The 69,058-nt window shown below is 53.5% G+C and overlaps 8 protein-coding genes and 1 non-coding gene across 9 annotated transcripts; 3 read left to right on the forward strand and 6 right to left on the reverse strand.

The window, feature by feature from the left end:
- Positions 1-403: 403 nt before the first annotated feature.
- NCLIV_042520 (conserved hypothetical protein) lies at positions 404-9,073 on the reverse strand (the record flags this gene model as incomplete). The annotated part of the gene is made up of 7 exons (XM_003881169.1): positions 404-933; positions 1,560-1,688; positions 2,252-2,430; positions 2,672-3,328; positions 3,711-3,831; positions 4,239-5,478; positions 6,491-9,073. The coding sequence occupies 7 exons, from the start codon at positions 9,071-9,073 to the stop codon at positions 404-406; spliced, it is 5,439 nt and encodes a 1,812-aa protein (XP_003881218.1).
- A 4,112-nt stretch (positions 9,074-13,185) lies between these two features.
- NCLIV_t110009 lies at positions 13,186-13,272 on the reverse strand. Its single transcript has one exon. It is a non-coding gene; the product is annotated as a tRNA-Leu (tRNA).
- Positions 13,273-17,652: 4,380 nt separating this feature from the next.
- On the forward strand, positions 17,653-26,182 carry NCLIV_042530 (putative chloride channel protein; the record flags this gene model as incomplete). Its single annotated transcript, XM_003881170.1, has 10 exons — positions 17,653-19,077; positions 19,331-19,493; positions 19,991-20,646; positions 20,838-21,018; positions 21,442-21,554; positions 22,189-23,767; positions 23,915-24,060; positions 24,716-24,826; positions 25,299-25,374; positions 25,959-26,182. 10 exons carry the CDS (start codon positions 17,653-17,655, stop codon positions 26,180-26,182), a joined length of 4,674 nt encoding a protein of 1,557 aa, XP_003881219.1.
- Positions 26,183-27,344: 1,162 nt separating this feature from the next.
- On the reverse strand, positions 27,345-31,273 carry NCLIV_042540 (putative PBS lyase HEAT-like repeat domain-containing protein; the record flags this gene model as incomplete). The annotated part of the gene is made up of 6 exons (XM_003881171.1): positions 27,345-27,447; positions 27,951-28,442; positions 29,141-29,508; positions 29,983-30,030; positions 30,440-30,545; positions 31,023-31,273. 6 exons carry the CDS (start codon positions 31,271-31,273, stop codon positions 27,345-27,347), a joined length of 1,368 nt encoding a protein of 455 aa, XP_003881220.1.
- An 800-nt stretch (positions 31,274-32,073) lies between these two features.
- On the forward strand, positions 32,074-36,503 carry NCLIV_042550 (hypothetical protein; the record flags this gene model as incomplete). The annotated part of the gene is made up of 8 exons (XM_003881172.1): positions 32,074-32,109; positions 32,773-33,630; positions 34,170-34,232; positions 34,558-34,653; positions 34,931-34,989; positions 35,346-35,399; positions 35,757-35,821; positions 36,181-36,503. The coding sequence occupies 8 exons, from the start codon at positions 32,074-32,076 to the stop codon at positions 36,501-36,503; spliced, it is 1,554 nt and encodes a 517-aa protein (XP_003881221.1).
- A 952-nt stretch (positions 36,504-37,455) lies between these two features.
- On the reverse strand, positions 37,456-37,932 carry NCLIV_042560 (conserved hypothetical protein; the record flags this gene model as incomplete). Its single annotated transcript, XM_003881173.1, has 1 exon — positions 37,456-37,932. The coding sequence occupies one exon, from the start codon at positions 37,930-37,932 to the stop codon at positions 37,456-37,458; it is 477 nt and encodes a 158-aa protein (XP_003881222.1).
- Positions 37,933-41,400: 3,468 nt separating this feature from the next.
- NCLIV_042570 (putative ABC transporter) lies at positions 41,401-51,838 on the reverse strand (the record flags this gene model as incomplete). The annotated part of the gene is made up of 17 exons (XM_003881174.1): positions 41,401-41,464; positions 41,970-42,046; positions 42,562-42,663; positions 43,293-43,400; positions 43,877-44,006; positions 44,298-44,382; positions 44,959-45,034; positions 45,532-45,598; positions 46,018-46,332; positions 46,535-46,635; positions 47,003-47,083; positions 47,591-47,815; positions 48,490-48,703; positions 49,114-49,244; positions 50,072-50,274; positions 50,895-51,032; positions 51,463-51,838. The coding sequence occupies 17 exons, from the start codon at positions 51,836-51,838 to the stop codon at positions 41,401-41,403; spliced, it is 2,493 nt and encodes an 830-aa protein (XP_003881223.1).
- Positions 51,839-56,782: 4,944 nt separating this feature from the next.
- Positions 56,783-58,342, reverse strand: NCLIV_042580 (conserved hypothetical protein; the record flags this gene model as incomplete). Its single annotated transcript, XM_003881175.1, has 1 exon — positions 56,783-58,342. One exon carries the CDS (start codon positions 58,340-58,342, stop codon positions 56,783-56,785), a length of 1,560 nt encoding a protein of 519 aa, XP_003881224.1.
- Positions 58,343-62,906: 4,564 nt separating this feature from the next.
- NCLIV_042590 (2-oxoglutarate dehydrogenase E1 component,related) lies at positions 62,907-66,402 on the forward strand (the record flags this gene model as incomplete). Its single annotated transcript, XM_003881176.1, has 8 exons — positions 62,907-62,981; positions 63,198-63,272; positions 63,672-63,806; positions 64,432-64,702; positions 65,191-65,290; positions 65,536-65,681; positions 66,009-66,071; positions 66,182-66,402. The coding sequence occupies 8 exons, from the start codon at positions 62,907-62,909 to the stop codon at positions 66,400-66,402; spliced, it is 1,086 nt and encodes a 361-aa protein (XP_003881225.1).
- Between the last annotated feature and the right edge of the window lie 2,656 nt (positions 66,403-69,058).

Here is a 69,058-nt window from a genome sequence, read left to right on the forward strand (position 1 = left end):
TATATATATATATACGTGAATTCGAGGATTCATGTATCGGTATGTGTGTGTATATCTTTATGAATGTGTACAACAACTTCTGTTCCCCTTTTGAGACTGCTCAGCAAGACGAATCGTGGAGACTTGGTTTCCTTAGCGTTCACGCAGAGCGCCAGACGGCCAAACAGCATCACTTCCCACTATCTCCCGCCTCGTGAACTACAAATCTACACACTCATGCACGTACATATACATATATATATATATATATATATGTATATGTATATGGGCGCATGTGTGTATGTCGAGAGTGTCAGACAGATAAGGATGGACACGGAGTAGGCGCCGAGTTCTTTGGTTTTCGTCGACTGCGGTCAGAGTTTCACTTCTGCAGATGGGAGGGTCTCTCTGTCTCTTCTCGCTTTTATCCCCGGTCGTCCCCGTTTCCGCTTCCAGCTTCATCGATTCGGGCCATGCCTTTCCGGACGACCTCGGACACTCGGTTTTGCACCTGTTCCATGTGCCGGCCAAAGAACGAACCCATTTGCCCCATGTGCTTCGCGAAGGTGTCGACGTGCACGGCGCCTAGACCGGTGCCTGCGGCAGCAAACCCCCCCGAAGGCGCTGGACGGTCGCCGTCGATGCTCGGAGTGTTTCTGTGGCGCTGGCTGAGTGCGCCAGGCGGGCTGTATGCGGGCGTGGATGTGTCAGTGCTGCTGGCGTGAAGGCTCGGAGTCTGCGCAGTGAGCGCGAAGGAAGCCCAGCCCAAGGCAGTCGCGGGCGAAGCGCTTAACGTGCTTTTCTCTCCACTCTCCGAGAGTCTTGCTTTCCGCTCCGACGGGCTGCTGACCGGGGACAAATTCCGTTTCCCGCTGTCCAGAGCACCCGCCACGACTGCTCCAGAACGCCCTAACCACGACTGGAGATTCTTCGAAACTGTCTTGAACGAGATGCCTAAGCGAGAGAGACACACGTCGAAATCACAGGGGAGATGTGTACGACCAAGCCGCGCGCGGTTGGGCGTGTCTCCTTCCCAGGCGAGAAAAGTCGAGAAATCGCTCCGCCCCCGTTTCGCTGTTTTTCGTGTTTCTTCTCTGCCCGTCTCGCTCAAGGAACGCCGGGGACATATCCACACATCAGGGCATGGCTGCGTTGAATCTGCGCGCGACAACGCAGAGAGGCTTGCACCAGAAACGAAGCGCAAAAGAGAAAAGAATCCATTTCCGCCACGTCCCCAGGGAGAATCGAAGCGGAATGAATCGGCTGTGGCCGAAAAGGCTGCGTACGCCTTGTCCATCGCCACGCGGTCTGCTACAAACTGAGGTTCCCCTTCACGCGTTTGGGTCTGCTTCCCCGCACGCACAGACCAGGGGACTGATAAAAGAAACCTTTTTTCCGCGAGGGCGCCCCACGCGAAACAGGCCACCCAGAGAAATTGAGAACGGTCAACACAGTCGAATTCTCTTTTTCCCCGCAATGCCCGACACGCACCGCGGGAACTCGAGAAAACGGAACTCGGCTGCCGCGTCCCATGCGCAAAAAGCGGATCTGTTCGACCTGCCTTCCCCTCCCTTTCTCACCGTCGTCTGACGCGTCGCGGGGCTGCTCGGCCAAGCCAGCGGCTTCTGCACATACACCTGGCGCCTCGTCGAGCGACGGAAACCGCAACTGCGCCTCGAGACTCTCTTGGCGCTCCGGGGAATCGGTGCCTGACGCAAGAGAGAAAAACGAGGGAGACGCGACAGCAGGAGTTGGCGAAGACGGGGCGTCAGAGAGAGGAGACGCACGGCCGAAGGAGAAGTCACAAAATTCCAAGGAAAACCTTCGACCGGCTGACAGATGCGACGCGCGACGTGAGACCCGAACCTGACCCTCGACCCTTCCAAAGCACGTATTTCCACACACACCGGAGACAAAACGCATCTCGATACCAGACAAGGAAAAGAATGTCTATACCTGCATAGGCCTATCCATATATATATATATATATACAAATGAACAGACACACAGACTCGCGTGTTCGTACTTTGAAATCCAGTGCTGCACTCGATTGAAGATCTCACGGCGGAACAAGAAATGTTGGGATAACAGGTACAGACTTGCACTGTACGTCCACGCAGATGCTGCGAAGCTAGATGCGCATTATATGTTCACATATGCATATGCGCGTGCATGCAGGCATGTGGATGCACGTATATAGATCGGTGCACAGGACAGATGTGTATATGGATGACTTGGCCATTCGGGTTTTTGCAACGCGAGGTGAGGTTACCTGGTTCCTCAACGGAGAAGACAGGAAGCAGCTGGAAACGTTCTCTCGGGGGGAGGAGCTGAGGAAGCGGCGAGTCGAAGACCGAGGTCGGATCGTTCGTGGCAGTGACATCCGTTTCGCGAGTTAGGAGCGGGCAGAAAAGGAGACCGCATGCAGAGAGAAAGGCCTTGCTGGCTTCTCTGGAGAGGCAAAAGGCAAAACACGTTCAGTGCGGCATGCGAAAGACGGCGCAAGGGCCGCGTGGAAAACGATGGCAAGAAGGGAGACGAAAACGACGCAGAAACGCTGTGGAGATGTGTGTGTATGAGTGTATGTGTATGTGTTGAATGGCATTCTCCGGTACACGCGCAGCAGAGGGCGTCCGCCGTTCGTATGGAAACCTAAGGCGACACCTGCTCGGGAGCGTTCGAGGCGCTTTACCTGATTTCTTCGACGTCGGCGCTGCCGGCGCCTTGCCAGCCTTCTTCACTTTCTCGCGCTGTCTCGGTTCGGCCCTCCCCGGCAGGCGGGCGCTTGAGACCCGTTCGCAGCGCCCGGAAAACTTTTTCAACTTTTTGCGCAGTTCTCGCCAAGCCTTCGTGGTGCTCGGCGGCGCCTCGAAGGAGCGCGGACCACGCGGCTCGCGTCTCCTTCATTTCGAGTGTCTCGAGCTTCTCTCCTGCCTCTCCGCCGCTCTTTTGGAGGACGCCGTCTGTGAAGGAGCGAAAGGTACTCTCGCCTTCTCGCTGCTTGTTTGCGCGAGAGCCTTCCTCGGCGTCCTTCATCTTTTGCAGTTCGCGGAGCCGAAGAAGAACCGGCGGGAGAGAAGCGGGTTTAAAAACGAAAAGAAGCATATGCATGTCGAAGAGAAGACGCGACAGACCCGCGACAGCGAGGGAAACAGACTTTGACGCAGAAAGAGCGGAAGAGGAGAGGGAGGACGACGACGAGATGGCCGCTGGCTGTGAGTAGGCAACTTCTTGTGCGGTCGGGAGAACGTCTTCGAAGACTTCGGCGAGGGCGTCTCCGGCAACGATTTTGAAGACGACCAGGAAAATGGAGGAAGCGGAAGAAGACGGAGAAGAGAGAGGGTGGAGTCTGAGCGCAAAACGCGGAAAAGAAAGGACACTCCGAAACAGTCGAGCAAACCACGTCGTGCGACACGCACCACCTTCAGCTGCTTGCCTTTGGCGTTTCACTCAAGAAAAGAAAGTTGAGATACTCTCGCTGCCGAGAACGCGGCAAAAAACGGCAGGAGCGAGAACGGAGCGGCACGGAAAGGGCGCACCGAGAGACGGGAAGACAGCGAGCGACAAGGAAGGAGAACGAGAGGAAACAGGACAGAGAACAGCGCGAGGGAACGAGCGGAAGAAAGACCAGAGACGGAAAATGCAGAATCGACACCGAAAGAGACTGGCAGAGACGGCGAAAGGAGACGCGAAAGGGCGTCAACGAAGGTTTGCCTTTCCGTTTTGCGTACCCAATGCAGTCCAGCAGTTTGCTGGCTTCAGCGTTCAAGCGCATTAAAACCTGCATGGTTGCGGCAGTCGCCTCTCTCGGATGGCGCAAGTCACGGTCCAGAGGATTTGGAGGCGATGCGTCTGAGAGAAAAGAAAACAGAGACGAAAGAGCAAAACGCAAAGACGTAAAGAAGAAGGCGAGCAGTGCAGGGCGCAGTTCACAGAAAGACGGCACGAGACAACCACTGAGAGGATGATGCAAGGAAAGAGAAGCGAACAGGAGAGGACCAAAAAGCGAGAGGTGCGTGAGGGCGAGAGGAAGAAGGAAAGGGGGAAAGGGGAGAGGCAGCCGTGCAAGGTCGAAACGACACGCGCTCAAAGACGGAGCTGAGACACCAACTCGTTTTTTGAAAGGCGTCCCGGCGGCGAGCCTTTGTCGACAGACAGTCCCGTCGCCTTTTTTTTCGCGCAAGAGCTTGTTGGACGTGCTCGTCAGTCTCGTGTCTTTTCTGATGATCAGTTGAAGAAAAACGCTGGAGATTTCTCACCTTTCTTCTCTTCTCTGCTTTTGGATCTCTCCGTCTTGGACTGTTTTCCGGCACCCCCCGAATATCTTTGCCGCAGGGACTCCTGCAGGAGAAACTCGGAGGCGATGTCGCTCTGTCTCGAGCGGCCTCCGCCGGGTGTATGTACACCCCCCGGCGGGTGCGCCGCGACGAGGCCAGCGTCGTTGAGCAGCAAGGCGTTTCGCAGAGCTTGCCTGAAGAGTGCACAAATCGGTTTTACGATTTCCAGAGCCGCCAGCGCAAACGCAGCCACAGAGCCTGCACACAGTGTCGTGTACAGTTCGCGCGCGAGAGCTGCGCTGGCCCTCTCGCCCGTCGGGCCAGGCGATTCGCCCGCCGGCAGAGCGGCGAGCCGCATCGGGTTTGTCTCGCTTTTCCCCGAGTGTCTTTCCTCCAAGTAACGCCCCAGGAAAGACGCGAAAGCGTTGAAAGGCAGGGGCGCGAGGTCAGAAGACGGATGCAGGGACAGTGGCGTGGACGGAGAAAGAGCCGAGAGGCGAGCAGCCGTTCGGTCGTGGCCTGTCTCCTCTTCGATCCCTCCTCGCTCTCCTGTCAGCCTTTCCGAAGGCAACAGAAGAACCTCCAAGCTCCGTCCCTTCACGCTCCAGGCCACAGCGCGTTCGGGCGCCAGCGGACCCGAGTCGAGGAAGAAGCCGAACGAAGAAGAGACAGAAGACGCGAGAAAAGGCGCGAGCGGCGACGAAGACGCAGCAGGAGAAAAAGAGGAGGAAGAGGAAGAAGAGGAAGAGGAGGATGAGGGAGGCGATTCGGGAGAAGGAGCCACCAGGGCTGGCCAGATGGTGGTTTGAAGATCGGAGTTTAGATGCGAAAAGAGAGCGCGAAGCAGAACGTCGCGGGCAGAGCCAAGGGCGTCGCAGTTTGCATTCTCCTTTGTGTTTTGCCTCCCAGCTTCTGCTGTCGCATCCGGTGCTTCTTCGTCACACGGAATGTGTTCCAGATCCGTGAGGATGCGACAGAACGCATCATTGAAGGACCGAAGCCACTCCTCGAGGCGCGCGTGCGCCGCTTCGGAGACACCTGGCTCCGCGCGACGCGCCCCGGCGCTCGAGGCGGTGGAGCCCAGCGAAGGTGTCTCCGTTTTGGGGGGCGAGGCTCGCTCGCGCTGTCCCGCTGTCGACGGAGTTCTGGGCGCCCGGGTTGAATCTGCAGAGACAGAAGATGCACTCAGAAGAGCCGACACGGCAGAAAGAATGGACCGAACCTGGCACAAAATGTGGGACTCGTGTCAGGGAAATCTGCGGCGTCAGTGCAGCCGAGACAAACAGGAAGGCTCCTTCGGGCCGACAGGCACGCGGGTATCCGGCACGGAAGCTGAGATGCTTGAGTGTTTTTCCAACAGACAGGAGGCCTAAAACTGCGGCGAAAACCAGAGATGCAGAGACAGGCCAGAATGCGCAGCGCGAGCGAGAAACGGAGCAAGTTCCTGCGGCAGGGTCGCACCTCGTGGAGACCAGCAGAGACAGTCTTTGACTTGTTGCGCGACCAATGTCGCGCAGAGACGGCGACAAAGTTCAGACGCTTCAAGTGTCGCGACACTCCACTGCGCGTCTCTCTCCTCTTCGCTCCGTTTCTCGTCTCGTGAAAAAAACGGGGCGCAGCTGCGAGCGGCGTCCTCCGTGAGCGCCTGTGAAGAGGCTGACGAGGCGCGAGAAGGAAGAAGAGCCTGGACAGTGCGTGTCCACGTTTCTCCCCACAGGTGTCTCCTTTGCGCAGTCCACGTTTCTTCGTTTGCAGCGGCTCCGAGGCTCGCTGCGCGTTCATCGAGGTGCGAAGGAGAGAGAGAAGACGACGAGGGAAGGAAGGACGACCGACTGGTATCTAGCCGGCGAAGAACCTGGCAAAAAGGAGACGGCGAGCGAGAGGACACGCGAGGCAGAATCCGGCGTCGGATGAGAGACGCAAGAGCGAGGAAAGGATCGGACGATGACGCAAAGACAAAGTGCTAGCTGACTCGGCGCAAAAACATATTCTTCAATTCGATGGGTTTGTCCCTCGAAGTTATTCGAACGCGTCTGTCCTTCATGGTTGTTTTTGCTAGTGTGACGGGTGTAGAGAGGCCTTTGAAACGTTTCCATCTTCTTCTATTGCTCTTTGTAACGTGTTTGCCACGAACACACATTCCTGCCTTCCGTGTCGATCTCAGTCTCTCGCCCTCTTCTCTTTCTTCTTCTGCTTTTCCTCGTCGTTCCCCCGTTCTCTTTCTCGGGACTTACAGCGGACCAAACAGTGTGCACATCTCGGCACGTCCGGAGCGATCCTCGCTTGTTCCCATCGTCGAGAATGGACGACACGGAAAGCAGCGACTCCTTCCGCCAGCGATTCCAAAAGTGGGCAAAGCGCGAGGCGAGCAGCGAGCGAAGAGCGACGGAAGCAGTGTAGCGACACCCCGCGTCTCTCTCCCGCGTGTCCTCGCATGGTGCCGTCCGATCTCGCCCCGCTGCTTCGGTGTGTGCGGAGCGCCGGCTGCTCAAGGCGACGTTTCCGCTGTCTCGGCACGCCTCCAGAGAGCCAGGGACAGCCGAGTGCCCAGACGAAAGCCCAGAGGCGCGGGGCGAGAGTGGACGAGCTGTCTCGCTGCTTGCCTCTGCATTTCGTGCAATATGCTGAAGCGCAGAGAACTCTTTCTCGGCGCCTGCAAGTCGCGCCTCCACAACGGACACTTCGGGAGGGATTCGGGAGGAAGAAAGACAATTCCGTTCCTTCGGCAGAAAAGACAAAGATACGTGGCCGCTGCGCTCGCCCGGTGCACACAGCGCCGCTCGCGCTGAGGCAAGCACAGCGAAGGAGGACGACGAGGGGGGGGAGGCGGGAGAGGAAGCACACGAGGAAGCAACAGGGTTGTGTGGGGAACCAGGCGAGTCGCAAGGCAGGAACAGAAGGCCGGCAGTCGCGACAGAACACTCAAATGCGAAGATAACGTTGTGGAGCGTGCATGCGAGGCAAGAATGCGGCTCCTCGGGTGTATCGCCACCCGTCTGGAGTTTATCTTCGGTGTCTAGACAGTCCCGCCCGAGGTGTTTCTCGCGGCGTTCTGGAGCCCCGCGGCTCCCCGCGGTTTGTCCCCAATCAGGGAGCGCTGGCCAGGCTCCGCTCTCGTGCTTTTCGCCTCTGCAGCGCGAGCACAGTGTTTCGCGCTCTCGACTTGTGTCGCTCTCTTGCCACTGACGCGACACCTGCGGGACGGCGGGGAAGGCGCACAGACGTTGCAGAGCCTCGTTGCGACACGAGAAGAAAACGTCGATGAGAGACGAGGCGTGCGTGCGCGACGGCTGAGAAGAGACGAGCGGAGACAAAGACGGGGATGGCGGAAACGCGGAAGACGTAGACGCGAAGCAAGTCCGCTCGTCGTGGAAGGAAGAAGTGTCAGAAAGCAGAGGCGTGAGGCTGGGTTTTGTCGTGCTCCACGGAAGCAGAAGAAGCGTCGCCGCAGCCTGTAGTGCTGCGCGCGAAGAGAGAAGAGGCGCCGACAGACTTTGCAAGGTGTACGTACACAACATCTTGAGGAGCAGAGCTTCCTCTTTGCGCGTTTGGGTCAGAATCACGCGGCAGTCTCCGACCAACGTGGAAACCGTTTCCTTCTTCCGCAGGCCTGCCTCTTCACTGTCGCCATCCGAACGTCCGTTGAGTGGTTCTTGGCCCTCATCCGAGAGAGACGGAGACGCGCGGGAAGCGTGGCGCTCGCACACCGTGTCGAGAGTCTCTGCTAGGCTGCGGCGTTGAGTCGGCAGGTCCACGCAGAGGAGGCGAAACGCGCCGAGGAAAGACGCCTCTCGGATGAACCGCCAGAAACGCGAAGTGATTCCCAACTGCACTTGCATCCCCTGGAACAGCACTTGCATAACGAGTTGTCTGCTCGTTTCCGCATCGCGAGGTGGCGATGCCGTTCCGGAGACGTCCTTCTGGCCCCTCGGAGCAAGGCCAGGAGCCGCGGCGGCCGACGAAGAAGAATCAGACACGCTGGGCGACTCTCGACCGCCTCGCTTTCGGTCGGCGCGGACACCGAGCGGCGCCCGTTGAGGCTCGACGAAGTCCAAGAGGGAAGCTAGAGGCGACTGGAGGTTTTCATCCATCCAGCTGTCCAGGGGGGTGGCCTCGAGCAGGAAGGCTTCTTCCGGAGTTTTCCCTCCCGGTTCTCGTCGGTGCGGAGAAGTTGACAGGGCGCAGAGAGAAAGATCTCCACCTCCACTCTGTTTTCTCCCCGTGAGTCGCCCCGCGTTGTCCTGCCTGCTCCCGTTCCCCCCCCCTAAACGCAGGGAAGCAGATGCCTCCCTGGCCTCCGTCCCTCTTGCGCTGTCCCCTGTCTCCTTCCCAACCTGGGGCGGCAGGAACGTCGGATTCCGTTCTTCTTCCTCTCCATGGTATCTCCCTTCGTCTTCCCTTTTGCAGAGGCCCTGGATGATCGCGCAGACGCGAGACGCGTGACTGTCGAGGTCCGTGGCGGCTTTGACCATCGCCTGAATGGAGTCGGTCGAATGGAGAAACGAAAGGTACCGCAGCCCGATCAAGTTCCTCAACTCTTCGGCTCTCGACGCCTGCTGAACCGTCAGAGTGCTGAGCACCTTCTGGACGTGGCTGACCGTCTCCGCGCCCGGAGGGTTCCCCGCGGCTCCCGACGCGAAGAGGCGCTCGATGACGGAGACAGGTGACGGCGACATGAGAAGAAGAGACAGAAAGTCGAGGTGGTTGTCTCCGGGCGGAAAAGCTGAAGACCGCGAGTTTGTGGAAGGCGAGGGAGCGGCAGATGCAGACAGTGAAGACGAACGCGAAGGGCGCACAGAGGCGGCGACAGCAGCCATGGCGTAAACAGTCGAACGAGCGGGAAACAAAGGTAGAACGTTGCTCGAGAGAAGAGTCGCCGAGAAGTCAGGAGCCCTGCGACCGACGCGAGGACTGACAAACAGACGGGGAAAGACCGGGAAAGACAAGAAAGGAAAGGGGGAAGGAAAAAGGGAAGAGTTCCTCAGACACTCGATTCCAATGGAGAGAGAACCAAAAGCAAGCGCATACGCCAGGAAAGCGGGAGACAAAGAGAATCCAGTGTATATCCAGTGTAAATCCAGTGTATACATACATACATACATATATATATATATATATATACATGGAGACGGGTTAGCGTGAGTCACGCGTGGAGATAACACGCTCGCATCGTCCCGTATACCCGCTCCTTCAGTTGGTCTCCATTTTCGGACGAGACCACAAAAACACACGGGCACGCTTTCCCATCTCGCGCGCGCGGAAATGGACACGGATTTCCCTGCGGTTTCTGGTTGCCCAAAGGCGCGCGCGGAGTGCGCCGCTCGCGGCCTGTTCGCTCGTCTTTTCGAGCCTCGCGACGCCCGAACGAAGAGAAGCCGGTGTGAGGAACTCGAGAGAACGGAAATGTGCAAGAAAAAAAGTGAATAAAAAGCGCAATAGACGTTTGCCTTGAGGCAGGGAAGGCAGAGACTTCGGGCTGTACAGAGGTTTTCAGAACCGGGGTGTGCTGTGGAAATCCGAGAGCTTGAGCGTCTCAGTTTTCCGTCGCAGAATCAGACTTTTTGGCGACTACGAAGAGCCAGAGAACCGAACTATCTGAGAACCCGACACATCTTCGAAGCCTTGGGAAAGAGTGAACAAAGTGGCAAGAATACATCTGCGAGGCAAAAACCACGGCTCCCTCACAGCTGCATGTCCACCTCTTCGAGTCTAGATCCGGTGGCGGTGTTTAGCAAGGGTGGGGCCTCGCGTTCAGACGCATTCTTTCAAAACAGCCGATTTCTTTCCTTCGTCAAGAATGAGGCTAGAGAGAGCGCCGCTTGCTTTTGCGCAGGAGGCTCGGTGTCTTGCGAGAAGCTGCAGGAGGCTGACGCCGCACCGGCATCGGCAACAGACTGCGCAGCGGAAGTCGGGAAAACCAAAGGGGAATGACCGTTTTCCGAGAATAGAAGGCCAAGCTGGCTAGTGCGACGGAGAATCTAACGCATCGGACGGAGTTGGAGCTTTCGTTTCCAACGTGGTCACCTTCAGATGCCGACGACGGTGGTTGCCTGATACGAGTGCCTTGCATGTCATGCATCTCAGCCGTGTCCCGTCGGTTGCATGCAGCGAAGGGAACCAGCCGCGGCTACGCGAGATCGAGCTGCTCTAGCACTCGGTGAAAATTTTCCTAGTGTTTCAGGAACGTTGCGCCCTAAACATAAATTGAGCGGGCGCGCCTTTGCTGGGGGAGAGAAGGGAGCGGTGTGTATGCAGAAGGAATCGCGGGTGGATTTTGCCTTCTTCGGCGACTGGCTGCGCGGCTCCGTCATGTCCGTACAGCAACAAAAGTTTTCGCTCAACTTTGTTGCATGGTGTGGCGCAGTGGAAGGCAGCATGCGGCCCATTTTGTTCCTGTGGGGAGGCAGGACACTCAGTCTTCTTGCGTGAGTCGCAATCGAATGACGGAATGAGACGACGGGACGGGTTCTCGTGATGCCTGTCTCGCATTGAGATACCCACAGGGATAAGCACGTATCGATAGCTTGTGAATCCATTAACTGAATTACAAAGGTACACTTCGAATTCGCAGAATTTAAGGTAATTCCCGGGCCATCCAACTGGTCATCAGCGTCATGCCCACCGCTTCGTTTTTGTCTTCGAACGCGCACCGTACGGAGACGTCCGGCCTACTTCGCTGCAGGAAGTTAACGGTGGATCTGTTGTATACACATGGGTTTTGGACCGAAGCGTATGAAGTGCATTAGTGACAAATTCGGAACTCGTTGACAGTTGCCGGAACTACGTCGTCAGCAGAAGAACAGAAGACCACAGAGGCAGCACCGGCGATGGATGTGTACCCGCACGCTTGAGAGGACAGGAGTGAGAGAACAGTTTTCTCGTCTCGGTTTGCGTGGAAGAAGCTGTGCCACTTGTCGCATACTGTAGTCACCAGCGCTAGCTGTCCCTCCGACATTTGCTGCAGATGCATGCGAGCGCAAAAGAGAACCCCAAACATACGGAACGTTCGAGAACCGGCTGAACTCGTCAGTTACAAGGTAGGCGGGAGCTGCGTACGCCACTGGACTGCAGTGGTTTTCCATGGCGTGGACACAGCCGCGCAGTGCCGGACTTGGTAAGGGCGGGTGCGTGGTCTGACGAACCCCGAACTCTGGCATTTGCCGATCTTAAATCAGCCGCATGGATCAGTCTCAATTTCATTCGTCTTTTCACGGATTGCACTGATGTGGTTTCAAAAGGAAGTCGTTTATACACGACACAGTGAACCGCGGTCCCTTTGGTCAATACCTTGAAGGTGAAGGATCCATCATGCTCTGTGTGATCCGTATCTTCATTTTCGTTCGGTCAAGCATAGAGCGTTAATCGGGATCGATGCAAACGACGGTGTCACCAGAATTTCCGCCGACACGATCAATGCTCTTCCAGGTGAAAGGCAAAAGACAGGTGCGGCAGCAGTCGTGGACACACGCATCGTTAGCCTATAGATTGCGGCACCCTTCTGGTACCCCCGAAAGGATGAAGGCGACACGTCACAGGGAGATCAGTTGTCGTCGAAGGAGAAGCGGATTGTTTGCTTCCCGGGAAAGTTGGGCGGGTTGGGCCACGCCTAACAGTAAGGAGCTGCGTTGAATGATACGGGGTTCAACACATAGTAACCCATGACACTCTGCCGTAAGGGGATGAGCGCGCGGAGGCGGGAGACGGCGCACGCCTCGCAGCGTTCAGCCATCTCGGCCAGTGGGTACGCAGTCGGGAATCTGTGCAAATGTTCTTTCAGCATTAGCAGCAGGCAGACGCAGGACAGCGGGAAGCACGAGGGTGCCCCCGAGTTGCACATTCTTCCCGCCCGGGCTCGCGTTGCGCTTGACAAACTCGCGGGTGCACACTTAGCCAAGAACGAACTGCTTGACATCAGAAGCTTATGAAAAGGATCGCTTTCGTCTTCAGAGTTTCAGTGCACAAACTCGAGGGCAAAAGAGTTTCGTAGTTACCGCTGGAAACCAGAGGGATACACTTTTGCGATAACGGCTCTGGGCTCTCAGTGGCGGCCGGCAGACCACAACGTTGTACATGTTCGGTTCATTGGGGCGCAAAAGAAAGATAGCTCGTCCATATCGGGTAAACACACCTGACTAGACGTGTTAGCACTTCAATCAATCTCAATATCAAGTTCGCAACCACGCCGTTGCGGCGACGCCGGAAGATTGGCTGTCAGCCCCCGTTGCGTAATTTGCCACCTGAGACTGTCTTCTAAGAGATACGACTCGCATCCATGCGCATATTCGAGTTATTATGGCTACTCTACGTTCAAGAATGAACCTCAATGCACTTCTCGCTCTCAGTTGTTGGAGGAGAGCCTCGCCGCCACAGTGTCGGAAGCAGTGAAGGCGTCAACATTGCTGGTCACCCTGAAAGAGTCCCGTGGATAAAATCAACAGCAATTGCTTGGCCGCAGCCTAACTCTAGCCTGAAAATAGGGTTATCCGTTGTAAATGTAACGTTCTCCGCTTCGGATCTGAATACGTTAGTGGTTTGTGTCCAGTACATTCCATGCACACGCGCAAGGAGTCCGGTGCCGGTTCGCCTGCAGTTAATGACTCGCCGGCGGAAAAGCGAATGTCCAACAAAAAAGCAGAAAAGTTGAGGCCTTCTTCTACGGTACGTTTGCCGTGAAAAGACAAGGAATTGGCGATTGGTGAGCTAGCGCCATCTAACAAAACTCGTTGGGAACCAGGGTCGGAATCTTGCTGGGTCACCGAGCATAAAAAGCTCGAGGACATGCAGAGGCGTTTGAGAACTCACGAACCGCGGGAAGAACAGAGCAACAAAGTTTTTTGTTTTTCATGTAAGGTCTCTAGCAAACGTGCCTGATAAAGAGATATAAATAAAAGGGTCGGCCTAATTCGCCGTCAAGTCCCGCAATCAACTTTGTTGCACGAAGTGGGATTTGAACCCACGCGGACTACTGTCCACCAGAACTTGAGTCTGGCGCCTTAGACCACTCGGCCATCCGTGCGAAAATGGAGGGGCTCCATTTTCGCCCCTCAAAATGTGTTTCACGGGGTGTGAGATCATCAGCTGCCAGGAATTCCGCTTTAACTGCCTCTGCGTATGTTTTTTTGCTTATCTACATCAGGCGGTAGCTCCAGATGCCCTCTGATTTGGCTCTGTCTACTCGACGCTTTCTGGAGGCTGCCAGGAAGATGCGTTTGCATGAAGGAGGCGGTTAAAACGGCCGTAGGTTTTTCCTGCATAACTGCCGGCGCAACACGTCGATGGCCACGCTGTCATCTTGATGGGAGCTTTCAGCGTTTTTGACGAAGCTGCAACTTCGGTGGGTTGCACGAGGATGTATCGCTGTGTAAATCCTTCCTTGCCGCTGATGTGAGTGTATATCCGCGGCGATTGTCGCGTTGTGAAGGCAGCCAGGTCACCCGTGGGGAATCATGAAACAGATTTCACTGTGAGCTTTTCCCGGAGTTGATGCTCGTCCTTGTCGAAAAAAATTGTGTCTGTTTCCCGGTGCAAGAGTGCGTGGACACACACGACTCTTCTCTGCATAGCTCGAGAGGCGCACTTCGGTTCGTGCATGCTCGCGTGTTCGCTTCACGAACTTTACATTCTGTTTCCGCTCGCTCTCACACTCCCTTCTGTCCCTGTGTTAGAATGAAGCGACGAGCAAATCGGAGTGGTGGGGATCCCGCAGCAGCGAGAGGCGACGTCAGGGTTGGGGTCTCTGAGGCACGTTCACCGCCTCTGATCATGAGAGAAAGAGTCGGTCTCATGCAAATGGAAGTGGCTTATGAACCGGGAATGTTTCGCTGTCTGGGAATCCCAGTAAAAGCCACTCATGTCATGGCCTTCCTCTTCTTCGCAGTCGTTATGTTGTGGATTGTGAACACAAGACTGGCTGGGACCAGAATTGAGTGAGATGCAGAGGGGCTAGAGAGGCCGCGATGGTTGTTTTTCCCGTTCACCCAACGAAAACTACAGCGTGCTATTAAGTAAAGACTTCATGGTTTTTTGGAGTTTTATTTTTGAGAGCTTGTGGGGCCGCGAGATGATGTACCATGCCACCTTGCGGTTTTCCGCGCACTGACAAACACACCAGCAGCAGTGGCAATGCCCACACTGACTGGATTCGTCCGAACAACAACTCTTCGGATATTCAAGGTCAACTTCACGTGTTGAGAATCGCGGATGACAGAGAGCTAAAAGAGTCGATACCGCTTATGCACAGCACACAGAGTACAGGCACTCTATTCTCGGGGGGAGGGACCAGAAGAACAGCCGTCTGTGGTTCTAGAGCGGCCGCGGTCCGAGCTCATCGTCCTTCGTGTCCACTGCTGTACCCCTAAAAGAAAGGAGACGTATATGTATTTATGTGTATATTTGCAACTGCCGTCTCCTTGCGCCTCACTCCGTTTATCTTCATACGTGTCCTCTTCCGGTCATCTTTTATTTTATCACCCGTGCCTGGCTTTGTCGCTTGCTTGCTCCCTTGTCGGTGGATATCGTCCACACTGGAGTTGTAGCCAGTAAATCGAGCATCATCTGTGTATCGGTGGCGTACAAGCACCAGCTGTTCCCTGTCAGCATGGTCACTAACGCCACCGGAGGAGTGACACGCGCCATACGGACGACAACGAGATCTACTGAGTTAGTCTATTACTGGATGCTCCACAAGAGGCTGCGTTGAGCAATAATCTATCCAGTCTCAAGGAAGCCTGTTCCCAGTACGTCGCATGGCAAGTCGATACTTAACGTGACACGAGACACGGCCGCGCCTTTGCCGAGTCTCCTTACCCTTCGCCGCATGCTAGGCACGCCGCCACAGCACCTCTACAAACTCGATCACTACCGACAGACGTCAAAACCATTTCTCCGCGATGTGTCTCGCAGGTGGGGTCCGACTGTGAGCCTTGGCTATTGATCGCTTCGCCAAATTCCATGCGGTAGCAAGGAGCTGTAAACGGTGTTGAACCGTCCGTAACCAGTGTTACAGGCCTTTCCGTCCCAAGGCCACACAATAGAAGAAGTTCGATATGGGTAGCGGTGGGATCGTAACCGTCTCCATTCCGAAACGCCGCACTCCTGTAAAAAGACCAGCCTTGCTCTGTGCTTGCAACCACGGCGTCTCTTGGACACCACGTGGTCCAGTTTTAGCATTGATAATGCCATGCATTTCGTTCGTATGCACATGTAAACAGCGAACCCGCGTGGCATCAACCTCATGGGCTTTGAGGCTAGGCAGGAGTAAAGTAGTACGCTGTGCCCGCGACGTCAAGCAATACCCACAGGCAACGACTGGGATCCCCTTGCGTAGATCCATACAGGACGCTTGTGGGTGCTCTGTCCACTGAAAAAATCCCGATCACATTCCTCTAAATAGCGCTGCTGATCCGACCATTCCATAGCACCGGCGGTTCTGTTCCTCCTCTCCCTCGGATACATCGCGGTGCGACTTCTCAGAAGGTAACTTCCTGATGCGGGTTCCCATGGTATCAAACTCCAGTCGTACGGCCAAGCACTGCGAGGGTCTAATGGGTGATCGCTGCTGGACACGCCATCCCCGTCCGCCGCAAGGTCAGTAAGTTTACTCCTGCAAAGTGAGGTACCACTGGCAATGTCTAAGTCCGAATCCACTCGAGAAAGAAAGACGCTTTTTCTGGACTGCCGTTGAAGACGAGAGATACACCGGCTGGGAGCGGGATACACTTTCTCGTCTAATGTGAGCTTACTACTGTGAGGCTCTTTACATGTCCGTGGCGTCATGTCCCGAGCAGCAGCACGGCTGATTCTTCTTCATTCTGTGCTATTCTGGCCCAAAGAGGACCGCGTTGACGGAATCCCACGAAGGGTGTTCTACCTCAGCACTTGCGCATCTCTTTTCGTCTCAAGGGTTGCCGCCACATTCTTTCCCCTTTTTTCATCCCATGCTGTACTCAAAAGAGCCCAGGATTCGCCACGGTCTCTCTCGGCTCTGGCGCCTCGTTGCAAAGAAGGACGAGAAAAAAATGTGCATAGTGTGTACACACTGACATCTTGCTAACAGTCTGTTCCCGTTTCACACAAGAGCAGCGCCACTGCGTGAGCAGAGGACTCGACGTTCTCGCTTATCGGAAATTGCGCTGGGTCTCAGAAGTTGTCAGAAGTTCTTTTCGTCGTCCGGTTTGCGCGAGGTAGCGGCCTGTTCGGCGGCGCACATCGCACAGCGCTGCATGCAGCGTCGATACTCCGCACGAGAGACAACGGCGCGAAGAACATCGCTTTTCCGATCTGCAGACACCACGACCTTCCCTTTCGCTTCTCGGAGCATCAGAAGAAGGGCGCAATGCGTGTGTTTCTTGCGCCTGGTCGAGAATAAAACGGTCTCGCTCCGGAATCTTAGGTTCCCGTGCCTCGTCGCAGTCAAGAAAAACGCGCGAGTGCGTATCTAGCCATCGCTCGAGCACCGTCCAGCTTTTCCTTTTTTGCTGATCGCCAGGTTTTGGAAAAAACCGACTGGAAAGGGAACTTCAATGGCGTACACACTGTCTTCCTTGTCCACCAGGTTTTTCGCTTGCCTAACCATGAGTCCATGGTGGCTCCGACTTCGCAAAGACCTCGAGGACGGGGCGCCCCGCGAAGGATGTGTCCACCCTCGAATTCCGAGAACGGACTGCCAAGCACGAGTTTCCTGAGTATAGAGCTCTGCTATGGAGCTCTTCTCTGGAGGAATCCACGGGTTTCCAAGACTTTTTCGTTTTGCTTCCCCTCCACCCGTGATCCTGTCGGAGTCTTGAGTCTCCTTCCTGGCTCTCGAACTTCTACTCTAAGTCCGGCCCATCCCGCGAGGCACATGCTTTGTCGGTCACAGTCTACAAGGGTGCGTGTGCCTGTGTCTGCTGGAGACGGCAGCGTCATACGGAGCGAGACAATTCGATCAGTTTGATTGCTTGGGTTGCGCGCGGACCATCTGCGCTGTTCGTTCTTTTTTGTGCCGTTCCCTCTGTGAGTTTCGTCTTTTCGTTTGAGAATGCATTTTTGAAGCAGTTCCGATCTTCAGGTTCCAGTGCTGCGACCTTGGAGTAATGCCTCAGGCTGCAAACAAAAACCTCTGAGTCTGGCGCGGCAGTGGCTGCACGGTGGAAGTTCCCTCTCGCAGATGGAGATCCCGACCTCTCTGTTTAAATACTGTGAATTTGACGCCGTAATCTCCAGCTCTTCGTTTTGCGCTCGGCGATGCATGCACGTGCGCCCTCTTTACCGCCTCTGCGTCTCCCCCCAGGACCGCTGAGCGCCCTGCGTGCGACATCTCATGACAGGGAGGAAACGAAGAAGGGAAGCGCCAAGAACAAAGGGGAGAGAGGAAGTGGGACAGCGAGGGAAAGTGTCCATTCTCAGCAGCAGCAGAATGGCGCCGCCCTTGTGGAGCCGGGGGCATCTCCCCTCAGACAGTGCGGCCTCTCAAGAGAGAGGACTGCCTGAAACGCGCTCAGCCTTCTCTCCCTCTCCCCCCACCTCTTCTCGCCCTCCTCATGCTCATTCTTCGACTCTCCTAGCACAGCGTGCAGCTGTTGCCTCCCATTCTTCTCCTGCTGCTCCTTCTCACTCTTCGACTTCTCCGTCTTCTCGTCAGGCCCTCGAGGGTGAGGCTCTGGGCAGTCCACGGGAGCGCCGACGCCCGTGGAACTCCCACAGCTCCTCTCGCAGGTCTCCCCAGAAATCTTCGTCTCCTTTCGCGCAGCCGCGTGCTGTCCATCTCCGCCTGAGTGACTGGTCTAGACGGGACAACGCGCTCGGACGATGGGACGATGCAGACGCAGTTCTGCCCCCGAACGCCTCTGCGGATGACGAGACTGCAGCGATCCAGCCTCCTCACCTCCATCTTGATCTCGATTTCGACGTCGACGCGCCTTCCCTTTGCTCGCCGACCTACGACAGTTCATGCAGGGGATCGCCCGCCTCGAGCGCGTCCTTCGAGCTCCGCAAGTGCCGTCTGACATGCCCGCGTGCCTCGGAAAACGACGCGACACGAGAAATCCCCTGGTGGGATGCCACAGGCCTCGGCGCGAGGCGAAACCTCGAAACCCCCACGGCGTCGCCTCTCTCGTCTGGAGCTGGTCACGGCGCATGCACGCGACACAACGCCGGCTCTGGCCTTCGCTTCTCTCGATTCCGAAACCCGTATCTGCGTCTAACCTCCGAGGCGCTAGCCTCCGATAATGAAGCAGGCCGCCCAGAGGCCGTCGACAGAGACAGAGCGCGCGACCCTGGAGGCATGACGCGCTTCCTCAATCGCCTGCAGCGTCTCCGACAGCGACAAGCTGCGTGCAGCTCGGCGGGAAGGCGAGGAAGCTTGGGAGAGGACGGCGCGTCTTCGAAGGTTTCTTTCCTGTGCTCTTGGGACTCGCGAGAAGACCTGAGAAGAGAACTCCGAAAGAAATGTGCGCAGTGTTCGCGGGTATGGCGAACTATGTCGCGAGATCAATACAGCGGTGCACATGCACGCAGCGTCAATATCGTTGACTTGTACGCCGCCTACGACGAAGTCCACGAGGCGCCACACAACGCAAACCTCCACTCTCAGCTTTTGTCTCGGACGCTCTCTCCAGGGAGAACAGCCGCAGCAGGCGCTGCAGCCTCTTCTGTCGCTGAAGCGGACCGTCCAAGCGAGACAGACCCGCGCCTTTTGGCGCCGTCTGCGCCTCAACAAACCGGCGCCTTCGCGTCTGCAGCTGCGCCTACAGCAGTCAAACGGTGTCTCCTCGCCACTAGCAGCCTTCCCGGAGGAGAGCGAATCTCCCTCTGGATCGCCCTCGTCCTCATTGGAATTCTCGTAAGAACTCAGGATCTCCCCATATAAAGCAAGGTATACGGGCCACTACGTACATGCATATACACATGCTTCCAGACATACATATGAATACACGCATTTGCAACTGACTGTGCCCGCAGATGCGTTTGGAGCTGTACCCCGCATTGCCCGTGCGACTGTGTGTACTTACAAATGATGGCGCGCACGTCTGTGTACACTGGGAACGGACCCTCGTGCATTTTGCATGGACTGTGCTTGTGAGTGTTTCACGCAGACAGCCCTGGTTTCGTATTTTCTCGACTGGATCGTCGATTTTGTTTTTCTGCCTCTCCAAGAAAGCGCCGTTCAGCGACACTCCTACGCTGCCATCTTCGTGTACTCGGTTGCCTGTGCAGTCGTGGCAACGGGCTGCTGTCTTCTGGTTCCTCAGAGTCAAGGTAGAAAAAGATCGCCTTTCTCTTTGCTCCTCTGTCGATTCCACGTTTCTGTTCCTCCGCGTCTGCTTCGGCCCCTCTCTGTGAATATACCTCGTGGGCGTATCAGTGCTTTCTTTTCTTCTTGCGGTTTTCTCTGCGCCCGCTCCGTTCCCCGTGGACTCGACTCTCGCTCGTCCAGCATCGGCCGAGCCAACAGACAAGCTGCGCGGTCTATCTCGACTGAAACTGGGTCTCGTTTCCCGTCTTCTCCCTTCGATTTCCTGATCTATATATACATCTCTTCACTTCACGTTTTCCTTTTCTTTCTCTCTCCCGCTTCTATCTCTCCCTCTTCTATCTCCCTCTTCTGTCTCCCTCTCTCGCGCATTTCTTCGCTTTCTCTCCTTTCCTCCGCTCGGATGTTTCCGGTTCGGGTTCGCCTCCAGATGTCTCTTGGCGAGTTGCTTTCGTGTCTTGTGTGATTTCTCTCCTCGTTCTCCCGCTCGTTTCTCCGTCAGGTTCGGGAATCCCGGAGTTGCGAACGATCTTGTCCGGGTCGTTTCTTCCGGACTTCTGTTCTTGGCCGACGTTTTTCGCGCGCTGCGTGGGACTGCTGGCGTGCATTTGCGGCGGCTTGTCCGTCGGGAAGGAAGGACCGTTCGTGCATTTGTCAGCCATCCTGGCGACGCAGCTCTGCCGCCTCCCGCCGCTTCGCTCGCTCATTGCCTCGCCCTCGAAGCTGCTGTCGATCCTCGACGTGGCAGTCGCCGCCGGGGTCACCGCCACGTTCGGAACCCCTTTCGGCGGCGTGCTGTTTTCGATCGAAGTCACGGCCACCTTCTTCCTCGTGCATGCGCTCTGGAAGAGCTACTTCTGCTGCATCTTCTGCGTCTTGACCTTTCGCCTGCTTCACGAGAAACTGTCGCCGATCGAACAACTGTACCAGGGCGCTCAACTCCCCAGCTTCGACCTGTCCTGGGAGATTTTGAACTTTGCGTTCCTGGGTGCCATCTGCGGATGTCTCGGCGGCCTGTTCGTCTGGGCTGCGAGCAAAATCTTCCAACTCGCCCGCAGGCACGTCTACCCCAGTGCAGGGCGGAAGATTATCTTCGTCTGCGGAGTCATGCTCGTTCTGAACATCCTCAGCCAGCACTCGGTCGTCCTCAAAAGCGAGGTCCGTCCTGACCATGCGTTCTAACCCGAGCGTGACGCCCCTGGGGGGAGGCGCCTTGGAAGCATGTCCGTCTCTCGAGCGAGGGCCCCACGTTCGGTTGTTGTCTGCTCGTCGGCGTTTCCCTCGAGGCGAGAGAAGAGAAGACAACACATGTATCGGGCTTTGTGTGGTGTGCCGGCGCGGTGGTACAGGATAGGCTGAAACTCAGCGAGTTCTTCGACGTCGAGAACCTGGACAGCAAATGGGGCTCGCACGTCCTTTTCTCCCTCTTTCTCTTCGTCCTCTTCAAGTTCGCAGCAACCATTCTCTCCGTCGCTTGCCCCGTCCCTGCTGGAATCTTCACTCCCATCTTCGTCTGTGGGGCTGCTCTAGGTACGCCGCACCGCTCCGCGCAGCTCACACGTGCACACAGCCACTCAGATCGGCGATGGATCCACCGGGGTGCACGCTTGTCGCTCTGCATCTTACGGGACAGAGACACTTGTGTGGGGCACACAAACATCAATGCGTGTCTGTGGCAATGCAACACGTATACCTGTAGATGCAAATATGCATGCAAATCTAGACACATCTATATATATATATATATATGTATATCTATCTATCTATCTATCTATCTATCTATCTATATATATATATATATATATGTATATATATATATATATATATATATATGTATATGCGCGTATGTACGTGCATCTGGGGAGAGAAAGTCGTCTTTGTTTCTCTGTCTCCGCTCACTAAAGAATGTAGATGCTCACTGACTATGAGTGGGCCGTTTCTGTTCTGTCGCAGGACGTCTGTATGGGATGCTTTTCAGGCACTTTGTTCCAACGCTCTCCTCTCCCGCCGCATACGCACTCGTCGGCGCAGCGTCTCTCGCTGCAGGAACCACCCGGACAATCAGCGTAAGATTTCGTCTGTGGACTGTCTCCATGCCTACGCAGCTACACACGTACATATTTAAGAGTGAGGGGGGACCTATATATATACGTATATATATATATATATATATGCACATAGTTACATATATAAGTATCTAGTTCTCTGGGTACATGGTTACACGGTTATGTGTTTAGGGATGTGAATCTGCGGATAGGAAAACTCGGCGATGGTGGGCCTATGCGCACAGGAAGTGTCTTTTGGCTGCATGCATTTTGGTGCTCATGCTTACCAATAAACAGCACGTAGTCGTCGGCTTCTAGCCGGTACGCGTCGTTCTACTACCCATGTTAGCACGCTCATGTATCCCGCGTGTGCGTGTGTCTTCGCGTCCGTCTCGTCGAAGATACACACCTTTACAAGAACGTAGTACCCTATGTGTATGTATGTATGTATGTATGTATGTATATGTATATGTATATGTATATATATATATATATATATTGATGTCTTTGCTACATACAAATATACGTTCATTGGCGTGTGCGCAGGTGTGCTGAGGTGCGTCTTCAAGGCGGTGTGTACGTGCGTTGCTTCGGCGCGTCGTGGCGCATTTGTCTTTCCGGATGGGAGCGTGAGTCGGGTTTTCTTTTTGCACAGGTCAGCGTCATTGTTTTCGAGCTCACAGGGAAACTGAGCCACATGATCCCTGTTCTCCTCGCCGTTCTCATTGCCTATGGTGTCAACGGCTTCTTTACGATTTCTGTCTACGACGTTATGCTGCTGATCAAAGACCTTCCCTACGTGCCAAAGCTGAAGTCCATGCATGCGTACAATCTCCAAGCCAAAGACATCATGGCGGCAACGGCTTATATTCGGGGCTGCGCTCGACAAGCGACGCTCCAGGGCGAAAGGCGAGGAGAAAGAACCAAGAAGTGCACTGGGGACAGAGGCAACGACATTTCGTATGGTCTCTCGAAAGAGAGTGAGCACCAAGGGGGTACACCGCTGTCTGTGCAGATTGAATTGCCGTGGATCCGAACTGAACAGGAAGCACCAGACGAGAAGGGGAGAACAAACCAGGAGAAAAAGGGGACAAGCGTCGACTGGCGGTCCAGGTGTTCTTCTCCTATCCCCCTTCTCTTGGAAGAGAGAGGCGAAGGCGATTCTGTTTTAATGCAAAGCGAGGAAGGGACGAGCGACTCAACTGGAGAGTCCGCCGTTGGGGTTTCTTTGTGGGAGTCCCGAGACAGCGTTTCGGGTGTACATACACCCGAGATGGGGGCGGGAACCGGCGGGTATCGAGGATGCGAGTTCATGCCTCGCGGAGGAGAAGGCCAAGAGAGAGACAGCGTAGTCGAGAGGATGGCGCACCACGGATTTGACTGCTTGGACGAGTTTCCGTCTCCAGAAGAGGATCAGGACGAAGACACATTTATTGTTGCCATCGAGAAAGACCGGGGCACCGTTTTGGACCTCGTTTTCTGTCGACTTCTCTACGCGGGCGTGGCCATCCCCGTCGTGTCGAGCGTCGCTCAACCCCGCGTGGAAGGCGCCGTCTCTCTCTCTGCCTTGGACAGGTACTTGTCGTCTCTCGACATCTCTGTTTCCCCCTCTGCTCCCTCCCCGGCGCCGTTCTCGCCCTTCACGCCGTTCTCGCCTCAGCCTCTGCGCCGTTCACTGGCTCCTGGGCTCGCCGATGCTCACTTTCCCCGGAGAAAGCGACCGTCGCTGAGGCGCCTGGGTAGCAAAGTGCGGCGTCTCCTCGCCGCTGGGTACCCCTCGAGACACACGAGTTCTCGGCGGGGCCGGGATCGAAGAGCCTGGCGCGAGAACGGCGGAGGACGCGAGAGAGAGAAAGACCATGCTCAGAGAGAAGAGCGACGACGCAGCGCGAGAGCCGGCGAGAGCGTCTCGAGTGGAGAGGAAGACGAGGAAGAGGAAACAGAGGCAGGGGACACGGGAACAGAAGGAGAGGGAGACGAGAGAAGATCTCACGCAGAGACCGGAAGGCGGAGGAGAAGTTCCGAGGAAGATGCGTCAGAGGAGAGTTCGGAGGAAAGGAAAGAGCAAGGAAGGGAAGGGTGGCGAGGGAAGGACGCAGGCAGAGGGAGCGTCGGAGTCGACAGTGCGCATGGCCCCTACAACGAGCAACAGAGATACTTTCAAAGAACAGATGCATGCGATAAAGGAGAAGGAGAAAGAGAAGGCACTCTCGCCGACCGAGGCCCGCGGAGAGGTAATCGAACCGAGCGCAGAAGAAGGAAAGAAAAAGAGAGCGAGGGAGAGAGAGACAGAGCACAAAAAAGAAAGACCGCGCTCTCCACTTTCTCGTGTCGCCCTCGCGCAGATGTTATGCTTTGTTCTTTTTGCCGATTGTTCGTAGAACGCGCGGAGGCAACGCCAGCGCGTCCGCAGGCCACCGCCGCAAACGAAGGGACGAGTACCTTTGGACGCATGCAGCCCCAGGGAGAGGAGACGCATGCAGAGCACACTCTGGCTGCTGTGGCTTGGAGAATCCTCGGGCGCGTGGTGAGCGGCCGCAAATGACGAGGCGGTGGGGGCGCGGCGGGTTCGTCGACAGCTCAGCACACCGCAGGTTGCCCGGGCACCGATTCCTTTTTGGAAAAGACAGAACGATGCATGCAGAGAGGTTGGCGCGGTGGGCCCTCAGAGGACACACGCTTTTTCCGCAGTCGTTCATCGGCGCAGGCTCCCTAGAAATGGAAAAACGGCCTTGGAAAATCCCCCCCGTGCCGAGATGGCGTGGACGAAACGGGAGATTCGCTACGCTGCGATCCACACATTTACCTGGAATTGGACATGTGCAGATGTACAAACATATCTATATATATCTATGTATATGGGTATGTGCAGAGATTTCACTGTGTATGTTTTACGTTTGCGTGCGTGCATATGTATATATCTGTATCTCATTGAAGCTTAATCCTCGGTTAACCCGAAAGGCCGGGATGGACCAGTAGCGCTGGAGTGTCTGTTTATCTTCCTGGTGCCTTTTCCCTCTTCCCGTCACCAGGCGCGCGAAATCGGCAAAGGGACAGAGCGGGACGCGCGGGACCTCGCGATCTCTTCTCTTTTCTGGCCTTGGCTGTGCCTGCGTGTGTCGAATCCGCATTTCCAAGAAAAGAACGCTTTTGCGTCTGTGCATGCGCCGCTGTCTCTGCAGCTTGCCGTTTACTCTCCCGCCGAGCTCCGCTGTCTAGACAGCATCCCCATCGACTGGACACGCCTCGACGTCGACGCAGCGCCCCTCTGCGTCCTTCCAGAAACTCCCGTGGTAAACGCGAAAACGAAAGAACGCGGCCTGCTGGAAAAACAGCATGCAGACACAGATGTACCTAAATATGCATATATGCATATATGCGTATATATATGTATGTGTTTACACATATGTCTATTCGTATCTATTTCTGCGTATGCTGTCTGCGGTCCAAATGCCTTCAACGTACTGTGTACATGTGTGCGTGCATGAACAAACGTGAAAATATATGCGTACTTATGTATGTAAATGCATACGCGTTTCTGCACATTTTGCTGTGGGGAAGGGGGGGGGTTGAGTGCTCGAAGCCTCGGAACCCGAGTTTTTTCCCAGCATAAAATGTGCATGCATTTCACGTTGCCGATGCGAGTCCCGGGAAACGCGTGACATGTAGTTCTGTTATGCTTGTTGGTGCACCGATATGCCTGCTGGGCGGTTGTCTTCGCATGCACGTGATTTCCTGCGCGTTCTTTCCTTTTGATGCGTACAGAGCAAAGTTCATTTCATGTTCACCATGCTCTTTCTCGGCCAGGTCTTTGTCTCCAGCAACGCCGGTTTGCTTCTCGGTGAGGATGCCTTTCGCTGGTTGACGAGAAAGTAGACGTCCCCATTGCATGCAGCGAGAACTGAGTCTCATCGGTAATCGGGAGTTCGTAGACAGGCGCCCGTCTCGTTTTGCAACAAGCGGAGACACCTGCAGAAGCAGCCGCGCACAGGTCGCGTCTTTTGGCAAAAGAAAAATTCACATTCCGCGTCTCATCTGCATTTCTCTATTTCTTCTCTCGAATGCGTGTCAAGGTTCGAGAACGCAAGCGATTCTATTGCTTTTTTGTCGTAGATCTGTTATCGCTTTACAAGTAGAAACGTTACGTTAGAAATGCGGAGTTCATTTAGGTAGCAGACGCACGAAACGCTCAAGCGAGTGTCGACTTTACGTGAACTAGCCCGTCTCTGTAAGCATACACGAATGCATATATCTATCTTTATAGCCGTATCTGTCTATATCCATATATACATATATATAGATGTACATATAGAGATGTATATATGACACATGCACATGGATGCATGGATACATTCGCATTGAATGGCATGTTGCGTCTCTTGAGGGTCCAACACAGAGGAGCAGAGCTCGATGTTTTGTTTTCAGGCGTGATCACCAAGCAGTCGTTGCTGCAAGCAGACGAAGAAGCGACTTCTCCGCCTGTGGGGCGCGGAGGAGGGCGGACAAGCCAGGGAAATGCTGTCTGGGAAACGTTTCATCTTTTCTCCCTCCTCAAGAGAGAAATCCGCCGCCTCTGCAAGCCGCGAACAACCGGGCTGCATGCACGACAGGAGGCGCCTGTTCGAATTTACGGGAGAGCGCGTGGCTGACGCGCGCGCCGCGAAGCGAGAGAGAAAAGGTGAGGAGGAATGGAGTGAAGGCCCGAAACCGATGACGTGTGGCGAGGACAGAGAGAGAGGGAGAGAAAAAGCGAGAAAAGGACCAGGAGGAAGAACACGAAAAACAGAACGCGAGGGGACATAAAGAGCCAGCAGACCACAGACAGCAAACAAGACGACCCAGGTGGTGCTCGTCTTTGGAGCTGACTGTCTGCGTGCAATGCCTCAACCAATGCATGCAATGTGTGCCTCAATCCCGTGCATGCAATCTGCCTGGAACCCATGCTTGCAAATTGCCTAGACCCAGTGCCTGCACAGCGTGATATCTGCCTGTAGCCTGTGCGAGAGAACGGAACCTGCTCTACAAAAGCGTTGTACGGTCGTTTTTCCGAGTTTCGTCCTTGGTCCCGGCATCAGTCGTGGATGCGCGCGACGCGTGGGACTGTGCTATCTCGTAAAGTATCACAACTTGAAGGCGAGTGTTTCTTGTTTTGCGCTGCTGCATAGAAGATGTGACGACCGCGCATCGTCTACGAGTACTGGAAGCCGACGAGGCCATGGTTAACCGTTTTGGGCACGCCATTAGAAGACGCCAAGCGCGACGCGCCTTCGCTCCCAGGCAAAAGAGAGACATGTTACAGGATTCGTGTGACACAACAAACTGACGTGCGCTCCATACAAAGGGACACTTTCTCCGCCTTCGCTCGGAGGCAAAAAAGAGACATGATACATGTTTCGTGTGACACGACAGGCTGACGTGCGCGCCATGCAAAGCGACGCTTTCTCTTGGATGGGTCAAACGAAACGCCTTCGGGCTTCCGGGGAAACTGAGAAGAGAGCGGGAACTCTCGCAGTCCCAGCCGCTCGCGCCCCGAAGCCCCGCATGCTCTCTCTCGACATCAGGCTCCGCCAGGTTCTGAGCCAGAGCCGAGAAGCGGCAAAAATGCGGAGCGCGAAAGAACGCTCCGTGGCCGTTCCAAACAAGTCGGAGAGCGCACGCAGACCCCACCGACAGAAACGGGCGAAGACGCCCACGCCTCAGCAGTCGCGCGTGCGTTCCGGAACCAAGCGCGAAGTGCGGAGAGAGGCAGTCACCTGGAAACCGGAAGTCCCCTGCGCGAACCCGGGGCGCCAGAGAAGTTCAGGACACCCATCAGCAGACGCCAAGTTCGAGCCCAAGTTCTTCTTGCATGCTGTCCAAACCCACGAAGCAGCTCTCGCTCACAATGCGATCCGGATCCTTGCTGTAGAGTTGCCTGAGATAAGAAAAGAAACGGAATGGGAGGCTCATGCGCCATCAACCCGCGACCACCCCTCATCCGGGAGAAGGCCTGTTTTCCCGAGATAAACCGTCGAAACTTTGGAAGTGCCGCATAAAACGCTTCGTGCTGCAGAGAAACTCCCACCAGTTCTCTCCACGTCTCTCTTCCCACATCGACTCCCCGCACTACTATACACATACACTGCTATGTCTAAAGGCGTCGCCACGTCTTTCATACATCTCCCCACGCACACCGACAAAAATCGATGCCGAAGCCTCTATGTAAACAAAGTGACGCACATACACATGCCAGTACAAGCAAATACCCTTTTCTATACATAAATATAAACATCTCCCTGCTCCTCCCCATATATGGATACATATACGTCTCTCTACATCTCCATATATATATATATATATATATATATATATATATATATACGAGGATGTACATGTATAGGTCAGACCGAGGTAAGAGTGTGTGCGAGAGATTCTTACAGCAAGCGAATGATTGTGTCCTGGATACTCGCGTCGCCTTCTTCCCCCTTTGCTTCCGAAGCGCCGGGAGAGGCGCCTAGAGAGCCGAGAGCGAGCGCCGCTTCGTGTCGGGCCATGGGGTGTTCTTTTGCGTCTTTGAGGCATTGCGCGAGAGCGTCAAAGGCGGCGCGCGCTGCACTGCTTTCGTCGTGTTTCACGCGCAAGTGCTCCTTCAGGAAGTCCGGAATGACTCTGTAGCGTGGGGGCGCCTTGTTTGTCTTCTCGGACGGCTCAGCACCCGCGGGCAATGTGTCCTGCTCAGCCTCGCTCCGCTGCTTCTCTGCCTCACACGCCGACGCGTCGCATGCAGACGACGGGATGCGCAGCTGGCCGAGAACGAAGGCGATTTCGTGCCGAAGAAGCGCCGACGAGGCATCGCGAGAAAGCACCAGAGCCAGCATGGCAGTCGCAGTCGGCGAGTTGAGGTTGCGCAGTGTGATCAGCGCTCGGTAGCTGCAGGAAGAAATCGACGGTCGCACTGGAAGGGCAAGATGCACGACGAATCGCGAGATGACGCTGCGCCTAGAGAACCGTGCAGACCGACGTTCCCTGCCCGGATGCAAACTCACGGCCGAGAAAGCGATACAGATACTTCGAGCGAACCAAGCAAACGCCGTTCACTGCTTCCAGCTTTCGTAAAAAAAACGCGTCGACAGCCACACACACACACACGCACAAGCGAGACACAGACCTGCCGAGATAGGCACGTCTCGGAATGAACGCGCATGCGAAAAACACAACACGGCCGTCTCGCATGCGGACAGATCTACACTCTGAGAGACCCCAACCAGAAATACATAAAAAAATTTATGTAAAGATGTATATATATAAATATGTGTATATATCTGCGTGGAAATGTGTACGTGGATGCGTTTACAGTGCTATTAGTTCGAGCAGCTCCAGTGCCGTCCGAGAATTGGTAATGCATTGATCTAACTACCGTACAAGCACTCAGCTAGTTATTAACAGCCACTTCCGACCCCAAAACCATAGGCGAGGAGCATGCAGCAGGCGTGAAATCACGAAACACCGCGCGAACAGCGACGCTCACAGTAGAAACACCAGATGTTTTGAGAGGCTGAGAAGATTAGGGCAACAGCGTCTCCCTGCTGTCCCTTTCTTTCGCTCCGCGGACGGCGAGACTTGCCTACCGGCTCCAGAGTTTTTCCTCGTCGTTCAACAGCTGCGCAGTCAACCACGGGAGATCCTCCTCAGTGCAGTTCGGGTAAGGCTCCGACGGGTCAATGGTGTTGAACTGCCGATCGCGGTACGCGTTCTCCTCGCGAATCCACCAAAGATCCTCGTCGTTTTTCGCTTGAACCGCGCCTTCTTCGCCGGCTGCCGGGACGTCTGCGGGCGAAGAGGCGCTTGTCGCCGCGCGACTCGGAGTCAGCGGCGCGGGAGACGTCCCCTCCGCTGCGTGCTTCTCCTCGATCTTCGTCAGCAGAGAGTGCACAGACAACTCACACGTCTGCCGCACTGTGAGAGGCACTGACTCATCGGCCGCAACCTCCTGCAGCTGAAAACAAAGCGCGCAGTGTCTCGAGCGCCCTGTCAAACACGAGCTAGGAGACCCAGAAGAACGGAGACAGAGGAACAGGAAGAACTGGAGGGAACAAGGAACCGAGAGAGAACAAGGAACCGAGAGAGAACAAGGAACCGAGAGAGACCAAGGAACAGAGAGAGACCAAGGAACAGAGAGAGACCAAGGAACAGAGATAACACGGGACGAGAGAGAACAAGGAACAAGGGACGTGTGACGGACGGACGGAACGAAAGAAAAGACAGAAGGATCGCCAGCGGAGCGTGCCGGAACCGCATCGACACGAGAACCGCCAGGAGCCGTGAGCGGAAAGAAACGAACGTGGATTCTAATGCCGCAGGCTTGTGGAATCGAAGCAACAACGGCTTTTTCAGCGAACGCAACTTGCGTGGAATCAGTCACGGAGACGAATGGAAGAGGAACAAGATGGCCGGCCAGAAAGCAACTTACAACGGGGAGCGAAGTCTCGTACCCGAGGGCACTCAGCGCCTCTGCAGCCTGAAGCGAAAACAAAATAGAAACTCTACCACCTACGTATGTGGAAACACATCTCTACATATCTCTATCTCTCTCCATCTACATATTCTTATCTGTACATATATATGTATATATACATGCATATCGATGTATGCATGTCTATACTTACCTACCTGTACGTACCTCTACAGGTCTTTTTATCTGTATATATATATATATATATATATATTATCCGTGTGACTCTGTATCCTTCTCTACCTATGAGACATATTTGTGAATCTACGCGCATCTGCGTATGTCAACATACACGTAGCTGTAGTGCTGTATTTGCGAAGAAACGGTCACGGAATCGGTCGAGCAGCGGAAACTGGTAGCAGCTGCGAGGACGCCAAATGCACACTTCGTCGGTGTGGATGAACAGGCGACTTACCTCGTGGCGAACCATTTCGTGTTCGCTCGTATCTTTCAAGATTTTCAACAGCGGCTCGCCGGCGTCTTGGCAACCCAGCTGGCCGAGCACGTACGTGGCCTCGTGTCTGTACACCGCAGCACGGCGCGACAGAAGTGACGGGAAGGCGACGAAAAGAAGAAGCGCCTGCACTTTCGGCGAACACGCCGACCCAGACGAAAACGGGAATCCGAGGTCTCGCAAAAGTGCACACGTCTTCGCATTCCCACGACCCACCATGCGCGAATGTGCACAAACGTACAGACACAACCCACTCCTACTCATCTCTAAAGCTATATATATATATACAAAGAGGTCAGGTCTCTTCTCCATTCTCATAGAGGCAGAGATGAATGCACAACATAGATATATATATTATATATATGCATAGGCATGCTTAAGCATACGCGAACATATATATGCACATATGTACCTGCATGTGCGCATACATGCATACACATACATACATATCTACACAGCTATATATATATATATATGTAAGGTTTATGTATGGATGGTTGTATACAGCTTTCCATGGGACTGCGGGAGGCGTGTGCGTACTCACCTGAAGAGGACGGAGCCTTGGTCGTGGTTGAGAGACTCGAGAAGCAAGTTCATCGCTCGAGATCCTCCGTGCTTCTTGATCGCGAACACATTGGCCATTTTCTTGACGATGCTTGTTTCTGGATTGCACATGGCCGCCTCCAGTTCGGCTAGCGACGGGAGATTGAAAGGGTTGTTGTCGCACGCGTCCTCTTCCGCTGCACAGACTGCCGGGGCAGCCGCCGGGGCGGTTGACTCGCCGACCTTTTCCATTTTGTGTTTTCTCTTTGCAGTTTCTCGCGGTTGCGATTTCTCGCTCTCTCGGATAACTCTCGCCGAGTGTCGAGGGCTGCGAAGGCGCGGTCAGGACGGGAGAGTTCTTCTGCGGATTCTCTCCGAGGGGTTTTCAGTGGAAAGCGTTTCGGGACTGGTCAAGAATCCTCACGCGTTGGGCGGGCGCATCTCAAATGAGAGCTGTGGGAGACACCGCGAGTACGCTTGAGAGAGCGGAAAAAGGTGTCTCGCGATCGCCGGCGCAGGCAGAGTAGACGCTTTGTTTCCGGAAACGCGCACGTTTCGTCTTAAAAAACCGCTTCCTTTTCTTCTGGTCTTTTTAAGGGCTTCTCGCCCGTCGCGGAAAGCTGGCCTCGCTTCCAACTTTCGCGCGCGCTTCGCGCGGAACGGAGGACCGAGCAGCGAAACTTTGCGTCGCCAGCGGAGAGCGGGCGACGAGTCTGCATCAGTGTCTCTGGAAAACCTGGTGAGAGAGTCGGACGAGCAGACGCGCGCGAGAAGAAAGAGAAGACAAACCGGCGGGCGCCCCGGGGTGTCGCTACACTGCAACTGCTCTTTTATCGTTTTCACACACACACACATACCTTGGGTTTCGCTTTTTTCCTTCTTTCTCAGAACAGTAAACTGCTCTTCCGCCGCCGCGAACCCTCGGGCTCTCTCGGGGTTCCCCCTGATCCTCTCCTGTTCTGGGCGGAAAACCCTCCCCCGCGGGGTTCGGGTCTCGCCTCTCTCGTTTTGTGTGAAGGCGTCTTTCCTCTCTTTTTCCAGGCCAACACGCGATGAATCCGTCTTCTCTCCACAGCTTCTCCCAGCCAGTGAGGCGACGGGGGGGACCGGCCTGTGCCCGCACCCTGCTCTCTCCGCGAACGTCTGTCCCTCTCCTCCTCTTAGGCGAACGAAATCCAGAGACACGTCTCCTGCCTCTTTCCTCTTGTCCTCCGTCGCCTTCCGAGTGTTCAGCGGCTCTTTCTGCTCCAACGGATTCCCACACACGCAGCCCTCTCCTCGTCTCACCTAACCCAACCCCCGTCTCTTCGCCGCTTGCCTCCTCTCTCTCCTCTCTCTCCTCTTCTAGCTCCTCTTCTGTGCCGTCGTGCTGCCTGCTGCATGGTCCTTCTCGCCCTTCTCTTCTTGCTGGTTCGCTCGCGGGGTCGCGTCTCTCTGCTGCAGTTCCCAGTTCCCTTTCTTCTACCCAAGAAGCGCGGAGAACTGGAGGAAGCGAGCGAGCCTTCTCCACCAGCGCCGCCTCGTGCGACGACAAAGTCGGCTTCTCCACGAGGGCGCGTAACGTTTCGCTGCTGAGGAGCCTGCGTGCGCCTCGCCTTTTCTCGTCTACGCCAAGCGCGCCCCGAGCCTCTGTGCGGGAGAGAAGGGAAGACAAAGGCAGCCGACGCGGCTCGGCCCCAACAATCTCCTTCGCGCCGGCTTGGTGTTCTCCGTCGTCGCTCGTCTTGACCGCACTGTCGCCGTCCCCTCAGCCGCCTTCCTCACCCCTCTCTTCCGGTCTCCCATCCTTCCTCTTCTGTTCGTCTCTTCGTCACTCTTCTTCCCTTTCTTCTCCCTCGTCTTCTCCTTCTCCTGCCTCTTCTTCTCCCTCTCCTGCTCTTTCTCCTTGTCCCTCTTCTTCTTCTCCCTCTTCTTCTTCTCCCTCTTCTTCTCCTCCTCCCTCTTCCTTTCCGCATTATTCTCCTGCGCACTTCAAGCGTCAGTCGCCTCGTCAGTTGCAGCAGCTGGCGACGAATCTTGCAGCTCGGGGGTGCTGCGACGTCGTCATCTGGAGTTCGATCATCCAGCGCGCGATTGAAATCAACCGGTCTGGCGGGTCGGCGGAGGACGGGGGCCGCGCGGTCCCGCCCTTCCGCTTCTTCGAGGCTCTCAGCTTCTTGCACTGCGTCTGCGCGCTGAGCCTGACAGACCGCGAGCTCTTTCTCTCCTTCGTACCGTGTTTCCTGCGGTCTACGTCTTCCCTGGAGCCCAGACACCTTGCCCAGATCCTCACGGTGTACGAGGCAGCAGGTGTACGTCCACGCGGACTGTACGTCGCCGTCTTCAACCGCGTACTCAAGCTCGCCCCTTCCTTCTACTCTCACGAATTCGCGGATCTACTCTGCTGCCTGGCGCGCCTGAAAATCGCGAATCCCTCCTTCCTCGCCGCATTCTCGCAAACCCTCGTCTCGCGTCTCCCAGAAATCTCCTTCCCGGACGCATGCAGATGCGTCGGCGCTCTCCGCAGCCTCGGCGTTGCTCAAGAAAGTCTCTTCGACCTTTTTGATGAACGTCAAAAAAAAGAACTCGAACTCCTCCCCACGCAACTCCTCCTCGAAGACTTCCAAAAGGTCCATACACACACTCTGAACCACGCCCGTTCCCTCGCAAACACGTTTCTGACCTATCGATATGTATAAGCACCTACATATATATATATATATAAATGTGAACAGTTCTTGTCTGTATCAAAAATGTGGAATTCTCTTTAGCTGTCTACGTATGTATATATCTGTATGTATCTGTATATATATATATATATATATGTATATATATATATATATATATATATGTGAACAGTTCTTGTCTGTATCAAAAATGTGGAATTCTCTTTAGCTGTCTACGTATGTATATATCTGTATGTATCTGTATATATATATATATATATATATATGTATATATATATATATATATATGTATATCCATGAGTTGTTTGCATCTACTTACCTGCCTTCATGTAAAACTCAGACGTTTACGCGCACGTATCTCCTCGTGTGTGGAAATCTATTTTGTGCGTGACCGTCGCTTTGCGACTTACTTGTGGGCCACGTGTAGGTCCACGCGTGCTGCGTCGAGGCTGCAGATTTGTGAGGTTTCTTTCGGATCTCAGGTTCTCAGCCTCGAGTTCAGCTGGCAGGCGTACGAGAATATGATTCAGGAAGAATTTATTAAGGTAAGCTTCAGGGAAATTGCAGAAAGGACGAGTCAGGAAAGCGTGTCACTCGAACGGCGAAGAGAGGATACTGTCCAAACGCAAAGACAAAAGCCCAGGACACGTCAGAGGAAACAGATCGAAACGAGAAACAAACACCGAAACAAGCAAAGACATGTAGGTAGGTAGGTATCTAGGTATAGTTATATAGATGTATATTTTTATGTAGTCATATGTATACATATATGTATACGTATGTGAATGTCTATTCATGTATGTATGTATATATATATATATATATATATGTAATCGGCGTTTGCGTGGCGTGGGCGTTGTGTGTTTGCAGAGGACGGAGGCGATGCTCGATGATAAAGATGTGGATGAACTGGCTGATCCTTTTGCATGTTTAAATTTTATGAAGACGCGGAACCTCGTCTCGGATGTAAGTCTCGTTCCACGTCGAGGCTTGTGTACCTTTGTCTCTGATGGATTCATGCACACTTTTTCTGAGTTTCCTCGTTCTGCGTTTTCTCTCTTCTCGCGTTCTCTCCACCTGGTGTCTCGCGTTCTCTCCACCTGGTTTCTCGCGTTCTCTCCACCTGTTTCTCGCGTTCTCTCCACCTGATTTCTCGCGTTTTTCGCCTCCGCTCCGCGCCTGTTTCCAAAAAAACACCGCCTTTGCAAGGTCCGCGCGTATCCTTGCGTGGCATCTCTTTCAGAAATTTCTCCTCGCCCTCAGCAAGTGGTGCCGAGCAGCGGTCAACCGACCTGCGACACGGTGAGCATCAAACGCGTCGGGCCTTCCTCAACTCCTGAAAAGGCGCTTCACAGGAATGCGTTCCCATCCTCAAAAGGCAGCTCTTTCATGTTCACCGATACACACAGATAGGTATCGATAGGCATACAAAGACATAAATCTGCGTATACAGAGGCGTAGACATAGATATGTACGCATACTTATATATATATATATATATATATATACATATATATATACATATACATGGAGTTGTATGAAATGCACTTCCATCTTTGCATATTAATGTTTCCTGGGAACGCGCCAGCGAGTGGGAAGGTCAGAGTTTAACTAACAGACTGTGGGAGTTTCTGGGCACCTGAACTTTGCTATTGCAGATCGTACAAACGCCCTTTAGCTCATCAACTCGTCCAGCTTCACGACCTCATGAGGTAAGACACTCTCCAGGTTTCCTGCTTCCTAATGCAACGCGCCTCGCTGCTGCATGCAAATGAATATATGTAGATGTAGATGTATCGTGAAAGCGATATATGCATGCATGCAAATATATGCACGTCTGTGTCTTTGGTCCTGTGAGTAGAAGCGTGGGCGCACGTAGCGCTCGTTCTCGGATCTTGGAGCCAGCGATGTGAAACGGAGGAAAGGAAGGCGAGACTGGAGAGAGGGTGAACGAGGGCGAAGAATAAGGAGCAAACAGCGATCGTGGTAGACCACCGGGAAGCGCGCGAAAGAAAGGAGATGTTGCCTGTCAAGGGACGCCTGGCTTCTCTCCTTTGTGCGCTTTTCAGGGAAAGAAATCTGGAGCAAAACAAAGCACTCGAACAGGCTGTGCTGCGATTTGTCGCTGATGACGGTAAGACGTCGATGTTCCCTCTGCGAGTCTCCGGTTTCTCAGCGTCGAAGAAGTTCACAAACCCTTTGGTTTTCGAGAGAAACAAGGATTCGACAGCGACTTCCTAGTCCCTCTGCAGCTGCCGTCCGCTCTCGCTGCAGGTTCCTCCGCTTTCTTGCCACGGGCGCGCTCTGCCTGTGTCATGATGATTCGTGCTTTCTCTTTCCCCTTTCTCTTCTTCTCTCCTTCTCTTTCCCCGTTTCTTTTCTTTCCGTCTTCATTCGTCTTTGTCTCTTCCCTCCCTCTTCATTCCTCTCTGTCTCTTCTTTTCTCGTCTCACTCTCTTCTTTTTCTCTCTCGTTTGTTCTTGTCTTTGCCAGGGGGCTGCGTGCGTCGGCCTCGCACGGTGAAGCCGCTCTTGTATCAGCGGAATCGTCGCTACATTTCCTGTCCCGATTTGCTGCCGGACGGGGTGGAGCCCGCGGGGCCGTCTGCAGCCCTCGCGGCTCGCGATCCGTTCATGAACCAAGAGGCGCTGGTCCGTGCATGCACGCCCGAGGACGAGGCGCGTCAAAGGGTACCGTTCGGCGCACAGGCCGAGGCTGCCTACCGCCGACTGCAGAGAAACAGGAAATTCCTTCGTTTCGTGCAGGAAGAAGCCGAACAAATGGACGGAGAACTGCGAACCTCCGGCGGATTCTAGAGAAAAGCCGTCTCTCCACTCTCTCGCGCGAGATCCAACCCAAGGAAACCGTGTTCTGGAGACACCGACGTGCCGCGCAGCGCCGAAGCGCTTTTTGAGACTCGGAGCACAGTCCATATGTACAAAAACGTGTATGTGGATACATGGATATATATAGCTACATATGTGGATGTGCGCATCTCGCGTTTCTATTGCAAGACTTGCGGCGTGTATGTACGCTGCAGGCACATCTCCAAACAGGCAAAGATGTGAGCGGACACTCGTGTGTGTTGCTGTTGTCGAGAAGAATGCGTCGCAGGCCTGTGCGGGTTCCCTGTTGACCTGGAGTCCAGCTGACACCGGCAGGGACTCATGAAATGAAGAGGATTCTTTGTCGGAACGCTCAGCGAAGCGCCGTACTGCGTTGAACCTCGCTTTGATGTCTTGCTCAAATCTTTCTCACGACTTGCGCATGCACTCGCACCTCCACTAAAACAGGCGTAGATCTATAGATCCACAGATAGAAAGATGCACGCGCTTACCTGTGTACATACACACACATACATAAGTATATATACATACACCTATATGTGTATACGTCTATATCTGAAGGCGACGGAGAGGAAGGAAAGCAGGATCTTCGTGTCCGCCAGGAAAAGAGTGGAGACGTTGCAGGCCAGCAGTGAGGGAGCGCAGGGGCCAGCAGTGAGGGAGCGCAGGTGGTGAGAGAACCTTTCTCATTTTTCTCCTGGCAGACGCGTTACGGAAAAGTCTAAAATGGCGCATGCGCCGTGCACCCAACCCCAACGGTACAGACACACTTAGCCCCCAATAACCATATATATATATATATATATATATATATATATAGCTATATATATGTGCATTCATGTGGAGGGACACATGATGCGCATATGTGAAGATTCACAAGAACGTGTATATCCTTGCAGTAGAAGAAGAGTTGAGGAGTGCTTTACAGTGTATCGCCTGCTCGTAAGATTTGTTCTTTGAGCTTTTTGAACTTGGCTTTCTCTCCATTCAACAGTTCGAGGTTTTCGACTTGTAAAACCGCGTTGTAGAGACTGTCTCCGCAGACGGCCTCTCTGAGGCGATCCATTTTTTCGACTTCTGTATGCAGCAGGCGATTTAGAGAGCAGCATGTGGCGTGGTACTTGTTGACAAACGCCAGATTTTTTGCAAAAGAACGCGCGTCAGAGGCAGTGTCCTCTTCGGGGGTTGCCGCTCCCGTGGGAGAAGGGGAAACTGAATCGGCGCGGGAAGGCGTCTCTCGCGCGTCTTTCTGTTTTCCCGGCAAGAGGTCGGTGCTCAGACCCTTCAGTTGCTTCTCGACTGTGTCGAGAAGAACGGAAAGATGCGCACCTGTCGCATTCAAAAGGTCCATGGCCCGGTCCGGAGACTCTCGGGGCGCTGGCTGGGCTGCCGGGATCATGCTTTCCCAAGGAAAAAAACAGGAGAGAAGGGCTCCGTGGACGGGGAGACGCGAAGAGGGTGACGCGACAAACGGCAAAGTGAAAAAAAGACTGAATGGGTCAGGAGATGTTGAAAGACGGGGGAAGACAGAGGGTTTGTCTCGGTGGCAAGGACGCCCAGAGGCCGAATCGAACAAACTGCACACAGGCGGAAGTTCGAGGAAAGATGAAACGTTCGAGAGAACAGACATACCCGGGAAAGTCTCTTTCCAAACCCGATTCGGTTCAAAACCGCGAAGGCGAGACGAGAAGAAACTGGCACCAAAGACACACACACACAAAGACGAAGAGAAGTCAACAGGGGCTGAGTGCCGAGAGAGACGATCCCCAAGAACCGGAGCGAGAAGAAAGCAAGGCGAGGACAAAGAGCAGAACTGCAGAGCGGGAGAGCTCTCCTGAGGCGGCGGGTTTTCTCTCTCCTTCCTCTCTTTCTCCGGCGTTCGAATCTTCTGGGGTGAGGGGGAAAGGCGTGGCAGGCAAGCGCCGGGAAAAGAGGAAAAAAAATCCGTTTTTTTCCGGTGCGTGTCTTGAACGCGACAGCAGGCAGCGCACACAGAGCCAGGTTGTGGGTTAGGAGAGTTTTGGCGCATGCCCAGACCGAGCAATGCTTCCCAAAAGCGGAAAAGGCAGAAGCAAAAGAGGAAGAGGAACAGAGAAGGCGTTCAGAGGTCTGAAGTGCCCCAAGCGAGAAGCTGCCACGTGTGCTGTGCGTGTGAGGACTCTCCCTGGAGAATCCACAACGGCACGCGCACGCAGATCCGCCTTCCCGCCGGTAAAAAAGTCCGGAACTTGTGCTGCTTCGTGTGCAGTCTCACCCCGAAGGCCTTTGCACGCCCCTTTTCCAGGAAAACGAGGTTTCACGAGTCTGGTGAAAACGGCCTCGGCAGAACCCGCTCTCTCGTCGAAACGCATGCAGATAAAAAAAATCCGAAACGCATGCAACGGTCACTCTCAGCAATCCCGGCCCTCTCAGCCGCAACCAAACCAACTGCAGAGATTGCTCTCACCAAGTCCGTCCACGTTTCTGGGTTAAAGTTCACCTGGGTATATGCAACTGTATCTTTGGAAATACAAATAAATTTGAAGTTTAAGGCACCCATATCTATATATATATATATATATATATATATGTAAAATACGGAAATGTGATTGTACGTATACAGGCAGATATACACGGATCGACTGTTGGAGCGGCCACAGACAGACGTGGTCAATAATTATCTACGCCTTTATGTAGAAGGAAAATTGACGTTTTTGTGAAGTGGTGACGCTTTTGGAGATTAAACGTCATTTCTTCGACAGGCTCGTCTAGTCGACACCCAGCAGTCACAGGCCGCGTTTTTCAAAGGCTCTGAATATGGATTGATTCATATGTCCAAGGGGACAGATAAGAAAACAGATTCAGGGAGAGAGACCTCAAGATCGACAGAGGAAAATATAGAGAGGACAGATAGATTACAGGTACACATCATGGTAGATAGATAGATAGAGATAGATAGATATAGATAGATATAGATAGATATATATATATATATATAGATAGATAGATAGATAGATAGATAGATGGATAGATAGATAGATATAGATAGATAGATAGATAGATAGATAGATAGATAGATAGATAGACAGATAGATAGATATAGATAGATATAGATAGATAGATAGATAGATAGATAGATAGATAGACAGATAGATAGATAGATAGATAGAGATAGATAGAGATAGATATAGATAGATATAGATATAGATATATATATATATATAGATAGATAGATAGATAGATAGATAGATAGATAGATAGATGGAGAAAGACACAGATAGAACGGCAGGAGGCGTGTTTCATCGAGAAGCGGCACGTTTTATTTCCGTCGAAACATGAAAGTCCCTTTCTGGCAACGAACAGGAACCACGAAGGAGCTATCCTGTGTCGGTTCTTCTGCGCGCAATAGAGCCATGCTGCGTGTGTGCACGTCGAAGCCTCGGCAGTTTTTTCCCGAGAGTCGTGAAAAAGTGAGCGGCGAGCACATCGTTCAGAGTTCTTTCTCATCCTCCCCACGAAGATTCCTTTGACTATGAGACCTGAGACAGGCTGCGTTCCCCCCGATCGTCCGAGAGCCGCCCTAACTACCCCCTCCCCCCCCCCTAGGCTGGTTCCCACATAACTTGACAGCAGCGACTTCGATTGCACACAGCCTCTTTCCCAGCGGCTCTGTGGGGACGAAAGAAAACGCATGCAAAAATCCCAAAAATTTTGTGCACCTCGCGACACGGAATCCGATTCCTTCTGGCGCTTCATAGAGAGACTACGCGCAACAAGCCGAAATGGAAACTGGTGAGAGCGGAGCCTCCAAATCAAAACCACAGCTTTGTCTTCCCTATCATCTCTCAGAAAAACACACGTGTACATGAACAATACGCGTTTCTACACATTTAGCTACATGTACACATTTACATATCTATATCTATATATATATATATATATCTATATATATATATATATATGTATTTATGTATTTGTGTGTATATATAAGTGTATAAATACATATGTATCCGAGCCTATTTTGCTGGAATGATGATCGCAGGTACTCTTTCCAGCAAGTAAAAAGGACAGTTTGTCGGTGGAGGATAAGACATGCCCAGCGTTCCTCGTCGCCCGTGCAGCGATCGCTGTGCCGCTGCGGCAGCGCGGCGCGTTTCTTTCTCGCTGGCATTTTTACATGTCACGCGCGGGGAAAACGAAGTCTGAAAGAAGAGAAAGTCATGACTTGACTTGTGCGGTCGAGTCGAAAAATGAAGAATACCAGATGTCCACACGAAAATCTAAAAGTGTCGCCTTCTGCCCAAGACACCAGACACGTCGAATCCAACGTGTTCGCGGCAGAGCGTGGCTTCTCAGCGCTACAGACGCGCACCAGCCGCGCCTCTCAGTTCAAAGACCTCTCCCAGTTCCCCTTTCGCCGCCGCTCCTTCCCCTTCACGCTGAGTTTTCGAAGCGGAGGCATGAAACGGAAAGAGACACGAGAAGAAAAGAAGTGGGAGAAGAAAAGAAGAAAAGTGGGGGAAGAAAAGAAGAAAAGTGGGCGAAGAAGAGCGAGTAAGGGAGAAGAAAGGGGAGGACTCGCGACCGCAACAGAGGTCTTCTCAAAGTTCTCTCTCTGAAGCCGCTTCCGCGTGTGTTCGGAAAAAGGATTTATTGAATGGCGAAAAGAAACGCATTCGGCGCGCTCCTTGACAGCTCTGTTGTCCTTCGACTCTTTTTTCCCGATGGCCCCCTGTCGAGTATCCAGGAGACTTACGCAGAGAGACAAAAACGCGAGACTCGCCTCGTGCCCGATCTCCATTACCTTCAGAGCTTAATCGCCCTCAAGAATGCACTGAGCATTCGAGAGGAAAACCTCACGCCCCTGGAAACGGAACATGGGTGCTTCTCATTGGTTTTCTTTTATTCGACGCGTGCGCCAGGTGAGCGCAACCATGCCTATCAGCCGTGTACTGCACGCCACGCAAACAGCACACGCAAAGAGCGACAAAACCCCTGATGCCTTCGGCCGTCTTCTGTAACCCCCCAGATATCTCGACAAATCGATATATATACAAATATATTTATAAAGTGGCTGCAGACGCGAAAGGAAACTCCGGTACACGCCCTGGGACTGCCTCCAGCTCCGCCGGGGTCCACGCGACCAGGCAAGCACGACTTTCCCGACTCTGTTCTCAGCTGTGTACACAGACCGATAAGCGCCTCGTATTTTCACGCATGTCGACCGAATCCAAAGCACCATTATATTTAAACAGGCTAGTGTATCAATCTCTCTCTCTCTATATATATATATAAATATATGTACGCAAGATCCATATATGAATATACGTATGTAGCGATACTGGCAGGTCGGGCATTGATCCGTGGCGTGGGGTGGAGGTGCGGCAGCGCGGCAGGTCGAGTTGCGTTGCTCATTCGCGGGAAGATCTTTAGTCTCTCTGCGCCGAGGGGCCTTACCAGATTCCGAGGACGAACATCATGCCTATGTAGAGCCAGAACGTGTCCCGTTTGAATCCGAAGGTGTTGTCTAGGAACTGCAACGACGGAGCCACACACGGCCGGTACGCACGGAGATGCAGTCGAGGTTCCCAGTTTTCTCCAGCCTCCAGAGAGACCTTCCCAGGAGCGCCTTGACGCAGCGAAAGTGTCTTTTTCGAGTTCGCAAAACCTTCCCACTTTCCGTCCTAAACTAAATCGCAGGATTGCATGCACACTCCCGCCTCAAACACACGTGAAGCGGGCACAGGCCGCTCGCGCCTCCCGCCGAGCTTGCTGGCGAGACTGCTGTCTCTGCGCGCAAGAGCTCCAACGCTAGTCCAAAGACTTTCAACATACCGTTTACCTACAACTGTACGGAACGTAAAAAACCTCTAGGTTCTGGAACGGATTACGCTACGTCGCGGAACCAGGAGAGCATGTGTGGTGCATCGCTCGAAGCTAATAGCCCAGCGCAGATGTCACTGCATTCGAAAGCGATTGGGGAGCTCACCAGTCTTTGTGCTCTCCGAGTGAAGACAGTGGATTCCAGAGCGAAGACAGCGACGCTTACCTCGAGGCCGGAGAGGGGAGGCCGCGCTGGCGAGGTGATCTCTGCGTCCGTGAAGATGGTCACGGTGAAGCACGGGAGCGCGTATTTGAACGGAGACAGGTACTGTCAAAAAACAAAAGAGAGACGGTGAGAGCGGCGGTGTCTGCATGCGCACGCGGCGGAAACGAGTTTCGTGGACATGCGAAGCGACTGTTCAGAGGAACCCCCCACTTTACGGCGCGGACAAGGGACAACGCAGGCTCCGACTCCTGCCGGTCGGAGAGTCGAAACACGTCGCGATCTCTGGCGCGCGGAGCGTCTCAACTTTTTCAGGAGACATGCGTTTCCCAGCGCCGAGCACGAAACGGCGAGCGGCTTTGCCGAGAGAGATCGAGAACCCGAGGTCGTCTCTGCGTCTCAGAGACAACTACATGGAGACGAGCAGTCTCCTGTCCCAGCCCCAGGCAGGAGCGACATCGGGGAAAACCTTTGATTTCCATGGACACAAGAAAGAAAGGCTTTTCCAGAGCTGCCTGTCGCGGAGATCTCTCGCGGACCAGCAGTGAAAATCCTAAGAACGATCTAGAGCCATGGTGTCACACGTTTTCACACAGAAGTGACGCCTTGACACGTAAAAACATCAGAGAAGACATCGAGGATTCACGCGTTGCAGCCGCGCCTCCACGAAAACTTTTAGAGACGAGAAGACGCGGCAGACAGCCCATTCGCGCGACTTCCCACAGCAGACTCACCACGATCCAAATCCAGAACTTTCCCAATTCATCCAGCTTAACCATGAACCCTGAGAAGAGCGTGAGCACCATCTGCATGATCTGCAGCACGACGGTCGACACCACTGGCTGCGAACGACAGCGGAGACGCATGTGTGAAAAACGAGAGAACTGTGAAAAGAAAGAAAATGCCTCAGTCAATATACGTATTTGTAGGAGGAGAAGAGATGCACTTTAGATACAGATGTAGAACAAAATATTGATCTACTGGGAGACAGAGAGATTGAGAGACACAGGCAGAGAGATACCTAACGAGATGCACAGAGAGAAAGAGATGTGCCAAAACCATGCGCGTACTCACACATATGTATATACATATATACATACATATATACATGTATATGTATACAGAGATACACATGGATACATATATATATATATATATGTATATTGGTACATCTACCGGTGTGCAAAAGGCTGCGTCCAAGACAGAGAAGCTGTGCGTGCATGTATGCATGATGTTGTCCCTCCTGACTCGAAGTCGTTTGTTTTTTTTGCGCGATTGGAGAAACGAGAAAGAGGCGCACCGTCATCCCTTTGCTTACATTTGTGATGAGGGAGACGACGACGTAAGTGTAGGACAACATGACTTGGATCGTCAGCAGCGTGATGGCCAAGGAAGCAAAGTACTTGCTCACAGAGTCGCCGCCTAAACCAGCTATCCAGTAGACAATTCTGCGAAGCGAGAGACAGGGAAAAGCACGCACGAAACGCGCTGGCCGACCTCCCAGGGAAGAAGAGACAAGGGGGGGGGAATGATCTGCGCGGAGGCCCGTGGCCTGGGCTGCGGAAAAGACGCGAATTCCACAGAGGCGTGGAAGTGCATGCACACCGCCGAAACCCTCGTTTTCAGTCTCCGATCCCTCAAGAGGAGAGAGCAACGAAGAAAAAAAAGCGGGGAACCACCCGAGACTCCCCGAACCGTGTGCTGGCCAGAGCTCTCTGTGTGCGCATGTGTGAGCCTACACGTGGTAGATGAAGGGAAAGATCAGCCAGAGCACAGAGTCCGCAGTAATGCGCCCAATGAAGTAGAGAGGCATGCGCGTGGCGCCTGCGGGCACAGAAAAGACAACGTTTTTTCGCTTCCGGTTGTTGGCTCGGTGTCGAGAGGTTTCCAACTGTGCTCAAACGCCAGAAAAGAACTGGGATCTGCAACTCGAGTCCCGTCCACGTCTGCTTCAAAACGGGACCGTGGCCACGACGAGAGACAGAAGTTTCACACGCAGAAGAAAGGTGTTCCGTGGATCTACCGCGCTTAGATTCAACAGTCCGGCCGGTGAACCGTTCACGCCCATCCCTCAAGAAGCCGCGCTTCTCAGGGGGAACCACTGGCCACGCAACTACGCGATTTCTCCAGAGAGCTGTGCGTCGCGTGAGGAACGACTGGTCTTCTCGCGGCTCCAATCAGGCGTGAGGCAGAGAAAGCGGCTGGGAGGACGGAGAGAAACAGCATCGAAGCGTGCGGCGCACGAGTGCGTTTTGAAGGTCAAAACGCGCGAGTCTCAGCCACGTTTTCGTGCAGAGCGAGGGTTGTCGCTGCACTATGGCGCAGGAGGCAGGTGCGCACACTGACTCCGGTTGCGTCTTTGGGATTCCGGCGCCGTGTGACGCGATCTCGGGTCCTTACCGGATTCATACTCGCGCTGAATGATTGGACGCTCCTTGTTAAACGCCATGGAGGCGCCAAAGAGACACGCCATCGACTGAGAGACAGCGAAGCAGGGAGGCAAAACCAGAAAACTTTCACACAGCCCACACACCGATTGATGCATCTTCTCCGAACACCTGGCAACTCGAAAAGTGCGCTCGCTGAATGGCGTGCAAACGGTTCTCGTGAAACGCAAAGAAACACTCGAGGTAAAACAGATACTGAACACTTCGTTTTACAAATACATATATATATATATATTATATATTTATATATGTTGCAAGCACATGTACAAGGATATATCTACACATATCCATATATACGCATGTACACGGAATTCCATATATATATATATATATATATGTGTGTGTATATGTGTGTATATGTGTGTATGCATATATGGATACACGGAGGGTCACACGAGATAATGTTTTGCTTCCATTGAGGCTGGAGCGCCGGCGTCGGGAACGAGTTCGTGACATGCGTCTCTGCAGAAAGTGGCGGTTGAGAGGGAAACGGGAGCAGGCCATCCGGTGAACAAGAGCCTCTTACCTCGCTGAGGATGATGTAAAAGGAGGACGATACTTTATTCCACGCGTCGGAGCTTTGCCACGTCAAGCTGTAGAGACACCCGCCGGAGCGCGGCATGAGGGACCGTGAGACAAGCGAAAAGAAAGCAACTCCGTGCGTTTCGGAAAGCATTGTCTTTTGCCTTCGACGTCACGTGTCCAGGGAGAAGCCATACGAGAAAATGAGGAGAGCCAGGGAAAGCGTCTGCTCTTTTCGTGCACTTCCACGGGGCGCTCCCGAACGCAGAACCCCGCCTCTTCACGCAGTTTGCAGGTCACTCGTCTAAAACCCAGATGCGCGCGTCTCTGGACGTCTGTGCACGTTTAAATGCATGCGATATATGCTATATATAGATAGATGCGCATGTACACGCACATGCATGTGTTTTTCTCTGCGTATCGATGGAGTCCGGTGTTTTTTTAATCGCTTTGAAGCGCATTTGCACGTCTTTCCTCGAGCATCTCTTACCGGTAGTACATGAATGCGGGGATGAGGGCGCTGATGAGGGTGGTGATGAGTTTGACGTATGTCGAGAACGAATCGCGACTTCTGAGCAGAGCACTGCGGTGGATTTGGAGCCAGCTTTCGTTGAAGACGCTGATTTTGTCCCTCTTCATTTCCTCCAGGACAGCTTTCGACATGGCGCCTCCCTGCAGCATGTACTGGGCACGGGAGCTAAGTTTCCGACTCACGTGCGTCCGATCGTCGTGCAGGCTGTCGCGCTTCGGGACGTCCATAGGGCCCGCCGGTCCCAGGCTGTTTCGGGCACTGAGGTTCTGGTCTCTGGAAAGGACAGACAATTCTGAAAAACAGACGCGGTGAGAGGAGGCGAGAGCAGGCGAATGCCGGCAGCCCACGGGTGACAGAACGTTCTGCGAGGAGAGAGGGACGGATACAGCGAAGAACGGCGCACAGACAGGAACGCGAGGTGCGGCGGCTTTCACCTCTTTCGCCTGTTTTTTCCCCCTTTCATGCGGCCACTTACAAGGCAGAGTCGTCAGACTGGTGCGACATTGATCGCGATCTCAACCCCGTATCTCTTTTCTCCACGCGAAGGTCGTCCCGTCCGTGCGGGGGAGTGGAGCTCTGGAGAGCAACGCAGAGAGAATAACATCCACATACTCTCAGATGCATGTGGTAGTATCTACGCAGGGCAGACGCGAATGGGCGCCGGCCTGCACTGGACGGAAGAGACAGTTTTGCAGCAAGGTGGAAGCAGGAAAGGGAAAGGAAGCGCCTGGAGACAGCAACAGACGTGCGCCATGCACAGGCGGGCAACGGAACGACGAGAACACAGGCACACTGTTGCAAAGGAATTCAACGCAGCACTTCCGCCCCGCTCCTTCCCGCGATTCAACAGACTGAGACAGAGACAACAAGGGTGAGGGAAAGACTGAGAGAGACACAGAGAACAAGGGTGAGGGACAGACTTAGAGAGACAGAGAGAACTTACTGGTGGTGTGTCGAGTGACGAAATGAGACGCTGAATCCGCATCTGGTCGGAAGAAGCGGCAATGCGTCCGCCGAGAGCCTCCTGGAGAGAAAACAATACGAGCTCGCGTCGGTTTGCGGCCACGATTTGGGTCGTTCGTCTCTCGCGGTTTTTCTTCGAAGCTATGGATGCTCGGAACCCACTTAAGTTTTGTCTCGTGCTGAGTGCTGCTTGTGCTCTACAGAGTGCTTCTCATCCCCGTGTCTTTCTTCTCAGCAAGGCGCGATTCCACAGATGCGCCCTTACCTCCGTTCATCCACTCAAATGTGTATAGACGAGAACGGACCTCTGCCGACCTCCAGAAATATACACATCTCTACATGTATATCCGCACATGCAGATATATATATATATATATGGAACTAGATGCGGATGAGTGTACGTATGCATGCAGTGCATTGTGGGAGTGTAGAACTCCGCAGACGCGACCCCGGGTGCGAGTGCATGTTGCTGCTTCAAATAATTGGATTGGAGACGTCCCGGAAAGTCGCGGTCAGGTTCTAGGCCGATGGGCACTGCGTGCACGTCTGCGTCCGCTTCTTCGCTCACCCACTGCTCGAGGAAGGCGGGGCCTTCGCGCCGCCAGCGATCGGCCCATTCGAATGTTCGCTGGAGCGCTTCCTCTCGGTTCTCGTCTGTCACTGCAGTTGTCTTTATGAGGAACTCCGCGGGGTTCATATCCGCTTCGCAGGCTTGGCCGAGGCGGGCAAACCAGGCAATGGACGCCTCCCGCGGCCCGCAGTAGAGAATGTGTCCCTCCGACATCAGCAAGACCTACGACAAGATTGCGCCGAAAAAGCCGATAAAAAAAGTAAACGCAGCCGGGCGGAGGATGCAACGCCACAGGCGCACACACGAAGCGAAAGAGAGCGATCGCGTCTCGCGTGTGGAAAGCCGCCGGCACGCGAAAGACACGGGGAGTCATGCAGACCGTGCGGAAGCCGGAAAACGATCGAAAAAGAATGGAGCCTGCGGCAATTGTGCAGTCCGGCGAAGGGCAAAGGGAACCCGCGTCACGCGCACGCGCGAGAGGGACACACTTCAGCCCTGTTTGCAAGCAGATATACGAAACTTTTCACAGACATACACAGGTAGATATACAGATATATGTGTGTGTGCATATATATATAAAGATATATGCATAGGTGTGCGTGGCTCCGCGTAGGAGGAGAAAAGTGTTGGGTGCGTGACGGATGTGCGTGTTTTGGCGAGAAGGGTGTCTCTGCAAAGATGGGGGTATCGAGAGACCCGTGCGTAGGTCGATGCAATGTACGGCGAAAGCGCATGCAGTGTACTAGAAACACTTGTTCTGAGTAAGAGGAGACGCCCAGGCCTGTTCAGGTCTCACGGGGAGTCTCCCTGGGATGTGGGACCACTGACGGCCTCTCTCAAGGCGCTTTCCGATCCCATAGCTTTCTCTCTTCTCTGCCTCGACAGCTTTTCCTCACCTTGTTAAATTCCGCAAAGACACTGGAGCTCGGTTGGTGGATAGTGCAAACGACGGTTCGGCCTCCCAAAGCGAGATCCTTCAACAGCTTCACCACCTGCATCGCCATGTACGAGTCGAGGCCGCTCGTGGGTTCATCCGCGAAGACCACGCACGGCTCAGTCAGCAGCTCTGTCGCCACAGACAGGCGCCGCTGCTCGCCTCCGGAGATTCCGCTGCATGCACAAGTGGGGGAAAAATACGACGCGCGGTCGGCGGAACGCCAGGCAGGCCTCGGGAGGACGAAACCAGAGATTCGAGGCGCATCTCGGAAAGAACATCAACGCGGAAGAGGGGTGAAGAGGCAGAGGCAGGCAACGGCCTAGAGAGTTCTGCGTGCGTGCAATGCTTCCCTAAAGTTCCAGCCCGTTTCCTTTCGTGGATAGATATCTTGAGGAAGACGGCAGACCCACATGCGTCGATTTTTAGAAAAGTGAAGTGGAACGCTTGGACACAATACACCGAACTACGGTGCCGGTCTTGACCATAAAGATGAAACGTGTGCGTTGACGATCAAAAAGGAGAAAGCGTGGACCAGGAACTCCAGTGTACATACACCCCAGAGAGCTGTGGAAGGCGAACTTACACGAGTTGATGCTGAGAGACATTGCCAATCAGGGAATTCGCGACTTTTGACAGGCCAACCTTTTCAATCATGGTCTTCACAGTCGCTGCTCGTTCGTGTGAGGAGATCGACGGCGGCAACCGCAGGGCGGCCTGAGAACCAGATTTCCGGAACCCACACGGAACGTTTCGCTCCTGTAAGCATTTACGTGTATTCAAATCATTGTCTGTAGAAGTATAGATGCATAGGTTCACACGCGTATGTGTAGACACAAAGAGAGACACAAAAGTTGGTAAGCGTGGCGAGAGAATTGCAAATCCCGACGCTTCCTCCGCAGCTACATGGAGACGTTTCGCTCTCACAAGATAGCCCAGGAAACGGGAAAGAAATAAGAGGGACTGTGGAGGCGCGTTTTGGTGCGAGGAGTTGACGGGGTTCCGTGCCGCCTTGCTCTCGAATGAAAGAACACTACGGGTTCAGGAATGACAGTTAAGACACAGCCCGCGACTCGCAGCCTCCGGCTTCTCGAGCTTACACTCGTCAACGAGGAGGCAGTTACGGACTGCCGAAAGGCACCGATTTACTCCCTCCACATAGGCATGTCAGTATGTGTCCCTACATCTGGATCTGTATTTCAACAGGACATTTATATGTACACATGCACAGTTGTATACAAAGAGGCACTGAGTTATAACCGACACGGACATGCATAGGCTCTCGATGCACCCGTGCCTACAGTTGTATACCTATATATACATATGTATACATATATACATACATATGTATACATATATGCATACATATGTATACATATATACATACATATGTACGCATATATATACACATGTATATATATATATATATATATATGAAGACACGTAGATTCGTAGGCATATTTCATGCGGTGAACGAAAGAGATTTCTGGATCCGTAACGTGCAGAGCACCGTCAAAGGCCGTGCTCTGTGGGTGGGCTCGGACCTGGTACTCGAGATGCTCCTGAACCGTCAAGGCTCCGAAAAACATCACTTCTTGTTGCACGAAGCAGGAAATCGCCTTCGACACCTCAGGAGGCAGCTCCATGCCATTGAACTGGACGCGTCCACCGACATTCTTCGCCAGCCGCCCCGAGAGAACATTCAAGAGAGTCGTCTTGCCGGCTCCACTACTGCCCATTAGGGCGACTGCAAGAGCGCAGAAAAGAAACGGAGACAACAGCGAGAGGCGGTCAACAAAAAGCAAACAAAAAGTATGGACAGCACAAGCATCCAACAGAGAATCAGCAAATGTATATATATATATATATATAAAGTCGGGTAGCGCGTTAAGCTCAATACCGCAAAACGGTTCACACACGCACCAGCTCTATGGAGAGAAACCCCCCCACGGTGAAGATCTCGGTTGACGCGAGACATGGAAGAGTGGCGAGAACCTCAGTTGTTTTTGCTCTATGTGCAGTGTCCACGGGCTCAAGAAGCTTCTGTTTGTCTCTCGCGACACGGAATAGCGGAAACATCAGGAAATGCTGCATGTGCTTCGTTGCGTGAGATGACGTTTCCCAAGAACAGCGTGACCCCGCGGAGGCCGAAGCACGCGTATGCCAGTTTTGTGCGTGCTCCGATGCGTGCCTAAATTAAAGCATACCCCTTCGTATTCCTGACCGTCTTTTTCGCTCACTGTACAGCGGTTGATTCACGCAAAAAAACAAGGTTTATTTCTGCACATTTTGAGCATCTCTGCATATGCGGAACTGTGGTGGGAAATCGCAGATGTAGAAAACCGTGTTTCGTCCTCAGCGGCTCACCGCAGTCTCCAGGACTGAAGGAAGCTTGCACGCCTTCCAGGGAAAGAATTCGCTTCCTGGTTGGCTGAGCGACCGGCCGATTCACAAGATTTTTCAACGTCCTCCTGACGAAGCCATCGCCCGGAGTGACAACGTCCACTGCAACGAGCAGAAGGCAAAGAGGCACAGGACACGCTCACGATCCTCTCCAGTTGACGAGAAAGGCGCAGAACGCGAGAAGTGGACTTTCTGTCGAAAACCCAAGGTCTGCTCTCCTCAGAAGTCTTTTCCGCTCAAAACGGGACACCAAAGACCTCCGAGACACAGGCAGATGTGGGTATCTCCACATATATATATATATACATATGCATATGCGGATATATAAAATACATGTGAGAGCAGGCGAAAAAGTGTCCCTGTGCAGTCGCAGGTGTCTACGTGGGGTGCCTGAGCATCAAGCCGGGCGAGGGAGAGGGTTCGCGTGAAAGGAGGCATATTTGGACCTACGCCCGGAGCAAGGAGCAGAACGTGGTGGGTACCGTTCGTTTCCTTTGCACGCGTACAAACATGCGCGTGGAGTGAGGCGTACTTGTGAGGTCTTCGAAGCTGAGCGTGACGAGCGGGAGCCCGTCGTAGTGGTGAGAAGTTCCGTCGTCCGCACTGACACGGACGGGGCTTCCGAGTCCACTTTCTGCAGTTTCCCGGGGAACTCCATCGTCAGGCTGTCGAGACACTCCTTCTTCGAGGAGGCGGGCCTGCTCTCCGGGGTCGTCCACGGACGGATTCGACGCCTTCTTCACCTGAGAGCCGAGCGTCGCTGCAGCGCCAGGTGCGACTCGACTTGCGCGTGCTGGCCCATCTGCGGGAGGGGGTGCGCCCGGGGCGTCTGTTTGAGTCCCGTCGACGGCTTGGTAGACAGCAGGAAGAGAGCCTTGCGCTTCTGGACTGCCAGAGTGAGAATTCATCTTTTTTCAAGCGTTCAAAGGAGCAGAAGGCAGGGGTCCGAACCCCGGCGACGGAGACAGCTCTCGGGAGATATGCGGAGCGAGGAAAAGCGTAGGGCAGGACGCGAGAGACAAAGACCAGCGGTAGGTCAGAAGCAAAGCGGCCAGGAAGGTGTGCAGGCTGAAAGCTTGAGAGCGAGAGACAGAAAGGGTATGTGGATTCAGGCGGTCGCAGGAAGACAGCGGGTGGGCTTCTTCTGGGAGGGAGAGCCTTCCGGCGCGGCCACGACGCTCGTGCAGAGAGTTCGGGCACGGACGGCTCGAGATATATGGGACAGAAAATCGCCGGTGGTCAGGCTCCTCGACTTGTTCACGGCGAATGTGTAAAAAACGAAGCAAAACAAGACGGGGGCCGAGATTACGAGAAGAGTCCAGGTCGAGTTGCCTGTGTCTGTCCAGGAACCCGCGCGAAAAAGCGGCGAGTCGCGCGCGACGGCGCTGGTTTCTCGTTGAGAAGAGGTTCCCCTTTTCGTCTCGCAAACAAAAAGTTCAAAGAGAGCCCGTTCGGTTGAAAGACACGGAACGAGGAGCTGGCGATTGGGCTCGTCCTCGCGGCGCTCGGCGGCTCGGCGGCTCGGCGGCTCGGCAGCTCGGCGGCTCGGCGGCTCGGCGGCTCGATCCGGAAGAAGACATCGATGAAACGTGTTCGCGGCCGTGCCGGAAGGAAAAGAGGAGAAAAGGGCGCGAGTCAGCGCGGCATGTCGCCAACGCGCCTCGTCGTGGGTATCGGTGGCGACGAAAAATTCGAAAACACGAACGAGAAAACGGAACAGCGCAGGCGTTTTTCCTCGACACCCATGGAGGCGGGCACGGAGTGTCGGGGGAGGTCACTGGGCGGCCAAGTAGCTGTTAAACAGAGCCTCCATCCACCGGCAGGCATTCAACGTAGCTGCAACAAAAGAGGCTGGGAGAGAAAGGGAGACGAGCGAAAGATTGCTCTCTTTCACCACGAGATTGCACATTCCCGTGTTTGGAGGACTGAATGGGAGTCCGGGTCGCCGGTTCGGCGCTCCTCGACAGCGCGCCGAGCGGAAAGAACAGTCGCGTGTGTGGACGGATGCAAGGAAAGATTTGCTCCGAAGGAAGAACATCCCACGGTCGTGCATCAGAACCCACCCGCTCCTTAGAGCAGCAAAGATGGAAACACCGCGTCCTCCGGTACTGCCCAGTTTTCTCCGGAGCAAGAGACGGATTCACCCTCGGACGTCTCCGTTAGTCCGCACATTTTCACACGAAGACAAGCAAGGCGCCTCCCGTGACAAAAAAGAGCGAGCGCGTGTTTGCGCGAGCAAAGTCGGGTCGATGAATGAAGACGCGGTGTTGTTCTCGCATAGTCACAGGGCCGACGGACCGTTCAACAAGCTGCACACTGCCACAAATAGTCTATTACCCCGTAAGTGCATCGTTGACGGCCTGGTGCGGGAACTGTTAGAACGCACCGGACGGGCTGGGATGTCTCTGCCAATATCGAGACAAGCTGGTACGTCTGTGTGCGTATAAATGTGTATATATGTATATTCCAGTGGGTCCGAAATTGCCAAGCATGAAAAGTCCAACTTTTAACGGGCGTAGAGAGGAGTAGAGTTGCTTGCGCAACTGATCTAGTCTAGAACACGCCGCTGGTCACAAAGCAAATACTTGGAACAACTTTAGATCAGCTTTTCCCGTTCCTCTTCAGAGATCTCAGTCCCGTAGGAAGTCACCCGTGCAACAGTTGTGTTGGTAGTGCCGTGCAGAAACTCAGTCGGTGCCGAAAAAAAGGCGATGACTAAGAGCGACACCGATTCGCCCTTTTAAGCTGTGTCAAAAGAGTATCTTTGCCAATCGAGTTCGGCGGTGTTATTTCGATCGAACAGAATCGGAATCAGAAGCTCGGTCGCGCAAACTAATGCCGTGAGGCGGATATGGACAGGCAGAAAGTCGTGGTCCTCTCTACGGAGAAGGTGACGCCTCTGAGATTCTGGCCGCGTCGCCTCCAGGACAGAAAAGAGGTGCCAAAGGAAACAAGAGACAAAAGCAGAGAGTTTGAAAGAAAGAAGAGCATTCGAGGGAGACAGGAGGGAGAAAAGAGATCCGCGTCCACCCCAGAAGTAGAGAGTTTGAAAGAAAGAAGAGCATTCGAGGGAGACAGGAGGGAGAAAAGAGGTCCGCGTCCGCCCCAGAAGTAGAGAGTTTGAAAGAAAGAAGAGCACTCGAGGGAAACAGGAGGGAGAAAAGAGGTCCGCGTCCATCCCAGAAGTAGAGAGTTTGAAAGAAAGAAGAGCATTCGAGGGAAACAGGAGGGAGAAAAGAGGTCCGCGTCCACCCCAGAAGTAGAGAGTTTGAAAGAAAGAAGAGCATTCGAGGGAAAAAGGAGGGAGAAAAGAGATCCGCGTCCGCCCCAGAAGTAGAGAGTTTGAAAGAAAGAAGAGCATTCGAGGGAAAAAGGAGGGAGAAAAGAGATCCGCGTCCGCCCCAGAAGTAGAGAGTTTGAAAGAAAGAAGAGCATTCGAGGGAAACAGGAGGGAGAAAAGAGATCCGCGTCCGCCCCAGAAGTAGAGAGTTTGAAAGAAAGAAGAGCATTCGAGGGAAACAGGAGGGAGAAAAGAGCTCCTCGTCTGTTGCATCTATCTTTCAGAAAGTGAGGTGGCGTGTACAAAGGCTTCTTCCTTCTCTGTACTCGGTTCAGCCAGTTCTTCCCGCATGAACCGGGCTGCGTCCGCTGTGAAACGGAGCATGTCTCTCTCTAGCACAGGGTCAAAAGGTCGGAACAGTGCCTCCAGCGCTTCCCGCCCGTCGCTTACTTGTATCCCTTCAGCTCTTCCTCTTTCGCGATCGTCCTCGCTAGCAAAAGCCAGAAGATGGGTAGCCCTCTTTAGTTCATAGCACAGACGATCCTGCTTCTCGAACTTTGGCTGTAGAACCTCCAATTCGCGGAACGGATCTTCCACGACAAATGTGCCGAACTGCAACATGTCCATCCTCCTTCCTGTGTTCATAAACACAGACAAACGCTAGAAGAGCACAAGGGATCACGCATCTACGGGGTCAAGACATCGGATGACAAGGCGATTCGATGACGCCTAGTGGACCCCTCGTAGTCCGGGAGAGACGGAAAAGGAATCGGTCCTACCCCTCGTCGAACAAGGTGCCGGAGCAGCGCGGCCGAAACGCGGGAAATTCACACACTATGGAGAAAAGGGTAGAGAGGCTGTGATCTCCATTTTGTTGAAACTGCAGTAGTGCTTCGTGGGAGCACCAATCCGGTAGTAAGCTATAAGATAGGTAGCTAGTCTACCATATAAGATGTAAGTCGCTTGTGGAATACCACCTTTTCTGTCCGGATCTAAAAGTCTGCAGCTTTTTTGCCAAACCAGTCCTTGTTCACGCGCCAGAGGTCATTTCGCGGTCCTGACCCAACTCAAAGCAGGCGTTTCCCTCGATGCAGTCTCTACACTTCTCCGTCGAAATCATACTCGACTGTGGGAATTATGCCGCGTCATTCCCCACGGGAAGCAGATGTGCCTTGTATAATGTGCGCGTTCAGTCCCCACCAGAGACTTGTTCTCTGTTTCGGTATGAACCCCGTCCCGGCGAGGATCCACCGTGCAGATAAATACACGCTAAAATATGTATAATAGAAAAGTTTACGGAAATGCATATACCCAAAGACACCTTTATGGGCGCGTCCCATGTACTGAGCACACGGAACCGGTATTCACGTCCTGCGCAGGGTTCACAAATCCCAATGTTCAATTGAGCGGAGCGCACGGCGAAACAGAAAGGATTTCTCGTCGTAACTTACCGACAGCTGAGTACTTGTCCAGAAATGTCTTTCTGTGATCATCTCCGACTGCTTCCCAGTCCTGAAGCCACTGGCGTTGTTGGACAACGTGTGCGGGTGGTGTTTCTTCGTCCTCAAGAGCCGACCAGATCGTCTCGGCGGCAAGCGCCACGAGAAATTTGTGCGTGTCAGTAGAAAGCGACGAAGAGACGTCTCCCTTCACAATTGAGTGGCTATTTCGAGCCCTTTCTTGACGCCGGGGCGGCAGTGGTTGCCGAGGGATGATGGTGTTCATAAGTTTCCATTGATGGCGGTGTATAGGCACCCTGGGATTCCCCATCCAAAGTGCCAAATCTATTTTCCGAAGGAATACACCTCGGTGAAGATCTGCAAAACCTAACGCAAAAGGGAGACTCGCTCCATTAGGTCGACGCATTTTCAGTATTGATGCTCGCTCCCGGGGCTCTCGTCTCCACCAACACATTTCCTCTGTCGCCTCTTTCTCGACAGTTGGACTAGGTGACCATACACAATCGCCGGCCTTGGCCTTTGCAGTGGGCATACGAGTGGGAGGCGAGTTGTAGCGGAGTGAAATGACATGAGAATAGGGATTGAACTCGTAGGCGTAAAAGCGGAAGAACTCGTAAAGAAGCTGTGCAAGAGCCCGCCCGCCGTCGATCGCGGCTGCGGCAGAAATATTCGACGCCGGATCGACAGCGCCACTGCCTGAGCACATGACCCCAGACGAAAAGGAAGGGGACGACGGCGAGGAAATCGAGGAGGAATGGTTTCCGTCGGGACGCCACGCGCTCTGTCGAAGAGTTTCTTTCATGCGAGAGTTTGGTTGTTCCGGGGCAGAGACCCACGGATCAAGAAACCAACAATTGTCCACACCGTTCCAAAAATCCACCGCGGGCTCGGACATGTTAGCCTGTGTAGACATCCAGCACAGGGACAGAGTTCTGCAGAAGGGAGTGGTCCACCGCAGGGATATTTTGGTTCGGGCTCGACTGCCACACCAACATCGCTGTCACTTACAAAGACGGTCATCGTGTCTGTGATGTGCATCACGAGCAGATACGCTTCCCTGTCTAATGAGAACTTTTGCCTACGTTTCCCCCACGGGCACCCCACCACACCTCTCAACACTTCACGTTCACCGCCGTTGACATTACCCGTTTTAGCATTTGAGGGAGAGGGCAAAGGAGGTTGTGAATCAGAGGCCGTTCTCGACAAGCCAGAAAGTGGAAAGCCATCAACAGCCAGGTGTAAGAGGAGAAGTAGCCTCGGTAAGCGTTTGCGATTCCTCGCCGTTGAGCCCAGACTTTCACAGCAGCAGCGAGAGTAAAGCTCAGCGGCGTCTGGGCTGCGAGACGGCAAATATAGCGAGAGTTCAAAATCGCGAGACGATTGCTGAACGAGACTTCTGCTTTCACAGGCTGCCAGGACCAGGTGCCCTTCCTGCGTGATGTCGACAAAGATCGAGCAAAAGTGCCATACAGAAAATCAATCCTACAAATTGGAACGCGAGCCTGATGAATGGTTTCAATTCCAACCACTTTGAGGCAAGACGGATGCTCGTTTTTTCTCTCGGACGACTCTTCTGAGGCAGGCGGTGGTCCTTCACCTTCCTCTTCCTCTCCCTCGTTTCCTGATTCGAAATTTTCGTCAAGGCTCTGGGCGATTCTAATGCGTTCTAGAACCTCGCCAAGAAGTCGAACAGCTTTTTCTGCCTGTCCGTACTCTGTGTCGTGGCCGTGCCACGAAACCATGACTTCGTCGAGTTGATTCTTCAGATTTGCTTCTTCACAAGCAGAAATTCCGATGTCAGCAAGTCCACCGGATACCCTTCGTAGCTGCGTTGCGCTTCCAGCGAGAAGAACACATATATCAACATCGCTGGCGACTGTACAAAACCCATTGACGCATGAGCCGAACTGCCAAACCCACACCCCGCTTCCGTCCTCTTCAGGACACAGCGGTTTGCCGTCTCTCATGTTTGAGTCTTCCTGCGTTTTTTCTCGCCGACTCCCAGTCGTGTGTGGTTGACTGCCCCACAGCCATCGGCACACGGAGGCGACAAAGTCGGTAGCAGTTTCGCGCGCTGCATTCATTTGCGCCGACACCTCAAACTCTTCATCCAGCACAGCGCTGAGCGCCTCAGATATTTCTTTTGCAGTTTCAGAATTAAGTCTTCTGGGAAGGCGCGACGAGCCATAACGCCTTAAAAGCGATGCGGCGTGGAACGGCCTCAGTGCCTCAGCAGCAGAAGACGTAACAGTCCTTGCCACGTCAAGATACCGTGTCTCTGCCGTAGCATCCGGAAACCTCACGGTGGCTCCGTCATTGCAGCCGAGCTCTCCACCGAGTGTCGTCTCCATACTTTTGTCTCCTCGTTTGAACGCGTGTTCTGCTTGAAGAAAGAGAGACATGACACCGAGTTTCAGTATAGTGGATCGGCCTGTGCTCGCCGTACCTCCACAGTTTCCGGCCGCAGATGCATTTCCTAGAGAAGACCATGTCTGTGAGCCGAGGAACCGAGCTGTTGCTTGGCGTTGCTGTCGGCGAAGAACCTGAAGTTCCTCTCGATGTGTGTAATGGATAAGGGAGTCAAAAGATTGAAGAAATTCAGTAGGGAAGACAACTGGGAAGCGTGGATCTCTCCAGACCATAAGGAGGCCCGGGAGAAGAAGTGATTTCATTCCCAAGGATACATTAGATACTTCCTCACTGGTTTTGATACTGCGAGGAAAGAAGCAGTGTCCAACGAGTCCTGGAGATTTCGCCACGACGTCCCACAGAGCCCGGCCGCCGTGACTGTGTATCGAGCAAAACTGACGCTGAGTCAACGCAGCGCGGTTACATACACAGCAGGCGCAACAGAATCTCGAGGAAGTTTCATTTCCCAAAGATTCATTTTGCTGCAAACGTGTTGGGGTTCTGCCTTTGGCGAGGAACGCTACAGGATCTTCTAGTGTAATCGCCAGAGATGCCCACGTCCGAAATAGAAGGTGGCAGAAAAAAGAGAGACAGGAGCGAACGAGATCAAGTTGGAATGCCTCTTTTTCGCTGGCAAATGGAGGCACTGAGGGCCAGAAGCTCGGATTGGTCCGGTTTCCCGACGCATAATTTTGCTCTGCTGCCTGCCTCCCATGGGTGAAGGCAGCAGGTTTAGGGACAGTGAGAATGCGACGAAGGATAGCGAAGAGAAATCGATCGACAGACACTGTGAAGCATCTGCGAATTACCTGTTGGATAGAGTTGTTTCGCGAGAAGATATGAAGAAGATTGCACACGGCAACATCATTCAAATCCCAGTTGATCAGAAACAAAACGTCGTGCCACCACTGAAGACGTGTTCCTCCGCGTCTCCCCGTTTGCTTTACGTGTAATGAACGACCGGAAGAGTCCTCTCGAATCAAAGAAGCGCAAGCAACGTCTCCCCTGCTAGAATGATCAGCATTCGTCTGCTGGAGGAGCTCCTGGCAAAGTTGCGAAGCCCTCTCCGGGGAGAGTACAAGTTTCTTATCTATACGTAGTTGCTGAGCCTCAGACAGTGGCAAGGCAGACTCATACGTTCCACTCTCCCCATAGGACGAACTCCTCACTCCTGCATTCCCTCCCGCCGAAGAAGGCAACCGCACAAGATAGGGATGAGATGCACCGTAACTGCTTACGCTCCTGCTTGCAGCATAATCAGCAAGTAGGTTCCCGTCAGAGTCCGAACGCAGGGCGATCGTAGCCTCCCGCTGGAGCAAGTCCAGAGCCGCGCAGAATATCTGCCGAAATTTGAAAGGTGTAGATTTCCGGACATTTCCACAGCAGCAGCAACAGCAGCAAGTGCCTATGAGAGTCGTCGCCTGACTGCCGGCAGCATGCTGAAGAGTACTGCTAACCAAGTCGTGACACGCCAGCAGCCCCATGACACAGAAGCGCAAGCAGGCAAATCAGGAGAGATAATAGGGAAGAGAATCCCGAAAAGTGGAGAGGGCCAGTGACAAAATAGTTTTGTGAGGACGCGCGCTTCACTAGCGGAGAACAAACAGAAACGGAGACGGAAAACCGAGAATCATACGGGAAGCGCGGGTAGGGGGCCATGTGCCGCTTATGTGGCACCACACGATCTTAGCCGGAAGAAGAAAGTGATAAAAATACAAGAGATGAACACGAATAGACCAAGGGAAAGCACTTTTTTAAAAGTGGCTTTCCTGCTTGTACATGTATAATGCGTACATGTGACAGCGTTTCGAAACATCCAACTTTCAACGCACAGCCAAAGATGCGTTGAAGAGGACCGATCGGCCGATGGAGAGACTTCTTCCTCTGGATTAAAGGCGCATGCTGTTTGTCGCTGTTCGACTCATTGGACTTCCGTTTTCCATCTCTCGCTGACTCTGGTAACGGTGACGGCGCCTGGAATACCAAACTAATTGCCACATTCGGACTCGCGAGCGTTTTGCTCAACACCTGGCTATCCAGAATAAACATTCTTCGAGTCTTCACTTCCGCAACTTGACTCTGCGAGCCCAAGAAGAATCCTGAAACAGACCTTCTTTGCGGACACGTCATTCGTCATTGACGTACGAATCCGCGTGGACCGTTACAAGGACAGATGCAGTCAATCGGGATGCGCAGATAACTGAACTGAGCTCGCAGCCCTTGTTAGCCACACTCTCTGACATTATGATGAAGGAAGGCCTCCACACATGCTGGTTGTAAAAGGCACACCAAAACAGTAAACTTCCACTATGTCTATAGCTGCACATCGAAGCACGGTCTTCCGCCGTCTTCGAAAAGTTCGCTTCGTAGATGCCAAATAGGAAGCAAGAACAATTGGTACACGGGGAACAACCTTTTCACGGGGGAACACAGGTGAAGAAACAACCCATTCGGCGAGCTTCGTGTAGCAAATCAAAGAATGAGTAGCTTGGGTGTTCGACGGTGTCCGTATTGGTTGACTGCCACTGCTTTTCACTCTGTTGTCTGAGAGATGCAACTTTACTTGGACCTTCGTATGCTCGTCGCTGGCGATTATACGAGGGAAATGAAACGGGAGAAACAGGGAAAGGGAAAACAAGACTAGCGAGACCGTGAGCAAAGTCGCGTGTGCCTCGGTCCTGGTGTGCCCGCGGGGAACACTCCGTTCACAAAGGCAAGAGACTACACGAATCGGTTTCTCACTGTTACATTCTCTATGGGGATTTCCAAGCGTACCGTTCTACGTCCCTGAGCTGCACAGAAAACGCTTATCTGCAGCAGCCGAGTTTCAACTTCCGACGGCTCGGGAGATATTTATAGGAGTCTGTCTCGCTTTGTGTGTATGCCCATTATTTTAAGTGAGTCGCTCATGCGTAGAGCACTGCCCGTGTGGACGGTCCACGGTGAAGGCAGATGGACGGTTTTCTGCGTTTTCCTTGTTTGAACGCCAGAACCCCAACCAAAAAGTAAATGACTCCAACTGCTCGAAACGTGTAGTTACGGTTTGTGGTACTGCTTGACCAGTAATCTAATCGAAACTTGCCATAACGCCGGGCAACTTGAACGAAGGCGTCGCCAATGAACAAACATTACGAAAGGGCACTCTGGTGCGGAACGCGTTCCGATTTATTTCCGGTCAGGGTAACAGAGGCCCCTTCGAAGCTCAGCGCGACGTGTCACTGCAGAAGTCTAGACGGACCGTGGCTTTTTTCGCGTCACTTGAGTTGGGATTGAATTTACTCGCCTCTTGCCTACCTGGTGTAACTTCTGCACTAACCACGACATACATGCTGTTTCGAAAGTTGCTCTGGATGCAGCTAGACGCCGCGCGCCGACGAGAGAGCAAACAAAACAGGAAACCGCTGTCTGGGTGGACACAGAACACTGTTGAGCTCCCACTCCCGCTGATCCACCGTCTCAACTGATGCTTTGCCGCCAACACTTCTTGCTCCTATCCCAAAATAAAAGATTCAGAAAGGTTTCTCAGTGTGGGCCACGCAGAGAAAGTCAAAATACGAATTTTCCTTCGTGTACGCTGCATGAGCCTCCCGGCCACACACTGTTGAATATACGGTACGGAGATTTACCAAAAGAGCTATCTGCATAAAAACAAAGAACGTACAAACCTAATATCGGCGGGAGATGAAAAGATGCATTGAAAACGTGGCATGCAACTCTAGTTTCGTTGGGCACACAATGAGCTGACATTCTTTACTTTTTGTGCAAGTCCAGGCAGAAGCGCTCGGGTCCACGACCGCTAAAGTGTGCATTCTACGCGAGATCGACTCACCACAGACGTTTTGAAGACACACTTTATACAAAAGGAGGGAAGTAAACTTCTTTTTCTGGCGACCGGTTCCTACATGGGTTCCTGCGGTGTCGCGACCTGTGCAGCCGAGCAGACTGTCTAAGGGTGGGCTTCACAAAGGTCAAAACCTGGAGACTGCCATGCGCATCAAAGGAGCAGAAATGGCCTCCACATCACCGCTTCAGAAAACTCTTTATTGCGCAGAAAGCGAAAAAACCAACTCGCCTGGTTGTAACATGTTACCATCCTGTCAAACACAACAGGTGGTAGTTTCTATGAGGAGCGGACTCGTGGAACTGGAACGGCGGCTTCTGTCTAGCCTCGTTTCTCGCCACGCCCGTGTGGGAATTTCGCAACTGAATCGTCAAGGCTGTGGACAAAGCGTGTATCCTTGTCCTGCTAAAGACGGGACAACTCGGACGGAATGTCGCGAACGCGGCTCCGCGGAAAATGCGCACTTTCCCCGTCTTACCTTTTTGTACAACCTGCCGGACTGCAGCACACAACACGGCCGCCCGTGCATGCATGTCGTGTTGATGAGAAAAGGAATGGAACCCGACAGACTTTGTCGGGTGCGGTGGACAGCTGAGCCATCGTTCGCACTGTTCACTTCGTATCTGTCCCTTCGAGTGTCTCCGCGTCCCTTTCTTCCTCTTTCCGTTTTCACCGTCCTAGGACAAGTTGCAGGGGCTAGAAAGAGCGTTTGTTTCGCCCTGTTTTCGCGCCGTAGACCCATACACCGAAAGAACCCCTTCCTTCGTTTGTGGCGGTCCCCGCGCTCACCTGCTGTTCAGGTGCTGTTGTCTCTCTGGTTCCTCGCTGCATTCTCGTGTTCAGCCTCTCGTTTTCACTGCATTTCTCTCCCGGTGCCGATAACGGGACACGAAAATCATCTTTTTCTGCTTCGAGTCACGCGGATCTCCCGTCTCCCGTCTTCAGCCCTAAAACCGAAAAAGCGGGTCTCCTCTCGTGTGCAGAACATGGCGTTCTCGGTTCTTCGCGTCGCCCAGAACGGCGGCCTTTTGCGTCACTTAAATCCCTCCAAGGTCTCTCAGGTAAGTGAAACTCCAGCTGACGCGTGCGCCACAAAAATGAGAAAGTCGGCTCCCCTGCAACGTGCACAGTCTGTTCTGTAGAAAAGGCGAGCAGACCACCGGCGTGCATGGTGATCCCTCCACACTTTTTTTACCTGCCGTTGCCCGGGATAGGTTTCCGTAGCTTATCCTGACGGAGTTTCTAACTCGGGTGTGCTGTGTCATTGCTCTCTACAGCGCTGGTCGTCCACGGCGCGCGTGTTCGTCGACAAGAACACCAGAGTCATCTGCCAAGGACTCACGGGCAAACAGGTAGGCCTCAGAAATCACCGTGATATCTGCGAAACAGAACATGTGTAAGGATCTTGAGTAACGAAGAAGCGGCTGCGTGCTTTGAGCCGAAGGGGAACGAGGAGGGATCTACGGCGTGCCCACGAGTTTCCGAAGCACTGCAGCTTCATTGTTCCTGCGCATGGCCGTTCTCTCTCTCTGTCGCACGCTGCAAATGCCTCTCGTAGGTGTACGTCTACATCCGAGAACACCTCTCTCTTCCTTCCCGCCTTCATGAGCGTGTCGTATAGAAACGGCCCGCGAAGAAGTGTTGCAGACGCCCACGAGTCTCGGGCTGCGAGCAGATGTGATGCACTCGCCAGCACTGCACCAAAGAAAGAGCGAACGTGTGCTGGATCCTTGTCGTTTCTTTTCTTGTAGGGATCCTTCCACACAGAACAATGCCTCGCGTACGGAACGCAGTTTGTTGGCGGCGTCAACCCCTCGAAGAAAGGCTCCACGTGGCAGTCCAGCGACGGGAAATTCTCCCTACCTGTCTTCGGCAGTGTGAAGGAGGTAAGTTCTTGCGTCTGTTCATGCTCTTGCATCGTTCGAATGAAGGCCTTCAACGCCGTGGTGAAAACTTCCGCGTGTCGGTGTGTGTGTGTGTGTCTATACCGAGGAGACCTAGGATCCTGACTTTGACAACTCTGAATCCGCCTGGACCGAAGAGACGTGTTGACTAAAAACCACCAATTTATGGTTTAGGCTCCTTCACCTTTGCACTCCAAATAAATACAGGCGTCACTGTAGCGGTGCGATAGAACCTCGGGACTGACGCGTAGAAGAAGTCTTTTTCATTTCTTCAGGGGCTCAAATACAAACTTCGTTGTAGTGTTTCATGCTCTGAGTGGGTCCATCTAGAAAAATGAAAATGGAGGAAGAAGAAATGGAGTCGAATCGATCAAAACACAAGATTTATCCACAGTCACACGACCTGAACGCCATATATAACCATGCTTACCTCCAGGCTCAGCAGACAGCGCCCCTTCACGCAAATCGATGCAGGCGCCTGCGGGTCGGGGGGCAACGGCCGCATTTGTGATATCTTTTGTGGATGTTCTCGACAGTTTTTATGACATATTCTCATTTAAAAACAAGACATAGATGATCCAGTGTGTAGTGTGCTCGGCTGCTGCAGGCGAAGGAAGCGACAGGATGCGACGCCTCCATGATTTTTGTGCCGCCACCCTTCGCTGCGAAAGCCATCATGGACTGCATTGCTGAGGAGATTCCTCTTGCCGTGTGCATCACCGAAGGCATTCCTCAGCAAGACATGGTCCGAGTCAAACAGGCGCTGCTGTCCCAGACCAAAACACGCCTGATTGGTCCCAACTGCCCAGGCATTATCAAACCGGGTGAATGCAAAATCGGTATCATGCCTGGCTACATCCACTCAAAGGGCAAAATCGGTGAGTGCTGGCGACAACAGCGAGACCTCTGTGGCACGCGCGTTCCTCCTGAGGCAGAAATCCGACAAAGGACTGCGGGCCGTGTGGACCGATATCCGTGCATCATCGTGCATGCACTGCATGCTGGCACACGCGTCTCTACCGGCTATATCCGTTCGACTCGTCTGCTTTCTCTGCGCTACAAGCTCGGATTCCGTGTATTCAGATGCCGTCCTGTCTCCACATGCATCCGTGCAGGCATGTGGCTGTGCGGAGTTGGCCCCACTACGATGTGTGCGTTTTCATATTTCCCCGTTATGGACGTGTGTGTGGCACTAACGTTTCCACATATATGCGCGTACAACGTCTTCTGCGTGGTCTCGTTTTGGACCAACGCCCGCCGTTCACCGATCCACCCATGCCGCACGGTCTATCGTGACTCCCTTTCCATTTTGAGAGGAGGTACATGCGCCGCTTTTCCGGCACATGCGTGACGCGTGCAGCAGCAGCCTCTAATGATGAGTCGATTACGACTGCCATGCTAATTTGGATTGGGCAGAGATGTGGTGACCGTGCGTCGGCACACTCTTGGCTCAATGAAAAGAAAACGTACGCCCTCGTTCCAAGGCCTTTCTGATTGAGGCTGCTGAACGCTTGCGCGGGATGTCTCGGGAGGAAGCAGGCTTCCACAGAGGACCGTTTCGCTTGCCAGTCTTTTCAATGTTCCCGTTGAAACACTTTTGTTTTGTACGCGGGTCGCGTCCAAAGGGAATTTTTGGTGCACGTGAAAATTTGGAAATGAATTCCGCCCTTTGGATGGCGTCTGTGGTACCCACAGGTGTGGTCAGCCGAAGTGGGACTTTGACGTACGAAGCTGTAAATCAGACAACTCAGACGGGACTGGGCCAGTCTACTTGCGTCGGCATCGGTGGTGATCCGTTTAACGGCACAAACTTCATCGACTGTCTCGAGCGGTTCGTCAATGACCCAGAAACAAAAGGTGAGGAAACGGCAACGTCTCGCTCCTCCCCGTCTTGGGTTGCACTTGGGAGGGCAGTCGCTCGCGGAGGCGATGTCTCCTTTGCGAAGCGGACGTAATTTGTAGCCAAGCTGGTCGCTGCTCTACACGGAAAAGGCTTTGATCGACACAGGGTCTGTAGCGGCTGCGAAGAATGACGCAACCTCGATGTCTCCACGCGCTTAATTCACGCTTCTCTGGGCACTAAAGGGGACAGAGGCGTTGCTACACCAGGAATATTTTGGGTTAAAGATGACATTCCAGACTACATATTCGTGGACGCCATACGCAACTGCTCTTTTTTTGCAGGCATTGTGCTCATCGGAGAAATCGGAGGGTCGGCAGAAGAAGAAGCTGCGGCCTGGCTGAAAGGTGAGAACGACGCTATGGCTGAGGTAAAGCTTTGTGGAGACCCCGTGTTTTCCTGGTGCCAGCTTTTTTCCACGTCTTTCTCGCCTCGGAAATTCTGTTCGTGTTTACAGAGCACAACAAGGAGCAGAAGCCCGTCGTGAGCTTCATCGCAGGACTGACGGCACCACCCGGCAGGCGGATGGGTCATGCAGGAGCCATCGTGAGCGGTGGCAAAGGAACAGCCGAAGGAAAGATTGCTGCTTTGGAGGATGCAGGGGTTCATGTCGTCAGAAATCCGGCTGCCATGGGGCAGAAGATGTTGGAAGTTATGCAAGCGGCTGGGCTTCATTAGCAACCTCAAGTGCTTTTGTACGTCGGAGTGTGTCTCCATAAAGGCCTGCGCGTTCACACGGATCTTGGCGTCTTTTCTTTTGACAATGCTACTCCAGCGTGCTGGTGTGTCCTCTCGGTTCTACGCTCTGAAGCCGATGTTGTTACCGAAGCAAAACGGTCATAAGTATGTTGTCTTGTAAAAATAAGTTTTGTACAAGGCCTGACCGCACTGGTTGCCCGCCCGCGTTTCCCCCCACACGTGGGGAGACTGCATGGTCGTTCAATAGTGGCCTCTGAGACTCGACAGCGGTGGAACTCGGCGAGGGTATCGCGTTGTTATTGCTTTCATGGATCCCGTCGAGCGAGTGTACTGACGTGCCCACCCTCTCCGAGCGGTTAACCTTGTGACGCGTCTCGAGAACCCAGCAAAACTTAAACATCCTCTCTAGGTGGTAGGATGCTTTTCCAAAGCTCTCCAGCTCGGCTGCTGTTCTGCCAAAGTGCCACTGAAGTGAACCCCCCGGTTGAAAGCTGGTGACTATAAAGCGGACAGCGTAAGCACTAACACATTTTACCACCTCCCACCCCTATGTTCACAGAGGCGACACCGGAGGGAGTGGAAGATAGGAAACTGTTTGTTTTGTTGGGAAGGAGGAGATCTCCACTGGCGAGGATTCATAAAGCCTCGCGTTACGCTGCAGCTCATCCAATAAGTCTTCAAAGGGTATGCGTGGCAACTGCAGGCGGTGTGATCTTGAGTCAGCCTTGCTGGTCTGAGTTGACGCAACTGCCCTAAAGAGCACCTGTGCAAAACAGTCGCAAAACACCGACAGGCAAATACATGACCTTGAGCATCACGTGGTTTCTTCAGTTAGGGCAACGGTAGTGCAGCCTCCCAGCGCAAACAACGTCTTACTTTCATGGCCCGATGAAACCGTTGCACCGGTGGGGACCGGAATGTCTCCGATTCAGCCGGCTCGTTAGGTTGCTCTTTCTTCTGGACGACGAGGGGGAAGAACTCCCTGACAACGATGGTCAGCTCCACGGAGGCGATCTTGTTGACCAGTGCACTGGCGCTGCACGACCCCGTGTTGTCCGCTTTGTCTTCGTCGTCCCCGCCTCTCTCCACAAGAAATCTATGGATACTCGCTTTCTTGCAGATGCGTTCTATGCTTTTCGCGATCGCGCACGCCTCAGTGTGACGCCATAATATATCTGAAGGAGCTATGTCGGGGCAGAGCTGTTGCACATACACCCGGTGTTTGAGAAAACAAGCCTCCGCCAGGTCACAACTTCCCGCCGGTCCCTGTAACCTGCATGAGTGGCACGACGTGCCCGACGACTCAGCATCACCCACTACCTGTTGACGTCCACAGTGCAGGTGATTTTCATCTTTAGATTGTCCTCCGCAGAATGCGGACGACCTTGTTGGGTAGCCAACCATCGTTCCGCACGAGTTGCAAAGAAGTTTATCTGAAACAGGAAGAAACACAAAAGTTCATTGACCACGCGCGATAAAAACGACTTCCGAAAGACATGAAACACTGGTCCGCTGTCATGCATTTCTTACCTCCGTTGATCCGCACAGCCACTTCATCGATGTCTAGGGGAGACAAGGCGATGTGATCAGTTCCGACGCATATTCTGGAGGTACACAACAAGACAACTTGCGCACGCCCCTGAGGAGAAACGTCCTATCATTTTCAGTCCGGCAATCTGAGTGCCTAGCGGTGTGTGACTTATCTAACCGGTTCGGCTTTGCAAGAAAATCCGCTTTTGTAACTGGCACTGGTGAACACTCTTCACAAGCCTGAAGGGAAAAAAAGGCAGACAATATCAGTTGGATTACGCGGGCAGTATCGAACTCGGGCTGACATGTCGCTAAAGTGGCAACGTAGCTTACCACGGTCTCGCTCATCTCTGTCCACAGCGTCGATGGCAGTGCGAGTACATCCGGACTTGAGAGGGTGGCCATGATCTCCTTGCAACTCCTGTGATGTTCCAGAAGACATGAGGACGCAATAATGTATAAAGTACCTTACAACCGATAGAAGCTTATGGAGAGTTCTATCCGTTCATATGCTTACTTGCACTGCAGCCGGAACGGCTTGACGGATCGCAAAAGCTTCACCTCATTCTGATCCGGAATCATCGTCAGCGGGCACAGGCGTACGGCGAGAGTTAGAGAAAGCTTGAGATAGAAACCTTGGCAAGCGCCATATCCTCCCCCAAGTTCAGAGAAAGAGATAACACGGAAACTAGAAATTGTTGTAGGCAACTGGAAAACAAAACGTGTCACGCAGCCATCCGCCTCTTCGCGATCGATGCTTGACCTGACCGGTGAATGATCCGGTTGCTGAATTGCTTGCCGGGGATCCTCTTTATTGAGCGCTGAGGCTCCCTGCTCGTCTTGTGTTTTGATGCTACATGCGCCGTCAACAGCACGGGCAAACTCATTCGGGTGGACGTAGAGTCCAAAGGTATGCCCGCCTGTGCATGGTATTTCTCTAAGGTAAACATGGGGCCGCTTGCCGTCCGACAAGCTATCATGTGAAGGTTCGCCCGGATTAGTTGCAGGCTTTTCTAAGCAGCCGTTTGAGCGCTCAGCTGGTAAAATCGCGTGCCCGGACTTCGTTAATGTCAGAGATGCAAACTCGTTAACGAAGTCCTTTGGA

The sequence above is a fragment of the Neospora caninum genome, chromosome IX (genome assembly GCF_000208865.1).
Source record: "Neospora caninum Liverpool complete genome, chromosome IX".
NCBI lineage: Eukaryota > Apicomplexa > Conoidasida > Eucoccidiorida > Sarcocystidae > Neospora > Neospora caninum.